General features: G+C 47.6%; 4 protein-coding genes and 1 pseudogene across 4 annotated transcripts; 3 read left to right on the top strand and 2 right to left on the bottom strand.

The window, feature by feature from the left end:
* Positions 1 to 8,498: 8,498 nt before the first annotated feature.
* LOC136543110 (uncharacterized) lies at positions 8,499 to 9,086 on the bottom strand. The gene is made up of 2 exons (XM_066535661.1): positions 8,947 to 9,086; positions 8,499 to 8,883 (listed from the first exon to the last, which is right to left on the bottom strand). The coding sequence occupies exons 1-2, from the start codon at positions 9,084 to 9,086 to the stop codon at positions 8,499 to 8,501; spliced, it is 525 nt and encodes a 174-aa protein (XP_066391758.1).
* A 30,438-nt stretch (positions 9,087 to 39,524) lies between these two features.
* LOC136544920 (phytosulfokine receptor 2) lies at positions 39,525 to 43,200 on the top strand. Its single transcript, XM_066536983.1, has one exon. The coding sequence runs from the start codon at positions 39,671 to 39,673 to the stop codon at positions 42,893 to 42,895; it is 3,225 nt and encodes a 1,074-aa protein (XP_066393080.1). The 5' UTR covers positions 39,525 to 39,670; the 3' UTR covers positions 42,896 to 43,200.
* Positions 43,201 to 58,246: 15,046 nt separating this feature from the next.
* On the top strand, positions 58,247 to 61,135 carry LOC136541333 (uncharacterized). The gene is made up of 3 exons (XM_066533168.1): positions 58,247 to 58,507; positions 58,905 to 60,473; positions 60,571 to 61,135. Exons 1-3 carry the CDS (start codon positions 58,478 to 58,480, stop codon positions 60,634 to 60,636), a joined length of 1,665 nt encoding a protein of 554 aa, XP_066389265.1. The 5' UTR covers positions 58,247 to 58,477; the 3' UTR covers positions 60,637 to 61,135.
* Positions 61,136 to 61,555: 420 nt separating this feature from the next.
* LOC136541334 (uncharacterized) lies at positions 61,556 to 68,059 on the top strand. Its single transcript, XM_066533169.1, has 14 exons — positions 61,556 to 61,708; positions 61,795 to 62,066; positions 62,164 to 62,294; positions 62,655 to 62,880; positions 63,016 to 63,181; positions 63,650 to 63,750; positions 64,127 to 64,285; positions 64,733 to 64,785; positions 64,861 to 64,918; positions 65,634 to 65,754; positions 66,204 to 67,268; positions 67,381 to 67,473; positions 67,557 to 67,811; positions 67,928 to 68,059. Exons 1-11 carry the CDS (start codon positions 61,696 to 61,698, stop codon positions 66,407 to 66,409), a joined length of 1,506 nt encoding a protein of 501 aa, XP_066389266.1. The 5' UTR covers positions 61,556 to 61,695; the 3' UTR covers positions 66,410 to 67,268; positions 67,381 to 67,473; positions 67,557 to 67,811; positions 67,928 to 68,059.
* On the bottom strand, positions 67,471 to 69,354 carry LOC136541336 (protein DETOXIFICATION 18-like; annotated as a pseudogene).
* Between the last annotated feature and the right edge of the window lie 1,945 nt (positions 69,355 to 71,299).

Raw genomic sequence — 71,299 nt, 5'->3', positions numbered from 1 at the left:
ATCAAGAAAAGCAAGCAACACCCAAAAGAGAGCTAGTCATGATATTTCAAGTGGTATTCTCAAATTGATGCTCTCATGCAAGTAAAGATCAAAAGATAAAGCAAGTCAACCACAACAAGAAAGTGAACTTGATCATAAGTAGTATTCATTTCATATGGGTGAAGAATGAAATTCAACATGTTATCTATTGGTCTTCACCAAGCTTATAATTGGACTTCACATTGCTATTGGAGTAATGAATTAGAATCTATGTGACTATCCTCTACTCCAACATAGCAAAGGTATTATTGTAATGTGCATGATCATTTCATCCCTTACTAGTATGCGGTTAGTGCATATAGTACATGCTTCATAGGATCATGCATAACAAATGAAATGCTTAAATTCATAGCCTACCACTATTATTTGAATGATTACTTGATCTAGTGGTTAGTACATGAATTTGTTCATGAGCTAGTGAACCCAAGTACTTGACTCAATTTGGATTGCTAACAAGTGACAAGTACAACATTGGCAAGACAACCCTTGCAAGAGGAGTGAAGAAGCTTGTCATTGGTTCAAACCAGACTTGGAAGCTTAGGCAAATTAATTTAGTTCAAGTCAACCATAAAAGCTTATGACAATGATAAGAGTACAAGCACAAGACAACAATGCAAATGGATATCTAGTTTGTATGTTTCAAATGGTATCTAGACTCAAGTATTTCATCAAGAATTCATAAGTGATGTCTAGATCAACTCACAAGTGATATCCTATAAGTAGTACTCATAAAGATAGCAAATGTTCAAGAAAATAATCAAAATTGATAAATCCAACAAGTGGTTCCAAAATAGAAATTTATTTCAAATTGGTATCAAATTGGTATCTACAAGTGGGGTCATTCCAACAATCAAGAAATTTTTATAAAAATACAAGACTCAAGCCTCAACCATCTACCCCAAAATGTATACCCTTGCATCAATGAGAAACACATCTTTTATGGAAATTGATGACAAAGGGGGAGAGATTGTACAAAGATATGAAAGTCTTTATAAGGGGGAGAGATAAATTGTGTAAAGGGAGAGATAAGATATGAAAGCTTAAGAGGTTGGACATGAACATGGACAAAGAGGGAGCAACATTGAAGAAAAGAGATGGATCAAAATTCTTGGACAAAAGAAGCATACAAGTAGGGGGAGCAAGCTCATGAACTTTGATTGATTGCATTTGATATGTGCATATTCATGTGCTTGCTTGCATTGCATAAGCTTTCAAATTCAATATGCATGCTTGTGTGGTGTATGCTAGTTGTAAAACTTGAATGATGATTTGATAACTAGCATGCATAGGATGATAGCTAGACACTTGGTATGCTTTTCAAGTAATGCTAGTACATTGCTTTTAATGTTGATCTCACAAGGTATCTAGTGCTTTTATTTCCAAGTAATATCTAGCTAACCATGGTGCTAAGGATGAACTTAAAGGTGCAACTCCAATTGGTACACGCTTCAAAGGTTTATTCTATAACCTTAGCATCATTTTGTAGTAATTACTCTCCCACAATTTTTAATCTATGCATATGTGCGAACTTCAAATCAAACACTCTAGCACATATGTAGGGGGAGCTAATACTACCATTTCAGGTTTGTGGTACTTGTCCAAAATCTTTTTCACATGGTAAAATTGCTTGGGCAAGCAACATAAATCCAAAAGAGCTTAATTTCTATATCTTTGTAGAGTTGTCATCAATTACCAAAAAGGGGGAGATTGAAAGGTCCTTGTGTGGTTTTGGTAATTGAGTGACAACCTAGGTGGACTAATTGTGTTTATGTGAGATACACAGGTGATTAGTCCATAGGTACATGTGTGTGAGCAACATATGCCATGAAGGTGAAAATGGCTTGGAGATGTTGCAAAGCTCACACATGTGGTGATGAAGGAGCTTATTGCACATGAGACATGACATTGAGTCATGTGATCAAGGTGGAGAAGATCAAGACAAGACTTGGCTTGATGGACCAGTTGCAAGCGTGAAGGGCAAGTCGAAGGCTTTGGAGTGATGGACCACGTGGCGGTGAAGCTTGAGCAAGACTTGGCGCCGATGGACGATGGCAACGGTGAAGAGCAAGTGAAGTCAAGATCGATGAACCAATATGATCACATGATGATATGAAGTGGATCATATCATTGTTGATCATGTTGGTGCATGTGTTGCATCGACATTGGAGGAGATGGAATGGAATGCGCAAGGCAAAGGTATAACCTAGGGCATTTCATTTCACCGGTCATATGTGTGTAGAGAAGTTGATGACCGGGTTTAGGATAGATGGCCGTACTATCAAGAGGGGCAAACTTGTTTGCATATCGGTCATCTAGTGCCACTCGAGTGATCTAACTTTGCATCATCACTAGGATTGAGTGGCGTGACAAGTTGAGTGGCTAATCCTTTAGAAAATGATTGTGAAAAGCTAACACACATACACATGGTGGTGTACACTTGGTGGTGTTGGCACATTTATAAAGGAGATGAAGTTGGAGTTGATGTGGATCAACTCGGTGAAAAAACGGAGATGAGAAAGGTCCCACAAAGTGGACCGGACTCTGGTCACGCAGTGACCGGACGCTGAGGCTCAGCGTCGGGTTAGTTGTGGCAGTCAGCGTGCAGCGTCGGTCTGTCGACCGGACGCTGGCTCTGAAAGTGACCGGACACTGGAGGCATTGTCTGGTCCTATTATCGGACGAAGCAGTATTGCTAGAGAGTGACCGGACGCTGGGGCTACGTCCGATCACGTCCGACCAGATGCGTCCGGTCGGGGTCGGTACCTTACTGTAAACGACCGGACGCTAAGGGTCCAGTGTCCGGTCAATTGAAGCTGCTGCGTTCGGTCAGAAGATGACCATTGAGATCAGAAGAATGCCGTTGAACGCAGGTGACATGTGGCTGTCATCGAGCGATCGGACGCTGAGGTCCAGCGTCCGGTCAACATGACTGGAGCATCCGGTCAACCCAACAGTTGCCCAGTGAAGGGGTAATGGCTAGTTTAGGCCTTGGGGCTATAAATAGAAGTGGCCTTCGGCCATGGCTGGTGCTGAGCACCTTGGGGGACTTTGTGTCCATGCTTGAGAGTGCTTGGGAGCCCTCCATCTCACACATACTTGATAGTGATCATCCGATTGTGTGAGAGAGCGATTCTAGTGCGATTGCATCATGAGGTTACATCGAGTGGCACTAGGTGATCGAGTTGCAAGCCGGTGGTGCTTGTTACTCTTGGAGGTTGCCACCTCCTAGACGGCTTGGTGGTGGTCTCCGTCGAAGCCCGCAAGAAGCTTGTGTGGCACTCTAGAGAAGAGCTTGTGAGGGGTATTGTGCTTGCCCCGCAGGAGTCGCGAAGAGTAACTTTAGTAAAGCGTGTCATTGAGCTACCCTCACCTTCGGGGTAGGTTCTTGCGGCGCCCAACGTGCGGGCTTAGCGGGTGATGCTAATTAGCCGCCGAACCACCAAGTGAGCAGTCGACACAATGGGGACTAGCGTGTTGGCAAACACGTGAACCTCAGGAGAAAAATCATTGTGTCAACCTTGTTCTTCCCGTTGGTTTGCATCCCCATTACACAAGCTTGCAATTACTTTTATACATATTAAGCTTGTGTAGTTGCTCTTGTAATTAGTTAGCTTGTGTAGCTTACTAGTTACCTTCTTGCTTGTGTAGCATAGAAGTAGCTCTCTTGTGTGGCTAATTTGGTTTGCGTAACCTTGTTAGTCACATTGCTTAGTTTGTGTAGCTAAGTAATTGCGCTCTCTAATTTGACATTGATTGCCTTTTTATTGAGCATTGCTAGTGAGCTTAATTGGCTTTGTGCTTTTGCTTACTAGCATGCGTAGGAGCTCCCTTGTCGCTTAAAGTACTAGTGGCATAGGCTTGTGTGACCTTGCTTCTAGAATTGGTTAGGAGAGCTCTATCTAACCCGACATCTTTGTTGCTAATTAGTATCTTTGTAAGGTGCTAGTGAATATAGATAGAGGGGTGTAGTCTTGGCTAGACCGATAGTTATAATTCCGCACTTGTTTCGGTTAGCCAATGAGATTAAGTTTTAGAAAAGACTATTCACCCCCCTCTAGTCGTCATCTCGACCCTTTCAGCAGCTCATAGGAGCAGGGCGCACCCAGCCGAGGGGCGGTGTCACGGAGGCGAGCAGGTGCCTACTTGCCCTGGCTAATTGATGCTGCTGCTGCTTGCTAATATATTCTATACATGGCTAGCTAATTTATTCTATACATAGTATGTACATTTGTAGCTACTGCCTGCCAGTACTTTCATGGTTACATCTTGTTATCTGCAATCTATTTTGCTAATTTATCATATTTTGTATTGTTGTTCTTGTTGATTTATTGTAATTTTTTTCAGGTTTTGGATTATCCATCGATGTTCGGGGTGGATTCAGGTTTTAAGTTTGGGTTTTAGTTTTGGGTGCCCATATACTCCACTCGATCCGAACCCACCCATTGATATCCTTAGATGTAGCCCAGTTATATTTCAGCCCAATTTGGGCTTACTAGAACTTTCGGCCTCTTTGTGAAGCCCAACTGATTTTTTTGGGCCCAATAGATTATTTTTCTGGGACTTTTTTGGCCTTTTAAAAGGACATCAGCCTAGCTAAACTTGGGTTGTTATTAGATTTAATCCCAACTCAAAATTGCTAATAGCAAAAAAATATTTCCATCGAGGGTAAATGAATTGCATCATAGGGAGGAAATTATGTGGCGTCAGCATTCGAGAATTCAATGGCTAGCGGAAGGGGATCAAAATACAAAGTTTTTTCATCTCCGAGCGAGCCAGAGGAGGAAGAATATGATAAAAAATCTCAAAAATTCGAACGGTGAGCTTACATCCAATGAAAAGGAGATGGGCGAGATGACTACTAAATTTTTTAGAAATCTCTATACTTCGGAAGATACATGTAACATGGAAGCTGTTCTGGATTTGGTGCCCGTTAAAGTTTCAGCGGAGATGACTGAAGGTTTGCTGGTGCCGTTTATAGAAAAGAAGGTAAATGAAGTATGCTTCTAGATGTTTCCAACTAAGGCTCCAGGCCTGGATGATTTTCCTGCTCATTTTTTCTAGCAATATGGGGACCTTTGTGGCAAGGAAATCACATCGGTGGTCTTGAGGGTGCTTAGTGGTGACGATGATCCGGCTACAATTAATGACATGTTAATTGTGCTAATTCCAAAGGTTGCTAGTTCGGAGGAGCTAGGTCAATTTAGACCAATAAGTCTTTTCGGTGTTTTCGGACCACCGATGAGTAAATTTGTATTTGCTCATCTGGCTCAGATGGTGTGCTCAGAGGACACAAGGGTTTATACTGGTTTGGGCAGAACATCCCTATGTCCAGTTTGCTACTGCTCCTGTTACCGACACTTGGTTTGCAGTAGGGGTTACAAATAGGCGAGAGAGGGAAAGGATCCCAAGTCTTTGGTGAAAGGAGTGAACGGGTGCTGAGAGCTCGATCGCTACTCAGCCGTGTGCTCGTATCATGCTCTTGTGTGTTTATCTCATGATCTGGCTTCGTGTGGACCTCCCTCTCCCCCATGGGACGCCCAGCTTCCCCTTTTATAGATGAAGGGAAAGCGCGGGTTACAGCGGAGGAAAAGAAGAAGAATGAAAGAGAGAAGAAGGCTTCTAGGATCGCTGGGTCCTTCTTCCTCTTCATGCGGGTCTCGCCGACCCTATAGACATCAATAGGGATGACTCCACGTCGTGGCCCTGTTCATCAGTGACGCCATGCGCAGGCGTCGTTGCCGGTCATGGCGTTCCATTCCATCCCAACGAACGTCGTGGTGAACTGACGCGCCTATCAGCGTTCGTACGAGGGTTAGTCAGAATAGCACTGGCACGCTCAACGCTGTTCTTGATGTAAATCCTTAGGTATGGCCCATCATGGCCTTGGGTTACATCAAGGTGTGCTAGTCTCTTTCCTGATGTCAGAGTTTTGACCTAGGCCCATAGGCTTGGACCTGGAGTGGTTGGCGGTGGTTTGGGTCCCCGTCGGATGAGACAGAAACCGCGCCCTTAGGGTTGGGCGAGACGGAGCCCGCACCCAAGGGGTTGGCCGAGGCGAAGTCCATGACTTTGGGTGAGACCCCCGTGGCCTTTGGGTTGGGCATGATGGAGCCCGCACCCAAGGGGTCGAGCGAGGTGGAGTCCACGGCTTTGGGTGAGACCCTCATGGCCTTGGGGTCAGGCGAGACGGAGCCCACACCCAACGGGTCGAGTGAAGCAGAGTCCGCAGCTTTGGGTGAGACCCCCACGGCCTTGGGGTCGGGCGAGACAGAGCCCACACCCATGGGGTCGGCATGAGGCGGAGTCCGCGGCTTTGGGTGAGACCCCCGTGGCCTTAGGGTAGGGCGAGACAGAGCCCGCACCCAAGGGGTTGGACGAGGTGAAAACCGCATCCTTAGGGTCTGGTGAGACGGAGCTCGCGGCCTTGGGTGTGACCCTCGTGGCCTTGGGGTCGGACGAGACCTTTTAATACATCTTGCTTCATCCGAGGAAGTCAGCATGGACGCTAACCTCCTTGCTTTGGGTATCCCTAATATCGATACCCAACAGTAGCCCTCGAGCCTGTGGAGGAGTAGAATACTCCTTTCGAGGCTTTTTCGGATGAGAGGACTTTGAGGGCCTTGGCCTTCTTTTTGTAGCCCGCATCGTGTCCTGGTAGGGCGGCGGTTCTCTTTTGTCATGATTGGTCTTCTTAGGGGCATGTAACCGTAGGATTCGAGAGGTCGGAAAGATTTTTCTTGATTCTGGTCCGATCGAGCCCTTGCGCATAGCAAGGGTCCGATCGAGGGTCAGCAAGTCTTCATGATCGTCGTCCCTCAAGTGTTCTCTTCAATAAAATAGAGGGACTGAGCCATGCCATGTTTTTCCTTGATGGATGAAACATGGTGCTCGGAGTTGTTAACGGGCTACTCCGAGTGGGGCCCTAGATTCCCGTTCGTGAGGGTCCGGCATGGGTCAGCCGATGACCGACTCTAGACTCTTGACGGTCAATCCATATAGTTATTAGGTCCGTTCGACCAGTCCCGAGGGCTCGTTGCCTTTCTTCGAGGAAAAGCCATGGACTAGGAACCATTCTGCAACAAAATTAGCCAGCACTTGGGACTTGATGGTCGTTCGAGGGGCATATGAAATGCCTTGGCCCATTAGCTCGAGTGCCCACTTCGTGGTTCTTCCTATGGCATCCCAGTTTTGGACGACTTTGCCAAGAGGAAAGGACGTCATGACCATCACTGGATGCGACTTGAAGTAGTGACGCAACTTCCTCTTGGTGATAAGGACGGTGTACAGGAGTTTCTGGATTTGGGGGTAGTGAGTCTTAGAATCGAACAAGACCTCGCTAATGAAGTACACGGGATGCTGCACTTTGAGGGCGTGTCCCTCTTCTTCTCACTCTACCACCAAGGTGGCGCTAAACACTTGCGTGGTGGCCGCAATATAGAGCAAAAGCAATTCCCCATCGGTTGGAGGCACGAGGATCGGGGCCTATGTCAGGAGCTGCTTGACCTTGTCAAGTGCCTCCTGGGCCTCGAGTGTCCATTCAAAACGACTGGCCTTCTTTAAAAGCCGATAGAGGGGGAGACCTCGTTCACCGAGGCGTGAGATAAAATGGCTGAGCACGGTGAGGCACCCTATAACTCATTGTACCCCCTTTACATTTTGAATTGGACCCATCCTCATGATGGTCGAGATCTTTTCTGAGTTGGCTTCAATGCCACGCTCGGAGACGATAAAACCCAGCAGCATACCCCTTGGGACCCCGAAAACGCACTTCTCGGGGTTGAGCTTAATGCCGTTTGCTCGGAGTTTCATGAAGGTTTGCTCTAGGTCGGCCACAACCTGGTTAGCCCGTTTGGACTTGACCATGATGTCATCTACATAGGACTCAACTGTCCGCCCGATGAGATCCCCAAAACACTTGAGCATGCAGCATTGGTACGTAGCCCCCACGTTCTTCAGACCAAACAGCATTGTGATGTAATAGAATGATCCAAACAGGGTGATGAAAGACGTCGTGAGCTGGTCAGACTCCTTCATCATGATTTGATGGTACCTGGAGTATGCATCAAGGAAGCAAAGGGTTTCGCACCCTGAAGTCAAGTCGACTACTTGATCTATACGTGGCAAAGGAAACGGATCCTTTGGACACACTTTGTTGAGACCCATATAGTCAACACACATTCTCCATTTCCCACTCTTTTTCATACAAGAATGGGATTAGCTAACCACTCGGGGTGGTATACTTCCTTGGTGAACCCAGCCGCCAAAAGCTTCGTAATCTCTTCGCCGATCGCCCTGCGTTTCTCCTCGTCGAAGCGACGCAGGCACTACTTCACCGGCTTAGAGCCTGGCCTGATCTTCAAGGCGTGCTCGGTGACTTCTCTTGGAATGCTTGGCATGTTCAAGGGTCTCCACGCAAAGATGTCTCTATTGGCACGAAGGAAGTCGATGAGCGTGCTTTCCTATTTAGAGGAAAGCGTGGTGCCAATGCGCACCACTTTGCCCTCAGAGCTGCTAGGGTCTATGTGGACCTCTTTGGTGCCTTCTATAGGATCGAAAGACTTGGACGACCGCTTGGGGTCGGGTGCTTCTTTGACGGCCTCTTCCCTGATGGCCGAAAGCTCCTTAGAGGCGACAATTGCCACAACGTGTTCGCAGCACTTGACCTCGCACTCGTAGGCGCATTGGAAAGAGATGCTAATGGTGATGACCCCACATGGACCCAGCATCTTCGACTTCAGATAGGTGCAGTTGGGGATGGACATGAACTTCACATAGCATGGATGTCCTAGGATGGCATGGTAGGTTCCGTGGAACCCGACCACTTCGAAGGTAAGGGTCTCTATCCTATAATTGGTCGGATCCCCAAAGGTGATGGGAATATCAATCTGCCCAAGTGGCATAGCCTACTTTCCTGGCACGATGCCATGGAAAGGCGCCCCTATCAGCTGGATGCGCGTTCGATCGATGCCCATGGCGTCGAGCGTTTTAGCGTACATGATGTTGAGGCTGCTACCTCCATCCATCAGCACCTTGGTGAGCCGCTTCATGCCGACGATCGGGTCAACCACGAGCGGATATCTTCCCGGCTATGGGACGCTTTCCGGGTGGTCGGTCTGATAAAAGGTTATGGCGGACTCCAACCATCGGAGAAAAGAAGGCGCGGCTGGTTCGGCCATATAGACCTCGTGGCGCGCAAGCTTCTAGCAGTACCTAGAGTCATAGGCCGCTGACCCTCTGAAGATCGTGAGGCAGCCATCTAGCACTGGAAATTGACCATCCTTCCCCTCGGCGTCGTCTGCGGCCGGCTTGGGCTCCTTCCTATGCTCCCCCTTGTTGGAGCTTCCAGACAAGAACTGCTTCATGAGATTGCAGTCTTTGTATAGGTGCTTGACAGGGAAAGCATGGTTCGGGCATGACCCTTCGAGTAGTTTCTCAAAGTGGTCTAGGGTACCCTCGGTGGGCTTCCGACCCCCCTTGCAGTCGGCGGTGGCCACGAGCGAGCCCTCGCGCCGCTGCTTGTTCTTCTTCTTGTTGGGATGGTTGGAGGCGCCTTTGTGGCAGAACCGCCTAATCTAATGCCTCCTAGGAGTGCTCGTCTTCCATTAGACACTAAGCACCCAAGGGAGAACACCAAATTACTCGGTTCCGTCGGGCACACCCTAGGGGAGAATCCAAAAATCCACATTTTTCCATCAGGATCTCAAATGAGAGAACAAAGCTTACATCATTCTTAATACAACATCAGAGTATAATATTTATTGTTATAACAGCAGAATGTAATCATATTATCAGAATTATGAACAATTTAAGTTATAGTAGAATATAAACATGTTATCAGAATTACAGCGGAAATAAATATCTATTCATGGCAAGATGAAGTATTGATATATAAAAACTATGATAACAGATTATAAACTTTTATTTATAAAAACATTATGTAAGAGTTATAAATAAAAACTATGATAACAGCGTAAAGAAAATCCTCTCTAAGCCCACCAGGAGGAATCCACACACAAAGGTCAGCTCTAGCCTCCACCTGTCACATGCAACAGGGGGAATAAAACCCTGAGTACTCAATTGTACTTAGCAAGATTTACTCGATAGGAGCAAAGAAAAGGCTCCAAGAATATGCAAGGCTATCTGGCTTGTGGGTTTATTGCATCTGCAGGAAGCATTACTAAATGTGCGTCCTTATATTTGATTTTTATTAGCAGTGCATTAGTTCATTAACTAACCATTCTATGTAAGCACCTGTGCTACTTTCAAGCAGGTGGTAAGCAATCAGATTTCCTTTTTCCATTCCATCTTTTATCTTTCAGTTCTTACTACGGTGCTAGAGTTAAGACAAGTCATACCGAAACACCGGCAATTCGTGAATTAATCCCCAGCTGGGTACCCCAAAAACACACGCCCCGCTTGTACCCAAGGCACAAGCAGGACCAACCTATTACCCTCCTGTCCTGGGTGTCCAGGTCCCCATACAAACTGGGTCTCCAAGCCCCCGCCCCTGAGTCCCGAACTCAGTGTGGTGCAATGACCTCCTAACCCAAAAACCACCCAGGCAGTCGGTCCAAAAAAGAGCCAGATCCATGACAAGAGAGCAACAAGTCTTCTAAACGCCCATACCCAAGTATGTACTTAGGATAATAAGTCTGTGATTTGCCTAGCATCTTATGCAACGGCCGGTCCTTAACCGACACAAATAGGAAAAGCAGTGTAACCAAGCTATGCCCCACGTCCGCGGCGATACAACCTCTTACACCCACCAATACCCAAACCATATCCCTGCCTGGTCACCATTTTCCTTTCCTTCATTTATATTTTCCAAGTGATAATAATACAGTAATATAGTTCCTATATCTCGCGAGTGACAGCAATCACTCGACTTCTATCTCAACAATTATTTTAGTTATATAAACCCAAGTTGTTTCTTTATTTCATTCTATTGATTTAATCATTATTCGAAATAGAGCATCATTATCTACCTAGCAAACTAATTATTATTGAGCTATAAAAATTATAGTCAGCAGATAATAATATTAGTAATTTACTGTAAAAATTTTAGAGTTAATACTATCACCAATTTATCACAGAAATTCCTACAAGTTCACCTTTTAACACTATTAAGCATGTTAAAATAATTAAAGAAATCCTAAGAACATACCGAATCTATGTGAACAAAATACCCTATTAGGTAGATCACGATTTTAGAAACTTAACAAAACTAGTTTCACAATTTTTGGACAACTATACAAATTTATATTGAATGTACAAGTTTATTTCCGAAACTAAATTAACAATTGCTTAGAAAAACTTAAAGGGCCAGCTGATATGCTGCTGCTCCCTGCCCCTCACCGATCGGAGGTTGTACGTGTGGACGATCGGTGGGCGTGGTTTGAAGGGTGATCGGCGGCGAGGAGCCAGCGATCGCGAGAGAAGGAAGAAGAGGTGGCGGCGCTACAGTACATTCGCTACAGTCGCGGTACTGTTCACGGAAGAGAGAAGGCGGCTAGGGTTTCTCCCGGCTCCCTGAGGAAGCCAAAAACAATAATTGTTTCTGCTTGCCATCTCAATAATGTTTACAAGTATTTATATGTCTCTTAACTAAAATAGGAAATATTCTAATAATATGGCAATCAAGATAAGTATGGGCTTTTAGGGTCCTAGCCACTAGCGGGCTTGCGGCGTGAATAGCCCACGCCGGTCATAACATCTCTCCTCGCCTCGGCAAATAGCTCGTCCTCGAGCTGCACATCTGGGTAGAGAGTCTTGAAGTCGTCCAGGTGCTCCCAGGTGGCATCGTCCTCCGGAAGTCCTTGCCACTTGACAAGGATGCACCACACGCCGCGATGGAGCTGGGCGCGCAGAACCTACGCAGGGGCTGGCAGCAGCCGCCCGTCCTGAACCGGTGGCAGCACGGCCGGTGTTGATGGTGGCGAGCTGGCGTAATTGTAAGGCTTTAACAGCCCCACATGGAAAACGTCATGCAGGCGCGCGTCCGTGGGGAGTCGGAGACGATAAGCCACCTGCCCGATGCGCTCGACGATCTGGAACGGCCCGGCGTAGCGTGGGCGCAACTTGCCCTTGGACGGCAAGGCGAGCGCATGGGTGGTTCGGTGGAGAAGTCGGAGTAGCACCCATGCGCCCACGTCGAACTCCACCTCGCGATGGTGCGCATCGTAGTGGCGCTTGGCGTACTGCTGGGCCTGAAGAAGACGCTCGCGAACCTCCGCCAGGAACGTGTCGCGGTCCCGTAGCATGGCGTCCACCGCCTCTGTCTGGGCCGCCCCGGCGTGGTGTGGCAGGAGGGGTGGCGAGGGTCGGCCGTACACAACCTCGAACGGCGATGCTCGGAGCGCCGTGTGGTACGAGGTGTTGTAGCAGTACTCCACCCAGGAGAGCCAGTCGACCCACGAGCGAGGCCGATCACCCGTCGCACAGCGCAAATACATCGCGATGATCTTGTTGACGACCTCGGACTGGCCGTCCGTCTAGGGGTGAAAGGCCGTACTGAGCCGCTGCTTGACACCTGCACATTTAAAGAGATCGCGCCAAAGGTTGCTGGTGAAGACCGGGTCGCGATCGCTGACGATGGAGCTGGGGAAACCGTGCAGGCGCACGATCCCATCGAAGAAGGCACGGGCGATGGAGGCGGCGGTGTAGGGGTGGCTGAGCGCGATGAAGTGGGCGTACTTCGAGAAGCGGTCCACCACCGTCAGGACCATAGACTTGCCGTGCACCTTCGGCAGCCCCTCGATGAAGTCCATGGAGATATCCGCCCAGACCTGCGACGGAACGTCCAAGGGCTGAAGGAGGCCGGCCGGCTGTGTGGTCGGCGTCTTGTTCTGCTGGCACACGTCGCAGGAGCGGACGAAGTCGTGCACCAGCTGGCGGTCGCTGGGGATGTAGAAATCCGCGCGGAGGCGCACAAGGGTTTTCTGGACCCCCTCGTGTCCAGCCGAGTGGGCCAGGTGCACCACCTGGTGGCGCAAGTCGTCGGTTGCAGGCACATAGATGCGTTTGCCATGGAGGAGGAAACCGTCGGCGGCTGCTGCGGTTTGGGCGCCGGCGGTAGCTGCGGCTGCGGGTGAGTCAGCGCCCCGCCTGGCTGCGGTCCCAAGAGGAATGCGTGGACGCCGGCCATCATCCTGCCGAGGTCGACGACGTCCACGGTGAGCTGCTCGTTGGTCATCACCCCCACGGCGGAGGAGGAAGCCCTGGCGGCCAGCGGCAGCGATCCCGCGTCCGGAGACGTTGCGGTCAGCGCCAGCGATCCCGCGGGCAGAGATGATGGCGGCATCGGTGCGGACACGTTGGGGTCCGGCGGCGGTGCTGTTGAAGCAGGCAGCAGCAGCGACATCGGATCGAAGGTGGCTGATACCAGGTTGATATGCTGCTGCTCCCTGCCCCTCACCGATCGGAGGTTGTACGTGTGGACGATCGGTGGGCGTGGTTTGAAGGGTGATCGGTGGCGAGGAGCCAACGATCGTGAGAGAAGGAAGAAGAGGTGGCGGCGCTACAGTACAGTCGCTACAGTCGCGGTACTGTTCACGGAAGAGAGAAGGCGGCTAGGGTTTCTCCCGGCTCCCTGAGGAAGCCGGAAACAATAATTGTTTCTGCTTGCCATCTCAATAATGTTTACAAGTATTTATATGTCTCTTAACTAAAATAGGAAATATTCTAATAAATATTCTAATAATATGGCAATCAAGATAAGTATGGGCTTTTAGGGTCCTAGCCACTAGCGGGCTTGCGGCGTGAATAGCCCACGCCGGTCATAACACCAGCGGCCACCTATTTGGCCCAGCGGTAAAACTGCGCATACACGGCCCAGGCGTGGCGGCATAGGCCAGCCCAAGCGTTCGAGCATGAACGGCCTAGCAACGTGGGAGCATGCCAACCCAGGCGCGGTGGCCAAAGGCCGGCCCAGCGTGGGCGAGCCCCAGGCACGCTCGACCGACGGCCCAGGTGGCAAGGCAGCCCAACACGGCGTGGCGGTGGCCCAGCAACGCGGCGTGACCCACAGGGGCGCGTGCGGCCTACCGACCAGGGGCCCAGTGCGAGCAGGCCGGCCCACGATGGAAAACCTAGCGGCAGCGGCCCATTTTGCAAAAATGCCCCTACATTATCTCGACACTAACCCGCAGTCCAACATATACTATTCGTATGAGTCACGTATTTCATAGTAAGGACCCTGTATAAAACTTCTGCTTGATTCATACCCTTCACTTCATCTTCTATATACAGAGGAGTAGAGGAGCACCGGCCGACGGGCATGGCCGGCCAAATCCCGGCCACCATCGCACCCGCCGATGGGGGACGACGGCGTGGGGCAGCGATGGACCGCGGTGAGGCCGGGCGCTATGGCACAAGCGCTGAGGAGCAGCGGGTCTAGCACGGGACCAGGGGCGCAGGCATGCTGGCGCGTGGATGGCAGCGATGGTGGTGGTTGGCGTAGTGTGACGACGGCGAAAGGGAGGCGCGGCGCGGCATGACCACGGGCGCCTCGGGGTGGCTGCGAGGCACGGCAGGAGCCGTGGTGGCGGGGCCCCGTGGCAATAGCAGCAGGGCAGGCCAGGCGGTGGAGGGTAAGGTGCAGCTCGCGAGGGGCAGCGGTCGTGGGGTTTCACGCGCTCGTGCATGGTGGTCGAGCAGCGGGGAAGGGAGGGACAACACTGTGGGACCATGGGTGCGTGATAGACGACAGTGGCCTAGAGCAAACCAGGAGGGGCGACGCTCGAGAGAGGGAAAAGGGAACATATAATGGCGGGCGCTGCGGGGAGGAAGAAGGAGAGGCGGCTAACTGCTTGGCCACAGCGGCGGTGTGGGCGTGCAGGGGAAAGGAGCGCGGATGCTAGGGCGTCGAGTGCGGTAGTAGTAGGCGAGGGAGACGACGCCTGCTACCACTGGATGGCCTGGCTAGCACTGAGGCGTACGCGACAAGGATGTGCGATGTTTGTGTGCCTACCTAGCTCTGATGGTAAAGAAAAAGGGAAATAGAGAAGCAGAGTCAGACAGAGACAGCAGAGGCAGGCAAGACAAGACAAGCAATGTAGGCAGCAGAGGCAAGACAGACAATGACGTTGATGGTGAACGCATGCTGGGAAGAGAGGAAATGAGATTGATCCTGGCGTACCAAACTGAGAGAGAGGGAATGCAAGCAAAGCAGAACACGGCAACAGCAGCCCCGCCAACTCATCCATCAACGCGTGTGTCGCATCGGTGAGACAGGGGGAGTGAGTCGTCAGCGGCACTATCATTATTATTTCAGCTCTCAAATATTCATTTACCAAGCCGACTATTTATATTTTCAAACACGGCTAAAGCACTAAAGTTTGTTACTCGATATCTTAACTACAACCAAAATCATGCTCTGAATTTTACTTAAGTACTATATACCAGTCATATCGTATTTTTGTTGATAAAAATTGTTTTTCTGTTCAATCCAACAGAACAAGCCATTCGCCATTTACTTGCTAGAATCGTTACTGGACATTCCTAAATATTTCTAGGCACTGCGTAATTTAACTTAAGCGTTTATTTGAGTCCACGAAACTAAGTCACATAGGATTTGCTTATCACCTCAAGTATGTTTTAAATTAAAAACCCGAGAAACTCGTTTTGAAAATTTGACTTAGGCCTAAATCGTGGTACTAAATGAGCTCGTAACACCAGGGGTGTTACAACCAACCCCCCTTAAAAAGAATCTCATGTCAAGATTCGAAGCAAGAACCAAAAGAGGAGAAACGCGATTACATTTCGTAGATCAGGGATTACACGACTTCGAATACTAAACCACCTAGGGATCTAGGTATACATGGTTAAGAGAAATCTAATACAACCGAGACTTAATCTAGAAGTTGAGATAGACGAGGGCAATGGAGAAATAACAAGATAATGAGTATCCAAAACATGGCGTATGACCAACAGATCCAAAAACAGTCGACTGACAAGTCAAACATTGTGAACCCTAAGGCCAACTATCCAAGGGAACTTGAACTTCTTCGACAAACTGGATCCTTTCTTCTTCTCAGATTACACCATCACCTCAGACTGACGAACCTAGCTTCACAATGTCGACTGGATTTCATGGCTCTGCTCTGAATGCGAGGGAATGGGGATGGAGAAAAAAACAAGGACCAAGGGCACCTTATAGTGGTGAATGGAGGTGGGCACAACACACTAGAAGTGGAGACGGCATGGATGGAATACATAGACGGGTCATGCCATGGGGATAAACACAGCCACGGTGCGCTCCCTGCACAAGCGAGTGGATGGGAAATAAAGGAGGGAAGATAAGAGGGTGCGCTTGATGGGGGAGGCATGCGGGCGGTCGTGTCCCCAAAAGAAGAAAGAAAGGAGTGGGAAGGGGGGTCCGGTACGAGGGACGAGGCGTAACAGTCGGGAGCCAACCGGATGCTAGGAAAAGGAGAAATGCACAGTGCACAAAGACGGTGTCGATACGGGACCCACAGGATACCCCGCAAGGGAGAGAGAAGATCTAGTTCAACTAGGATTCTTCCCATGTAAATCTTAGTAGCAGAACTATTAAGTAATCCTACTAGGAAATCTCATTGTAAACCGACTAGGACTCTGGCCTCCTGACTATATAAAGGAGGGCAGGGCTCCTATCAACAGAACACGACACTTGAGAATCAATCCAACGCAAAGGCCTAAGGCCGACTGGACGTAAGGTTATTACTCGATCTATGATCGAGGGCCTGAACCAGGATAAATCGGCTGTCTCTTGCGTTAACCATCGAGTTCAGCATACGCCGAAGCCCGAACATACTGCCCCGGGTACCCCCGTGGCAGGCTATCGGTGGTGAAACATCGACAGCTGGTGCACCAGGTAGGGGACTTCGGCGACTTTGCATCCGAGAGCTCGATAGACCTCGACAACATAATCTTCCCGACGGGATCAACTTTCATCTTCGGCTCGTGGATCTGCGAGGCAGACAACAACGGCAAGCTTCAAAGCCATCTCCTCGAAGATCTAGATCATCTTAAAGAAGTTCTTATTTCAACAACGGCAACAGATCAACTCACCAGAAGATTCGCGCAGCTCATAGTATCCGATTCAAATCAGATTTCACGACCACTCGTATCCGATTCGAATTCAAGCTCCAAGGCGAAGTTTTATCCGAGTGCTTTCAAGAAACCGAGTTCTTTTTTGGCAAGACTCCAGAGCACAACCCAAAACAACTTGGATTACCTTTAGAGTTCTCTCAAGAAGTCGAGTTCTTTTCCATTTGGGCTCGACAACATGGCAAAATCCTATCAGGGATAGTTCGAAAGATCTTTCAATCCTAGATTCGGGATACCACTGACAGGAGCTCAGGAGGGTCTCGTGCTAACGATAACGTCGCAGGACTGTATCATCCACTGGCCGGGTTCCGTTCCTAAGGGTAGCGGAACCCAACTAGTCGGCACAACAACAACCGCTATTCTACCTTACCAAGAGAGAGACTCGATCTACGACACCGAGGCTTCTACTAAAGTTATCAGCGACTCCGACAGCATGAAAACTAACGCCAATAACAGAACGACTCACGCACGAGAAGTGCTCATGGTTCGACGTCCGCGGTCACCATTAAATCCCCCAGAAGCACCCGATATCAGATCATCAGATGAATCAGAATCCAACATATCACCCTTTGCCCAGGGCTACGATGGAGAAACCGATAGTCAGAAACAAGCTAGAGAAAGAAAAAACAAGTTGAAGAAAGGGCGCCAACACCGTGCTAGGCAGCGCAGGGAAGCTTGGATCAGATACGAGTCAGAATTGGCTGAGTACGACAAAAGAAAATCGCAACGGGAAGTTGAAGGAAGACGCATGGCAAATACGCCTTACGATAAGATTTGAGAAGCATTAGAAGAACTCGGAGCAACTTCACATCCTGGTGAGAAGTATGAACAGCTCCAGGACTTGCTCCGATCGACGATCCTGAGAACGCATGAAGAGAAAACTCGATCAAGACTACCCGCCAGATCAACAACTCACCGGCAAGAAGATCAAAATCAAAGGAAATCCGCTTTCGAGAGACTTGGGCCGGGTGGAAGCCATGACGGAGGAAGTAGGAAGGAACATAATCAAGGCCACCAATTTGAACAACTAAGGAAGACTAGGAGCAGGGTACCTACCCAGACAACCTCGCAAGATTGTTCCCATCAGGACAACAGTTGGCCAGAAGAAGGTGCCGAATCTAAATTCAAAGAAACCAAGGCACACGACAGGTCCCGAAACAAAAAGCAAAATGGCTGAAAACATGCCTGAGCATCCCGGCCGAGAGCAAAATAGCTGAAAAAACGCTTGAGCTCGCCGATGAGGGTAGCTAAAAGCTAACACCCGAAACAAAAAGCAAAATGGCTGAAAACATGCCTGAGCATCCCGGCCGAGAGCAAAATAGCTGAAAAAAACGCTTGAGCTCGCCGATGAGGGTAGCTAAAAGCTAACACCCGAAACAAAAAGCAAAATGGCTGAAAACATGCCTGAGCATCCTGGCCAAGAGCAAAATAGCTAAAAAAACGCTTGAGCTCGCCGATGAGGGTAGCTAAAAGCTAACACCCGAAATAAAAAGCAAAATGGCTGAAAACATGCCTGAGCATCCCGGCCAAGAGCAAAATAGCTGAAAAGACGCTTGAGCTCGCCGATGAGGGTAGCTAAAAGCTAACACCCGAAACAAAAAGCAAAATGGCTGAAAACATGCCTGAGCATCCTGGCCGAGAGCAAAATAGCTGAAAAAAGCGCTTGAGCCCGCCGATGAGGGTAGCTAAAAGCTAACACCCGAAACAAAAAGCAAAATGGCTAAAAACATGCCAGAGCATCCCGGCCGGGAGCAAAATAGCTGAAAAAATGCTTGAGCCCGCCGATGAGGGTAGCTACAAGCTAACACCCGAAACAAAAAGCAAAATGGCTGAAAACATGCCTGAGCATTCCGGACGAGAGCAAAATAGCTGAAAAGATGCTTGAGCCCGCCGATGAAGGTAGCTAAAAGCTAACACCCGAAACCAGTTGACCGAAAGTTAACTTCAAAAGACCCTCCAGCATTTCGTTCCAAAAAGCAAGAGGCTGGGGGGCTACATCCAGATAGGAATACTTTCTCCTCAGAAAAGCACAAGCGCCAATCAAGAAAGCACTCAAGAAAGCACTCGGATGCCGAAGTTTGTCAAGGCAACATTCTATACCCACTCAAGAAAGCACTCGGATGCCGAAGTTTGTCAAGGCAACATTCTATACCGAGTCGTTTTACATAGCGCAAGAAGAAAGCACTCGGATGCTGAAGTTTGTCAAGGCAACATTCTATACCGAGTCATTTTACATAGCGCAGGCGACAGGTTGTCAACGCAAAGATCTACATCTAACAAATCATAGCACGGACAAAACACTCGACGGATCACAAAAGAGGAAGAAAAGAAAAGTACTCGATAAATCGAGGGGTCTCGTCAGGATAACACACAGAGTTGTTTTGCGGAGCGGAGACAGGAACAGGACAAAGTACTCAGCAAGTCAAGTAACTTCAACCACACCTAGGCAAAGAATACATCAACAAAAATAAAGAATCTTCATTTAAAGGGGAGTGTAATATCACAAGGGGATGCTCAATCAAGTCAGGCGTTGTCATCAGAAAGGGGGATGTCAATATTTAGACTATCTACAACCCTACTGGCTAGACCTTCGACCTCGGGCTCCATCCTCTCAACGGCGTCAAGGTATTCTTGGCTTTCAGCTTCCTCTGCTATCTTGGACAGAGGCGCCTCTGGAGCGAGGACCCGGACCTGGGCCAGCACATTCTTGGTACATACTTGGGCACACTTCTTCGCGAACTCTTGGAAACGAGTCAGAATCCGGGGAATGAACTGCGCCCAAGATTGCCCGTCATCCGCTGGAGTCCGGAGGACATCGGCTACTGAGCGAAAAGACTTCCACAAAACATTCTAATTTTCAGTAGCCATCGCCAGCTTCCCGGACAAGCCTTTAATAGTCTTTTGGGCCTGCACAAGATCTCTGTCAGCTCCACGCCTAATCAGCCTAGCAAGGGCGAGTTCTTCCTCAGCATGAGTAATTACCTCCTCAGCTTTATTGTGACTAGAACGGACAAGGGCCTTCATTTCATCGATACTCTCCGAGAGCTTCTGCTTCTCGACTCGGAGAGCTAAACAAGACACCCAAGAACAAGTCAGCGGAAAAAGAAGTCAAAATACAAAAAGAAACAGGCCAAACCCGTGGCACCTTTGCATTCATTCTTCGCAGACTCCACCGCAGCATCCCTCTGCTTCTCCGTCTCCACTACCCGGGCACGAAGGGTCTTCTCCTCCTTTTGGTACATTTGACGCTCTGTCTCCAACTCAGCCCGGAGGAGGTCAAGATCGGCTTTCAGAGCGTCCACCTCCGAAGACAACTTCCTCTCATTTTCAGATGAGAAAAAGAAGCCAGAATGATCACGAGAGAAAGACTGAGCAAAGAGAAACAAGGCGTAAGAACAAAAGAAAAACAAGCATGCAAAAGAGGAGTAGCAATAAAACCTACCTGGAGCTTTTCACCAAAAGAACTCGCAACAGTCGACAAGCTCCCCCAGGCTGCGGTCAGCTCTGATAACCGATGAGTGGCATCAAACTGTTGCACCACGTCACCGGAAAAAGAGGGGCCACCGGAAGCAAGAGAAGGGGAAGGAGAAGCCGGCTGGGGCGAAGAAGGAACGACCAAAGCAACCTCCAGGGAAGCCGGAGCCAAACCCTCAGAAGGACCCGGCATGACGGCCACGGTCACCTCCGGAGCGGCCAAGTCCGCAACTCCGCCAGGAAGCTCTGAAGCCCCCATGGTGACTTCACCAACAGAATGTTGTGAGTCCCGAGGCTCAGAACTCGTTGGCATGGCGGGAGGCAGAGAAGAAGTCGATGAAGAAATGAGAGAAGACGAAACACTGAAAAATGATAAAAGGAAGCACCATTAAGAACCAGAGGAAGGAAGATAAAAGCCGAAAAGAGAAAGCTAGAATCTACTCACCCAACCACTTTCTTCTTCGCAAAGCCAAGAGAAGGCCTCGCAGGGGGAACCACGACGGCGAAGACGTCCCCGCCACCCAACGACGGGCACGGGATAGCCGACAACGGAGCCACGGAAGAAGCCGGGGCTGGAGCCATGGAAGGACCCCGCACCGGAGGAGCAGTAGAGCTCGGGGCAGAGGCAACCAAAGAACTCGACACTGGAGCTTCAGGAAAAGTCGGCGCGGGAGTCTCGGAAGAACTCGCACCCGACCTCCGATTACTTCAAAAAGTTCAAAACTAAAAGTCAGGACGAAAAGGAGGAATTCAATACAACAAGAATATGAAAAACAACTCACCGCCGCATGATGAGGGGGACTTCATCATCCTTTTCTTCCTCAGCCAAGGAAATCAGAGCACCTGCTGAAAAGAGAACAAAAGTACTCGGATCAAGAGAGAGACATGAAAATAAAGGAACAAAGAGTATTAAATGTGCTCACCTAAGAGCATGCTAGCAACGACTGGAGTACCTGAGGGAGTACTTGGTTTGCGAGGCTTCTTGGAGGCAGGCAGGCCAGATGAAGACCCATCCATTCGCCCCCTCTTCGAGACACTGCGAGGGCCACGACGGACTAGACGAGGAACATATTCTTCATATACATCAACAAATCCGGAAGAAACCCCAGGAAGGGCTATAGAGGTTTGGGACTTACTAATTGCAGAGGTTCCAGCTAAACGATCCCCAGTCTCCGCCGCGGCAGGGAGAACATCAAGGGGGATCGGATCGACAAAGTTTCGCCCAAGCTCTTGTGAAAAAGAATAAAACAACCGAGACAAAGAAAAGCTAAGCAAGAATGGATGCAGCAAAAGTATATAAAGAACTCAAACAAAAAGATAGACAACTCACAACTGGAGGCGGGTTGATGGCCGAGAACTCAGAGACAGCAGGAGGAATGACGCTCACTCCTTTCAGCATCTTCTGGAGACGCTCGAGTACCTCCTCACCGGTCAGCTCAAGAGCTGGGACCATGCGTGAAGGATCCTCGGCTCCAGAATACTCAAAGCCGAGATGCTCCCGCTCCTTCAAAGGCTGAACCCGACGATGAAGGAAGCTTGAAACAATACCAAAGCCGGTCAAACCCTGCTGTTTCAGCATGCTAATCCTATCAAGGAGTGGCTGGATTGCTTGAATCTCGGCAGGTGACTCAAGCTTCTTGTCCCATCGGTCATTCACCACAGGACCAGATCCGGAGTGGACGATAAGGGAAGGGATCAAATTGGCAGCGTAGAACCACTTGGCACGCCAATCTTTGACAGAATCGACCAGGTCATAATCAAAAAACTTAATTTTGAGACCCTAGCGAAACTGAATCCCGCAACCGCCAAGGGCGCTGGTTTCTTCACGGCGGGGTTGAGGTTTCAGACGAAAGAAAAAGCGAAAAAGAGATAGAGAAGGAGGGATCCCAAGGAAGGCTTCACAAAGGTGAACAAAAACAGAAAGATGGAGAACGGCATTGGGGGTTAGATGGTTCAGACTAACCCCGAAATAACCAAAAAACTGATGAAGGAAGGCGGAAGCAGGAAGACAAAGTCCAGCGCGGACAAAGGAAACAAAAAGGACAATCTCACCAGGACCCGGAGCTAGAACCCGATGCTCGCCCGGAACTCTCCACTCAGCGATGACTTTGCTTTGGATCAGGCCGTCGCTAACGAGCTCGCGCAGCTGGTCTTCGCTTGTTGTTGGAGCCGGCCAAACCTTCTGAGCTGCCCTCATGGCCACAAACTCCTGGTTTTCAATCAAAGAGAGGGATGACTCCTCATCCACGAAGGTCGCCTGAGACTTGCTTGCGGTTTTCTTCTTTCCCATGAACTGGCGGAAGCAAAAAAGACACTAAGGAAGATGAAGCTAGGATGATGGTGCCTGGGTGATGGCAACAATGACGGCGGCGGATTTCTGAGAGCTAGGGTTTAAAGGCAAGAGCTGGACAGCAAAGGAAAGGAAGATAAAAGGTCTTTAAATAGATTTTTCAGTGATACAAACGGCCCACAAGGCCTGTTAAAACACAATGTGGGAACGCAATGGTCCATTTACCGACGCAGCTAAAACAACGGAGGGCACGAATCCACACAATGGTACAAACCAACGGGCAGATCTCAGACTTATCCGTCCAATGCCACGGCAGGGTTATCAGTTTGATACAAGAACAACCCGTCAAGCCAAGAAGAAAGAAAGAAGAAAGAAAGGGTTACCTCATGAGGAACAAAAGAACCCGGTTATGTAAGAAAGAACTTGGTAGCCTCGCGAACGACAGGGATCACAACAGAAAAGTCAAAGACAACTCAGAAGACAAGATTCGTTACATTACAAGCGACTTCAAAAATAGAAGATTACAAATCTTACAAGACCCAACGAACTCGGCACCACGAAAAGCAAAGTAGCAAAGAGGAACACGGGCACGACTAGGCTCTGGAACGACTACGTGTCCCAAATTGCTACTCAGAAGGATAGACCGCCATCAGCTACACTGTTTTCTTCAAAGGACGGACGCAGTGCATCCAAGGCGGAAATCGGCAGTACGGCAAGACAACATGGAGCAGAGAAGGCCGGCGGGCATCTGTCTACCCAAGACCGATGTGATGCTAGATATGGTGTTGATCTGCACCGGACAGTCTCAAGACAGGCGACGAGGATCAACCCAGAACTGCCGGATGAAGGAACGAAGCCCACATCACAAGACTTCCTCCAACTACCACCACGTACATCTTGGCACAATGCTGTCGCGGGATTAGCCTACCTCTAATCCCTATCACAAGACTTCCTCCAGCTACAACAAGACACATAGGAACTACAAAATATGCCTGGGGGCTGCTCTACTTCACAAACTACCATGTTCATGACCACCAAGGTTTCAACAGAATGTCCAATGGATGAAAACAAGCACTCCGGGATAGTATTTATAGACCAAAGGATTGGCGCACATGGACTAGGAGTACCAATGAAATAAGCCTAACAAAGGACATAGTGAAAAGACAGAACTCAATAATAGATGACTCAGGCGAGAGGAAGCAGTACTCAAAGACGGGCATATTCGGAAGAATATACCAGCATAGTACAACCCGTGAACAAAAGGCATTTACACTCAACCACCACCGTACAACTACATCTGACAACAGTAGACCATCAAAGAATACGCCAAGACCTCGCATCCGAGTTCTTCCTAAACAAAACAACACGGATATACGCTCGGAGGCTCGGCCAGCACCATAGCTTAATCAATACTAAGCTAGGGAACCCGGTTTTTATTTCAACTACTCCCGGAGGCTCGAAACCAAAGACAAATGACCAAGAATACAAGAAACTCAACACTACAATGACGACGATACATCAAGACTCTTCATCTGACTTCATTTCTAAAGAGAAGAACTCGGAGAAAGCGCGGAGCTGCGGGATAGACCCAAAAGCACGAGGCTCGGGGGCTACACTCAGTGAGTGCACTTTTACCCAAAAGGAACCCGGACATAAGCTCGGAGGCTGCATACCGCCAAACTACTCGGATGATGGTTTAATCCAAGACTAAAAGGCCGCTTCGGAAAGATGCCGCAAAACTACTCGGACGATGACATAATACAAGTCTTGGGGACTACTTCAGAACACAAATTTTCAAACAACATAAAGGATCAAGACCCTCCAACTTTTTGTTCCAAATAGCAAGAGGCTCGGGGGCTACACTCAGTGAGTGCCCTTTTTCTTCGAAAAAGCGCACGTCACCAAAAGACTTCCTCAACGCAGACCATTTCAAGACATTACGACAAAAAGAACCCGGAACGAGCCATATTCGAGTTCTTTTTGATAAAACTTTAACGAACAATCAGAACAACTTCAAGACAAGATCCTCCAGCTCCTTGTTCCAAATAGCAAGAGGCTCGGGGGCTACAACTAGATGGATGTATTTTTTTCCTCAGAAAAGCACTCACCACTCAAAGATCCTAAGAAGCGCTACAAGGTTTCACTCCAGAAAGCACTCGGATGACATCTTGTTCCTACTCAACAAGACTTGAAGGGGCAGAGCGAGACTTTCAGAGCTCAACCATGAAGTGCTCGGGGGCTTGTCGATACGGGACCCATAGGATACCCCGCAAGGGAGAGAGAAGATCTAGTTCAACTAGGATTCTTCCCATGTAAATCTTAGTAGCAGAACTATTAAGTAATCCTACTAGGAAATCTCATTGTAAACCGACTAGGACTCTGGCCTACTGACTATATAAAGGAGGGCAGGGCTCCTATCAACAGAACACGACACTTGAGAATCAATCCAACGCAAAGGCCTAAGGCCGACTGGACGTAAGGTTATTACTTGATCTACGATCGAGGGCTTGAACCAGGATAAATCGGCTATCTCTTGCATTAACCATCGAGTTCAGCATACGCCGAAGCCTGAACATACTGCCCCGGGTACCCCCGTGGCAGGCTATCGGTGGTGAAACATCGACAGACGGCAAGTGCGGCACGATGCCGCGGCCATGCGAGAATGGGGAGCTAAGGGCCCGATACAGACAGCATTCGTAGGGCACACAGCGAAATGAACCAGCATGCGTAGCGTGGTCAACTAAACACAGGGCTTAGGATATGACATCCACTTAGACTTTTATAATTACTCCTGACTATCCATGACTAACTTTCCTTACTACTCTTCTTTTTCTTTCCTTTAGTCGACCACATCCGTCTTTCATGTAGACTGAGACCATGTCATACGTTCTTCCTCCAAAACCACCTCCTCTTGTGTACTGGAGAGAACACTATTTCATCAACCCGTTGTGGATTTCCTGTTTGAACACCCAAATATTTCCAAGGAAATTATTTGTAGCAAAAGTGGTACGGCAGTGTAACTTGGTAAAGGTACTTGGTTAACAACCTTGATACCAGCGCATGCCGAGCAACGTCACATGTGGCAGTTGTTCCACAGAGAAGGCTCGGTTTCGTCGTGGCACCATAAGCTTTTAACCAGACAACTATTACCAACTTACACGCCATGAAGGTGGTGGGGTCATAGACCATAGAGTAAGGGGAGTATTGTAAGGGAGGATTCAAACAACAAGGGTTCCCTTCACAACAAGGGACAAGGAATTCAAATCCAAAGACGGATTTGATTTAAAAAGATTCAAGTCTTTTGTTGGGACATCCACAACTAGTAGATACAGTGTCCTATGTCATCCAATCATGGCTGGTCTACTAGTATCTGAATAGCAACTTCTCTTGTAACCCTCTTAACATCGCCCTTGAAAACTCTAAGCATGTCTAACGAGACTTAAGGGTAGATGAATGCAATAAACATAGCAAAAGAAATTAAATGCATATTCCAACGGGCTTATATGGGTACAACATACAGGCATTCAGTCTCCCATTCCTGGCACATCATTCACCTACATTGGATAATCTCAACAACTACGGACGACAAACAACGACAAGAGTACAATACCGAAGGATAGCGACGAAAGGCACTACTACTATGGTACAACATCCTAAGGCAACTAACCTACTCTGGGCCACGCATCTTCATTCCCGGGCTCAACGGATTTCTTCTACTACCCTGGCTACGGATCTGTATTTTCTTGGGACAATGGCTGAGTGAGAGGAATCAAGGGCTTGACTTCTGACACTTCCAAGGGTGGAGGTGCTGGCGGCACTACAACACCGGTTCTCCTTCTTTCTGGTGGGTGGATAGGGATCCCTTCCAAGATTGGGGCATCCTGCCTTTCAGTAGCCTGCGTCCTTCGCTTGGTCCCAATGACAAGATAGGCCTCCCGCAGCTGATGGACATGCCGATCTTCAGCCTCCTTCAGAGCTTCCAACATGGCAGTCTCCCGACTCTCAGCAGCTGCAGCACTGTCATGCTCTTCAACAAGTTGCACCTAGAGCATCCGGGTGAAGATCTCGGCTTCCTCAGCCCGCCGAAGGCAGATCCTCAGTTCCAAGGCTTGCCGGTCATACTGCTCATCCAAAGCAAGCAGGTACGTGGTCAAGTGCATCATGGTAGGACTATCTTCTTGCGTCTCCCGCCCTTGCAAGGCCTCCATGCGAGCCCTCCATGCACGTTGATTCCTATCCAAAGGGGGAAATAACCTCATGGGGGTACGGGCAATGGGCTCCTCATAGATCTGGCAGAGGTACTGTAAGGCTTTGTGGGTCACAACCTGGTAGGTGTCGATGAAGCTAAACCCAGTTGCGGTCACACTCCAGGCTTCAGTGAGGTCGAGGAACTCTTCACTCTTCCCGATGTAGACAGTAACCTCACACCGCTCGGTGCCATGCTCCTCATACTCACGGCCCTCATACTCGGGACGATCTTTGACTCTGAGCTTTTGTAGGATGGCATGCAGGATTCTGGGAAAACCCTCAATGTTCAGGCAGTAACTACTAACCTTGGCTCCTATCATTTCTAGCGGTGGTGGTGAGGAAGGACTGAGCGAAAAGCTTGCTAAAAGGAAAAGGTAGACTAGCTAAAGTGCATCGAGTGGTGGTATCAATGACTAAGCTAGGTTCTACTTATAAAGGTGGAGCGTTCTAACATGGTCCACCAGGGTTCCTGCGCGGGGTCACTACGAATGAATCGACCAAATTTTTCACACATTCGAGGGAGCGAGGTTCGAGGCCATTACTGACTGGTACGACCGCAGGATAGGTGTCCGACAAGAGCGCAGAAAAGGGGTACAGGGAGATGTGGGTCACGATAGGCATGAACCATGGGCGAACACGGAGCACGAAGCCACAGTGCAGACCTAACTCTGGAATAGGAACGAGTTAGTCATGCACAACACGACACGCGTGACACCTATGAATGGCGTATCTGCTAGCAATACGACGCTATAATGCATAAACAGGATATGCATGAATGCATGTCCTATACGTCCTTTCACTGTTGCCAACATATATGGCAACCGTTCTCAGATTTTTGGCACATCGTTCTCTCCCTGTAGCTAGTCAATACTATCGAACTATGCATTGGGGGTCAGTGTACCTACAGAAAACTTGATTAAGCCTATCTAAGTCAGTAGAGTGCCATCTATCCTGGATACATAACCATAGTAATAGGGCTACTTATATAACTTCGCATACAAACGCCCTAACTTTTTGAAAAGAATTTGTTGTCAAATTTTATTTTAGAAAAGGTTTTTGAAGCTTTATTTTTTCATTTATGCTCTGATACCACCTGTGCTAGAACCGCCTAATCTAATGCCTCCCAGGAGTGCTCGTCTTCTATTAGACACTAAGCACCCAAGAGAGAACACCAAATTACTCGGTTCCGTTGGGTACACCCGAGGGGAGAACCCAAAAATCCACATTTTTCCATCAGAATCACAAATGAGAGAACAAAGCTTACATCATTCTTAATACAATATCAGAGTATAATATTTATTGTTATAACAGCGGAATGTAATCATATTATCAGAATTATGAACAATTTAAGTTACAACAGAATATAAATATGTTATCAGAATTAAAGCGGAAATAAATATCTATTCATGGCAAGATGAAGTATTGATATATAAAAACTATGACAACAAATTATAAACTTTCATTTATAAAACATTTTGTAAGAGTTATAAATAAAAACTATGATTGCAGCGTAAAGGAAATCCTCTCTGAGCCCACCAGAAGGAATCCACACACAAAGGTCAGCTCTAGCCTCCACCGGTCACCTGCAACAGGGGGGATAAAACCCTGAGTACTCAATTGTACTCAGCAAGACTTATCCGACAGGAGAAAAGAAAAGACTCTAAGGATATGCAAAGTTATCTGGCTTGTGGGTTTATTGCATCTGCAGGAAGCATTACTAAACGTGCGTCCTTATATTTGATTTTTATTAGCAGTGCATTAGTTCATTAACTAACCATTCTATGTAAGCACCTGTGCTACTTTCAAGTAGGTGGTAAGCAATCAGATTTCTTTTTTCCATTCCATCTTTCATCTTTCAGTTCTTACTATGGTGCTAGAGTTAAGACAAGTCGTACCGGAATGCCGGCGATTTGTGAATCAATGCCCCTAGCTGGGTACCCCGAAAACACACGCCCCGCTTGTACCCAAGGCACAAGCAAGACCAACCCATTACCCTCCTATCCTAGGTGTCTAGATCCCTGTCCAAACTAGAACTCCAAGCCCCCGCCCCTAAGTCCTGGACTCAGTGCGGTGCAAGGACCTCCTAACCCAAAAATCACCCTGACAGTCGGTCCGGAAAGAGCCAGATCCACGATAAGAGAGCAACAAATCTTCTAAGCACCCATACCTAAGTATGTGCTCGGGATATTAAGTCTGTGACTTGTCTAGCGTCTTATGCAACGGCCGGTCCTTAACCGGCATAGACAGGGAAAGCAGTGTAACCAAGCTATGCCCTGCGTCCACGGCGACACAACCTCTTAAACCCACAAATACCCAAACCATACCCCTATCTGGTCACCATTTTTCTTTCCATCATTTATATTTTCCAAGTGATAATAATACAGTAATATAGTTCCTATATCTCGCAAGTGACTGTAATCACTCGACTTCTATCGGAGTCCTGTAGCATAGCAATCTACACGATCCTGTCATACTAGTAAGACTCATAGGATAAAGATATGTATGTATGTATGTATGTATGTATGTATGTATGTATGTATGTATGTATGTATGTATGTATGTATGTATGTATGTATGTATGTATGTATGTATGTATGTATGCATGCATGTATGCATGTATGTATGTATGTATGCAAGTGGGTTTCATTCAACTCCTTAAAACTTAATGCACAAATATAATTTAAACTGTAGAAAAGTAGGGGTTATGCACCGGGGCTTACCTGGGTAAGATTGATCCGAGGTTAGCTTTCCATCATGGCGACACGATCTCCAAAAGCACCATTTCTCTAGCAACTCCTGATGACTCCGTGATCCATCGACGTCCCTATTATGATATGCAATGCGATGAAATGCAAAGACGTAATTAATTGACTCCAACCGTGACTCGTAAAATACGATCCACGCCACTCAAGCTAACGAGCTAGTTCTAACGACGACCGTACTTAGGCTATATATCCATGTTGTAGAAAAAGATGTTATTTCTCAACCGTTATTTTAGTTATATAAACCCAAGTTGTTTCTTTATTTCATTCTATCGATTTAATCATTATTTGAAATAGAGCATCATTATCTACCTAGCAAACTAATTATTATTGAGCTACAAAAATTACAGTGAGCAGAGAATAATATTAGTAATTTACTGTAAAAAATTTAGAGTTAATACTATCACCGATTTATCACAGAAATTCCTACAAGTTCACTTTTTAACATTATTAAGCATGTTAAAATAATTAGAGAAATCCTAAGAACATACCGAACCTATGCGAACAAAATACCTTATCAGGTAGATCATGATTTTAGAAACTTAACAAAACTAGTTTCATAATTTTTAGATAACTATACAAACTTATATTGATTGTACAAGTTTATTTCCGAAATTAAATTAACAATTGCTTAGAAAACTTAAAGGGCCAGCGGCCACCTATTCGGCCCAGCGGTAAAACTGCGCATACGAGGCCCAGGTGTGGTGGCACAGGCCGACCCAAGTGCGTGGGCATGAACGGCCTAGCAACGTGGGAGCATGCCGGCCTAGGCGGGGCGAGCGGCCCAGGCGCGACGGCCAAAGGCCGACCTAGCGTGGGCGAGCCCCAGGCGCCAAGGTAGCCCAATGCGGTGCGGCGGTGGCCCAGCAGCGCGTGTGCGGACCACAGGGGCGTGCGCGGCCTACCGACCTGGCGGCCCAGTGCGAGCAGGCCGGCCCACGATGGAAAACCTAGCGGCGACGGCCCATTTTGCAAAAACACCCCTGCGTTATCTTGAAACTAACCCCCAATCCAACATATACTATTCGTATGAGTCACATATTTCATAGTAAGGACCATGTATAAAAGTTTTGCTTGGATTCATACCCTTCACTTCATCTTCTATATATAGAGGAGCAGAGGAGCACCGGCCGACGGGCACGACCGGCCAAATCCCAGCCACCATCGCACCCGTCGGTGGGGGACGACAGTGCGGGCCAACGACGAACTGCGGTGCTACCGGGCGTTGTGGCACGGGCGTCGAGGAGCAGCGGGTCTAGCGCGGGACCGGGGACGCGGGCGCGCTCGCGCGTGGTGGTCGGCGACGGCGGCGGTTGGCGCAGCGTGACGATGGCGAACGGGAGGCACGGCGCGGCGTGACCACGGGCGCTTGGGGTGGCTACAAGGCATGGTAGGAGCCATGGTGGTAGGGCCCCATGGCAGCAGTAGCAGCAGGGCGGGCTGGACGGTGGCAGGTAAGGCGCAGCACGCGAGGGGCAGCGGCCGTGGGGTTTCACGCGATCGCGCATGGTGGCCGAGCAGCGGGGAAGGGAGGGACAACACTGCGGGACCACGGGCGCACGATAGACGACAGCGGCCCAGAGCGGACCGGGAAGGGCAGCGTTTGAGAGAGGGAAAAGGGAAGAGACAACGGCGGGCGCTACGGGGAGGAAGAAGGAGAGGCGGTTGACTGCTTGGCCACAGCGACGGTGCGGGCATGCAGGGGCAAGGAGCACAGATGCTAGGGCGCTGAGTGCGATAGTAGTAGGCGAGGGAGATGGTGCCTGCTGCCGCTGGATGGCCCAGCTAGCACTGAGGCGTACGCGACAAGGATGTGCGATGTTTGCATGCGTGCCTAGTTCTGATGGTAAAGAAAAAGGGAAATAGAGAAGCAGAGTCAGACAGAGACAACAGAGGTAGGCAAGACAAGACAAGCAAGGCAGGCAGCAGAGGCAAGACAGACAGCGACGTTGATGGTGAACGCACGCTGGGAGGAGAGGAAATGAGGTTGGTCCAGGCGTGCCAAACAGAGAGAGAGGGAATGCAAGTAAAGCAGAACACGACAACAGCAACCCCACCAACTCATCCATCAACACGTGCGTCGCACCGGCAAGGCAGGGGAGGCGATTGGTCAGCGGCACTATCGTTATTATTTCAGCTCTCAAATATTCATTTACCAAGCCGACTATTTATATTTTCAAACACGGCTAAAGCACTAAAGTTTGTTACTCGATATCTTAACTGCAACCAAAATCATGCTCTGAATTTTACTTAAGTACTATATACCAGTCATATCATATTTTTGTTTATAAAAATTGTTTTCCTGTTCAATCCAATAGAACAAGCCATTCGCCATTTACTTGTTAGAATCGTTACCAGACATTCCTAAATATTTCTACGCACTGCTGTAATTTAACTTGAGCGTTTATTTGAGTCCACGAAACTAAGTCACACAGGATTCGCTTATCGCCTCAAGTACGTTTTAATTTAAAAACCTGAGAAACTCGTTTTGAAAATTTGACTTAGGCCTAAATTGCGGTGCTAAACGAGCTCGTAATACCAGGGGTGTTACAGCCTTCGCCTGCAGTCCTCGTCCCCCTTTGCCTTGCCTTTAAGGCGGTCGAAAATCGCCCCGACCACGTCTTCGCCCGAGGCATGGCTGGTGGCATTGTCAAGAAGCTCCTTGGTGGTTCGTGGGGCCTTACGTCCCAGCTTGTGAACCTAGGACTCGTAGGTGGTCCTAGACAGGAAAGATCCTATGATGTTGGCGTCGGCGACGTTGGGCAGCTCGTTGCACTGCTAGGAGAAGCGCTGGATGTACCCATGAAGAGTTTTCTTAGACTTCTGTTGGTAGTTTTTGAGATCCCATGGGTTCCCAGGACGCGCGTATGTGCCTAGAAAGTTTCCCGCGAAGATCTCTTTGAGGTCCGCCTAACTTTGGATTCAGTTGGGCGGAAGGTGTTCCAACCACATTCGTGCCGAATTGGCTAGGAACATTGGAAGGTTGCGGATAATGAAATCATCATTATCCGCTCCACCAGCTTGACAAGCAAGCCGATAATCCTTGAGCCACAGTCCAGGGTTCGTTTTCCTAGAGTTTTTTGGGATGCTGGTCGGCGGTCGGAACCGCGGTGGGAAGACAGCGATGAGGATGTGTCGGCCAAAGGCCTGAGGTCCCAGCAAGTCGAGGCTTGGGCTTCGGTTCTCACCACTGTCGTAGTGTCCGCCATGCCATGGGTGGTATCCATGGCTAGCCTCCGCCCTCGCATCGCTGTGGGTACGCCTGTGGGCATCGAGGGTGTCGCGTGTGTCACGGTGGAGGCTGAGATGCTCATGCACCGGGACTGCGACGCGTGGCCTGCCGCCTTACTGTGCCTAGATAGACTGACACATCCCTGTTGGGTTGCTCTGAGGGCGCGCACTGGCTAACATTGAGCTCGCGTCATCAAGACAGCGAGCTCTCGGCCTGTTGCACCGCCACACGCTCGAATAGTGTGCGAATCTCGCGATAGGCCCGACGATCCTCGGGTGTCATGGGCCCCAAAAGCCCCCAGAGCAAGTCTACCGCAGCAGCAATGTTCTGGCTTGCCCGGGTGAAGTGTGGGAGAGCTTCGTCGTCTTCAATGATCCTCTAGTTCACATCATGGGCCACGCCGTGCGCACGCCCACCGTCACCGTGGCGATCGATCTCTCGCTCGAGCTCTGCACATTTCTACTCGAGTTAGAGTCGTGCTTCCTAGAGCTCTTGGTGCCGGGCCTTCAACTGCTCTACCCACAGGCGAGGTGGGGCCCTGTATCCCCCTTGACCTCGTCATCGAAGCCGTTCGTTGGGTAGCCTCTCCCTCGTGGATGCTTTCGACGTATCCCTCGGGGGTATCTGCCATGAAACATTCACGAGAGGGGTGATGGCTTCCCCTGCTGGAGTCAGAGTTCGAGGGTGACTCTGATTCTCCTACGAGGAGGTCGTGGAAAGATTTCACGATATATTTGGTCATCCCCACGAACTCGTTGTTCATGAGGGATGGGGGCATGCATTGTGCCAAAAGGTGGCCAACGGTCTCTGTGACATTGCGCGGGCTAAACGGGAGCACTGTCGGGGCGCTCCGGATGAGGTATTCTAGGGAGAGTGGCTCTCCTCCGACGAGCTATGTTATGACGTTGGCGAATGAGAAGGTGAGGTGGCCCAGGTCCTCTCGGGACGGTCGGGTCCCAGGAAGGCGTCGAGCTGGCGGTCTAGCCTCCCATAAATGAACCCGAGGAGCTGGTCGTTCCCGAGGGCACGGGCCTCCGGTGCGTGCAGCCATAGCTCCTCAAGCGCCTCGGCGATCGCGTCGAGGTCGGTGGAGTGGAGAGATTGGACGGCGATGGGATCCTACACCAACTCTCCCTCCATTGTGACAATGAAGTCTAGGTTCCCAAATCGCACATGCATGTCCGAGATCTAGCTGATGCCATGATTAGCCATCCGAGGCCTGATGTGGACGTCGAGACACGCAAAAAGCCCCTACCTGGCGCGCCCACTGTCGGTGTTTTCGTACCACCGACGAGTAAATTTGTATTTGCGTGTCTGGCTTGGATGGTGTGCTCAGAGGACACAAGGGTTTATACTGGTTCGGGCGGAACGTCCCTATGTTCAGTTTGTTGTTGCTCGTGTTACCGACACTTAGTTTGCAGTAGGGGTTACAAACAGGCGAGAGAGAGAGAGAGGATCCCAAGTCTCTGGTGAAAGAAGTGAACGGATGCTGAGAGCTCGATCCCTGCTGAGCCGTGTGCTCGTGTCATACTCTTGTGTGTTTATCTCATGATCTGGCTTCGTGCGGACCTCCCTCTCCCTCATGGGGCGTCCTGCTTCCTCTTTTATAGGGGAAGGGAAAGCACGTGTTACAACGGATGAAAAGGAGAAGAACGAGAGAGAAGAAGGCTTCTAGGATCGTCGGGTCATTCTTCTTCTTCATGCGGGTCTCGCCGACCCTGTAGACGTCAACAGGGACGGCTCCACATCGTGGCCCTATTCGTCATTAACGCCATGCGCAGGCGTTGTCTGCCGGTCATGGCGTTCCATTCCGTCCCGGTGGACGTTGTGGTGAACTGACGCGCCTGTCAGCGTTCGTACGAGGGTTAGACAGAACAACACCGGCACGCCGACGTTGTTCTTGATGTGAATCCTCAGGTATGGTCCGTCATGGCCACGGGTTACATCGAGGCGTGCTAGTCTCTTCCTTGATGTTAGAGTTTTGACCCAGGCCCATACGCTTGGACCTGGAGTGGTTGGCGACGGTATGGGTCCCCGTCGGACGAGACGAAAACCGCGCCCTTGGGGCCAGGCGAGACGGAGCCCGCACCCAAGGGGTCGGGTGAGGCGGAGTCCGCGTCTTTGGGTGAGACCCCGTGGCCTTGGGGTCGGGTGAGGCGGAGCCCGCACCCAAGAGGCCGGGCGAGGCGGAGTCCGCGGCTTTGGGTGAAACCCCCGCGGCCTTGGGGTCGGACGAGGACGGAGCCCGCACCCAAGGGGTCGAACGAGGCGGAAACCGCGTCCTTGGGGTCGGGCGAGGCGGAGCCCGCAGCCTTGGATGAGACCCCCGCGGCCTGGGGGTCGGATGAGACCTTTTAATACGTCTTGCTTCATCCGAGGAAGTCAGCGTGGGCACTAACCTCCTTGCTTTGGGTATCCCTAATATCGATACCCGACGGTCTTTGCGATGTCATCTTCAAGATTGTATCAAAGGTGGTGGACAATAGACTCAAAGGGGTGTTGCTAGAGATTACATCTGAAAAACAGTCAGCGTTTGTGCCGGACAGGCTAATCAATGATAATACTATTACTTCTTAAAGTTCCTTGGTGGCATGGGACGATACGATCGTGCTAAAATTCCTTGGTGGAATGGGTTTCCATGATATAGAGCTGTTCAATCTTGCTTTATTGACGAAACAGCCCTTGCGGATCCTTCAGGAACCGGCATCTCTAAGTGCCAAAATTTTAAAGATGGTATATTTTTCCACTCGGTGACTTCTTGGGGCAAATCTTGGCTCCGCTGATTCCTAAAAAAAATCATCATTAATTTCAGCCAAATTAATAACCAATCATCGTTAAGTGCCGAAAGAGGCTTACACATGCGACTACGGGAGAAGCCATCGTTCCGGTTACAGAACAACAAAAGAAGTGGTTAGGAAGGCGTTAGGGAGAGGCGACGAGACTGAACAACCATTGATGGGTACCACTACTCTGTTTTTCATGTGTATGTATATTTCTACAATACAGTCTCTACTTACTATTTGCCGGGCTCCCCAAGCCACGAACGCTCTAGTTAAATTGGAGTAGAGCAGAGAACTGAATTGAAGCATCGGCAACAGCACTAACAATTACCTTGAAAAGCGACGGCACCAGTGAGCCCGTCGGTGAGTCGCCGCCGCCTCCCATCCACAGCAGCTCGCTCCTTGTCGACCTCCTCCATATCTGCTACCCTTGCCGCCATCTACGCCGGCGCTGGGGAGGACGTTCGGCAGCTGGCTTGCGGCCTGTGTGGGCTGGGTTACCCGACGAGATCTCTCTCCTCTCACAGTTGCTACATGGGCCTTCTGTTTTATTTATGTTTTATTGGGCCTTCGAGAACAACATTTTTTTTTAGAACCGAGGGCATTCCCCATTTCCATTAAAGAACAAGGACAAATTGCCCCCGCTCCGCGCCACCGGTGACTGTGGGATCGATTGTGAGTCCACTGACCCCTGGGCACCAGCACTGCCTGAGCCTGACGCAGAGGGCACTGCACGCGCTCGACGTGGACTTCGGCCCTTCTCTAGTTCCACCCTAACTTTTAAAAAATTGCTACAGTACCTGTCACATTGAATATTTGCTGCTCGTGCATGGAACATTAAATGTAGACAAAAAGAAAAACTAATTGCATAGTTTGATGGAAAATTGCGAGACGAACGTTTTGAGCCTAATTAGTCCATGTTTGAATACTATTTGCCAAATAAAAACGAACGTGCTACAATAGTCCTAAAATCTAAATTCACCCAACTAAACAAGGGCTCACTTGTGTGGACGTGTGGGGCCTCCCCTTCCCTCCCAATCACTTTTTTCTCGTCACACTTTCTGCCTACTCTACCACAACTACTACCACCGTACTATCGTCTTTTAGTTACTCCCAAAAGTTTATTAAATATAGACTAAAAAATAACTAATTACACATATTACGACTACTTTGCGAGACGAATTTTTTAAGTCTAATTATACTATGATTTGATAATAAAGTACTGCAGTAACACATGTGCTAATAATAAATTAATTAGGCTTAATAAATTCGTCTCGCGGTTTACTGATAGATTTTATAATTTATTTTTTTATTAGTATCCAAACACCCTCTGATGTGACATATTAAAACTTTACACCCTGAAACTAAACAAGACCTTATTATTATCATTGAGCCTTGTTAAAAGCTACTAAATCTTTTTCTCCGTGCCAAAGATGTTAAAAGTAACCTAACTTTTTATGTCAAGAAGAAAAAGGGTGTGTGTAGGGTCTGTTTGCATGATTGCATCTCTTAGAAAAGCACGAGAGATGTTTTGATAAATTGGATTCTACCTAGCGAGTAGCGACGGTACAACTTGAGTTTAGATGAAAGAACGAGAGATGTTTGGATCATGTACGTGTTTCTAGACATTCTACAGTGTTTGGTTGTATTGTATATGCTGCTATGTCCAAAAAGCAGGGGCGTGATGGGCAGTGGATTTTCAGAATCTGGTAGTTACTCCTTGGTCATGGTCCTCTAGCATCTGGTTCCCGGACCGTTTGGATCACGAGACTAAAGTTTAATTCGTCATTGGATAATAGGCTAAACGTGGATCAATTAAACTTGTTTAATGAGTTCTGTTCATCAACTAGCCTCTATTATTTTTGGTTAGACTATGAATACTTCATGTTTAGGCCTTCTATTTAGCATCCGAAACATGGAGTAAAGTTTAGTTTAGTCTATCCAAACACCCCATCAGGAGACCCAAAGAGTTCCTTGGTCCTTGGCTCCTTGCTGTACCTCAGGACAAATCAAATTCAAGCTGGATGGATGCATACGGTGGCAACCTTGGTCCAACAGTCAAATTACCACTCTAGTTCAAGTGGCAGTTACACCCTCAGCTCCCTCCGTCCGTGTCTATTGTAATTTTATTTCATAATAACAATAATAGCATATCAAGCCAAACCCTTGTAACCTTGCCTTGAATTTATATACACAATAACGAAATATGAATATTTATGCCGTACCTCCTTCGTTTTAAATTGTAATCCATTTTTTTTGATACACAGCAGTGTTTGGGAGCACTGAAACAGTTGTTCCCGCTGCGGGTGGCTGTGGATACAGTCATTTGCCGAGGGGGGAAAAGTCATGGTTGCTTTTAGTGCGATAAACATGTATACGGATTTTACCTTCATCTAGACATAACCCATGTCTAGTTGGTGCACTACAAAACCTATGCACAAAAAAAAAATGTCAAAATGACTTAAGATCTGGAATGTAGTGAATAATAAATATGTATCACTACATTTGTTATCAGAATATATTTGCATTATATATATAATATTTTTTTATACTACTCCCTCCATTTATAATTTATAAGACGCTTTTTGGTTTTTAGGTACATATGTTTTTTTATGTATGTGGATATATACTATGTTTAAATACATATGAAAAAATAATATATCTAAAAAAATAAACCAAAATATTTTATGATTCGGAATGAAGGAGTACTTTCTTTATAAAGTTTGTGTCAAACTTAGAAACTTAGACTGGATTGTATAATTTTGTACGCAAAGGTAGTATTTGATTGTCTCTAAATAAATACATTTGTTGCTATATATCTAGATAGGATAAATCTTAGTACTTGTCTACAAATCTATAGTAGTACTGGTACTTCAGAGATACAGTTATTTATTTTTGAGATCGAGGTATCTGCGCTTGGGAAAGAGGAGGCGTGAATTGATTATATATATATATATATATATATATATATATATTAATTGGTTAATGTAGCAGAGAGATTGTATGGCTCTGACAGCCAACAACCGGTAACCTCCGCCGCAAACTTGTGGCTGCTGCCAGTGGTATGGCGCTATGGCCTAGAGCTAGGCCTGGGTGCGCGGCATCGAGGAACGTGGAACGGAACGGGAATCACACTCCAACCGCCCGCAGCCCACTGCCACTGCGGCGACGGCCGACGACGGCGAGGCCACTGCATTCATCACTCACAGCCGCACAACTCTCCACCCAACCACACCACAAAAGACTGCTGACTGCATCTGACCATTCTGACCTGACTGACGCACTCTCTCTCTCTCTCTTTCTCTCTCCTCCCGACGCAGGCGGCACGCAGTCACGCACAGCTGCACACGCAGCGCAATACGAGGAGGAGGTGAGGTGGCCGCGTGGACGCCGGACGGGGAGGGGGAGGGCTGCAGTCGGGGACAGCCCAAGCGAGAGTGGACTTTGGAGTCTGGACAGAGACTCACGCTCTCTCCACACTTCCACAGCAGGGAGACCGCCATCCACGCCACCTCGCACGCGCATCCTCTCCCTCCTCCCGGCTCCTTCCCTTTCCCTGCCCTGCTTCGCTTTCAACCAACCTACTCACGCCCACTCCACTCCCCTCGTCGCACTCTCCCACTCTCCATCATCACCACCACAAGCCCCTGCACTGCACTGCGCTCTACCTCCCTCCTGCTTCCTCCCTCCACGGCACACGAGAGCAACGTGCCAAGGAGCAGAATTCCACAAACGCCGCCGCCCGCATCGCATCGGGATGCCACCGCCGCCGCCGCCGCCGCACCCGCATTGTCCCTTGCCCCCCTCTCTCCTCCCGCTCCTCCTCCGCCGCCGCAGCCGCGTGACCCACACCCTTTCCACAGTCGCGCCTCCGTGCGTGGCAGCCCCCGAATCCCAATCCATGGCAGCCAAGCGCGCCCCTCTCCTCCTCTTCTTCCTCCTCCTCGTCCTGCCGCCGGCGCTCGTCCCGCGGGCGCGCGCCGCCGCGGACACTAACCCGGCGCCGTGCCACCCGGACGACCTACGCGCGCTGCGCGCCTTCGCCGGGAACTTCACGTCCGCGGCGGACGCCCTCCTCTGGCCCTCCTCCCCCTCCTCCTCCCCCGGGTGCTGCGCGTGGGACGGCGTCGCCTGCGACGCCGGCGGCCGCGTGTCCGCTCTGCGCCTCCCGGCGCGTGGCCTCGCGGGCCCGCTCCCGTCCCCGGCGCTCGCGGCGCTCCCGTTCCTCCGTGACCTCGACCTCAGCCGGAACGCGCTCACGGGCGCCGTCGCCGCGGTCCTCGCCGCCTTGCCGGGGACCCTCCGCGCCGCCAACCTCTCCTCCAACCTGCTCCACGGCGCGCTCCCCACGCCGGGCCTCCTCCTCCCGGCCCACCTCGACGCCCTCGACGCCAGCAACAACTCCATCTCCGGCGCCCTCGCGCCCGACCTCTGCGCCGGCGCGCCCGCGCTCCGCGTTCTCGACCTCTCCGCCAACCGCCTCACCGGCGCGCTCCCATCCTCCACCACCCCTCCGCCCTGCGCCGCCACGCTGCGGGAGCTCAGCCTCGCCAACAACGCCTTCAACGGCGACATCCCCGCCGCGCTCTTCGACCTCACTGCCCTTCGCAAGCTCTCCCTCGCCGGCAACCGCCTCACCGGCCACCTCACGCCTCGCCTCGCCGGCCTCAAAGACCTCACCTTTCTCGATTTGTCCGGGAACCGCTTCTCCGGCGACCTCCCCGACGCGTTCGGCGGCCTCACGTCGCTCCAGAACTTGGCCGCGCACTCCAACGCCTTCACGGGCCCGCTGCCGCCGTCGCTGTCGCGGCTCTCGTCTCTCCGTGTTCTTGATCTCCGGAACAACTCCCTCTCCGGTCCGGTCGCTACCGTCAACTTCTCCGGGATGCCGTCGCTTGCTTCCGTCGACCTTGCCACGAACCAGCTCAACGGCACGCTCCCTGTCAGCCTCGCCGGCTGCAGAGAGCTCAAGTCGCTCAGCCTCGCCAGGAACAGTCTGACGGGCCAGTTGCCGCAGGATTATAGCCGGCTCGTCTCGCTGTCGATGCTCTCGCTGTCCAACAACAGCCTGCACAACATCTCGGGGGCGCTCAGCGTGCTCAGTGCCTGCAGGAACCTCACCACGCTGATCCTCACCAAGAATTTCGTCGGCGAGGAGCTGCCGGACGATGGCGTTGTTGGGTTCGGTGGCTTGGAGGTGCTGGCCCTTGGTGATTGTGCTCTGAGGGGAAAGGTTCCGAAATGGCTGACTCAATGCAAGAAGCTGGAGGTGCTTGATCTGTCGTGGAACCAATTGGTTGGTACCATCCCGTCATGGATTGGCGAGTTTGAGTACCTGAGCTACTTGGATCTCTCCAACAATACCTTGGTTGGTGAGATACCAAAGAGCTTGACACAGCTCAAGAGCCTCGTCGCTGTCACGCAGTCACCGGGTATGGCGTTTACTAGCATGCCATTGTATGTGAAGCATAACAGAAGCATTAGTGGCCGGCAGTACAACCAGCTCTCAAACTTCCCACCGTCACTGATCCTGAACAACAACCGCCTGAATGGGACCATCTGGCCTGAGTTTGGAAACCTGAGGGAGCTGCATGTCCTGGATCTGAGCACCAATTTCATATCTGGGAGCATTCCTGATTCGCTGTCGAGGATGGAGAATCTGGAGGTTCTTGACCTTTCATCCAATAATCTCAGCGGTGTGATTCCGTCATCCCTCACAGAGCTCACCTTCTTGTCCAAGTTCAGCGTGGCTCACAATCACTTGATGGGGCAGATCCCAAATGGAGGGCAGTTCCTGACGTTCTCCAACTCGAGCTTTGAGGGTAATCCTGCTTTGTGCAAAGCAAGTTCCTGCAACCCAATTCTGTCTAGGGGAACTCCTAGGGACACGGATGTAAAACCTGCTGCATCAAGTATCAGGAACAGGAAAAACAAAATACTTGGGGTGGCCATCTGCATTGGTCTGGCCCTTGCAGTATTTTTAGCTGTTATTTTGGTGAACATGTCAAAGAGGGAGGTCACCGCTATTGATTATGAAGATACCGAGGGCTCCTGTCATGAATTGTATGATTCTTACTCAAAGCCAGTGCTGTTCTTTCAGAATTCCGCAGTGAAGGAGCTAACTGTCAGCGACCTAGTCAGATCGACAAATAACTTTGATCAAGCCAACATAATAGGCTGTGGTGGATTCGGTCTGGTGTACAAGGCTTATCTCCCCGATGGAACAAAGGCGGCAGTGAAGAGGCTCTCTGGTGACTGCGGGCAGATGGAGAGGGAGTTCCGTGCTGAGGTGGAAGCACTATCACAGGCTCAACACAAAAACCTTGTAACCCTCAAGGGGTACTGCCGCTATGGAAATGATAGGCTGTTGATCTACTCTTACATGGAGAATGGTAGCCTGGACTACTGGCTGCATGAGAGGTCAGATGGCGGTTATATGCTGAAATGGGAGTCGAGGCTCAGAATCGCCCAGGGGTCAGCCAGGGGGCTGGCATACTTGCACAAGGTCTGCGAACCCAACATCATCCATCGAGACGTGAAGTCCAGCAACATTCTTTTGAATGAAAATTTCGAAGCGTGCCTGGCTGATTTCGGGCTAGCAAGGCTGATACAGCCGTACGACACTCATGTGACTACTGATCTGGTTGGTACCTTGGGGTACATCCCACCAGAGTACAGTCAAGCGGTGATCGCCACTCCAAAAGGGGATGTCTTCAGCTTTGGTGTAGTCTTGCTTGAACTGCTCACGGGTAGGCGCCCTGTGGATGTGTCCAAGTTCAAGGGATCCAGGGACCTGATCTCCTGGGTTCTTCAGATGAAGTCTGAGAAGAAGGAAGAGCAGATTTTTGACAGCCTGATATGGAGCAAGACGCATGAGAAGCAGCTGTTGTCTGTCCTCGAGACGGCGTGCAAGTGCATCAGCACTGATCCTCGGCAGCGGCCGTCGATTGAACAAGTTGTGAGCTGTCTTGACAGTGTGTGAGCAGCACCATGATACCGTGCTGATTGCCAGTTTCTTCCTTTTTCTTAATCAATCAAAGGCTAGGAGGTATTGACATGAGAGAGGAACAGAGTAGAAAAGCAGTCTGAGTAAATTCAGACAATGCAGGTGCAGGCTAGGCATGGTGTCGTGCTATTATATAGCTAACCAGAAAATAGCTTGGGTCCTGTTTTCGTTCTCAGTAACTCAGTGTTGTGTAAAAGTTATAAATAAATTCCCATATCAACCGTTGTTTTTATGAGCTGCTGTGCTTTAAATGGTTTGTCCTGTGAATACAATACTGAATTTCATAATCCCAGGGCAGTGATGTTTTCGCCTTGAAATTTTTCAGTTGTGTGATGGCGCACTTCATATCTTATATATAGAAAAACTGAATCTGAGCTCTGGTTGATACTTTCAGATACTGGGGGAGGACGTGCAACTGTTGAGTATACTTGACAAATAATCCGCCGGCTTATCAGCTAGAATTTACAGTATTTTTCTCTCACATCAAATCAGCAAGGCCGGCTTATCAGCCGGCTTTAATACCAACCGAACAGGCCTTCTTCCCAATGCAGAATGTCATCCCTGCTTAAGACACATGAGTCATGCTGCTGCTTCCTTTTTCTGGCTGCTATTTAAAGAGTCAGTCAGTCAGCACTCAACAAGTCTTGCCCTTGTTGCAGAAGTACAGTGTTCATTTACTTTGTGGTGTTTGTCTTTTGAAAACTGGATGGTAGCGTATGTCGTCTATATTGACTAAATGTTACAGTACAGCTGCTGGAATGTTGTTTGCCGCTGCTAGATTTCTCTACTCCAAAAACTGAAGCAATCTGAGTAAGTTTGGATAATGCAGATGCAGAGATGAACGATCGAACAGAGTAGAAAAGCAATCTGAGTAAATAAATTCAGATGATGCAGATTAAACTAAACTAAATTAAAACAAAATACACGACTAGCCTCCCACTGCTGTCTGCTGGTGATGGCTTTTGACTAGTTTTATTTTAATTTTCAGACTGAGTAAGCTCCGGCAACATTATTATCATTCTACTGTCAAGCTGCATCAAGCTGACTGTTTATTACTCCAGTATAAACGTGTCCTTGGAGAGGCAATATACTCTTATTTTTATTCTAGACTGCTGCTATCAGTATCAAGCTTTTATTCTAGACTACTGCTATCAGTATCAAGCTGCTGCATGCCTGCATCTGCATCTGCATCTGCAAGGAACCTAGCAGCGTACTCATACAATAGCCGGCTATAGAGATATGCTAGACCGTCAATAATTGACTCACCAGGGCTGCTGTTCTCTCGCCGTCGTTCACCGCCGCCGCCGTAGGTCCGAAGGAGGCAGAGCCAGAAGGCAACGGTGGAAGCAACGAGTAGCCCGAGAAGGTAAAAACAGGCGACGAGCAGCAGCCAGGCCTGGTCAAGCATCAGGTAAAGCGCCAAAGCTTCGCAGGAGGTCAAGATGACGGGGAGGCCCATCCCCTTGAAACCGACCTTGTAGAGAGCTTCCCACGCGACGTAGGGCGTCTGCGGCGCGAAGAGGTCCAGGTGGCCGCCCGCCGCCAGCACCATCGCCAGGTAGACGTGTGGTAGGACTAGAACCACCAGGAAGACGAAGCCGCCGCCGCCCCGAGAGCCCGTTCGTTCCGTTCGTTTGATCGTATTTGGCTTATAAGCCATGGTTTATCAACCAACGAATAGTATTTTTCTCTCACGTCAAACCAGTTAACCATACTTTTAGTGATGGCTTATAAAGCAAACCGGCCCAGACTAACGGGGCGCTCGTCGTCGTCGTCACGTAGTAGGCCGTAGGTCAAAAGTGCCGCATTGGCGATGAACATGGACGGCAGGAAGATAAGATTCATCCACGCGAAAAAACGGTCCACCCCGTGTTCCCCGATTGTCTTCATCGATGCAGTTGTAGAAGGCTCCAAATGAGACGAGATCGTCATTACCAACTGAATAGCACGGGGTAGGGGCATCGTGGTCTTCACTACTGCTTCGCCATGACCAGCTGTGGTGTTGGCGGTTGTGCTGTTGTCGGCCAGTGCCGCCATGACTGAATCTATATATGTATTTATATCTATCTATACCTAATAATAAAAAGATAAAAATTTTGATTATTTTTTTTCGTCGATCCATTTTTTTTAGCCCACCTCACCTTAACTACCGGACAATAGAGAGTTTTTTTTTCTGTCTGGACTTATATATATAACCCATGCTCATATGTGTTAGAATAGCTATTGTCTAACACGATAGAGAGTCCGATTCAAAAACATATTGGGTCATGTATGTGATCCAGACTCATAAACTGCCAAAAATATTTCACTCCTACGCTGTTCCTTTTTTTAGATTTTTTCCCTTCACGTCTGGAATTTGGAATCCATCACCATCACGGAGTCCATGACTATTTCTTTTTTTCCAATGCGATTGTTACTTTTTTCCTTTTAGCACACCGTGTCCAGACTTTTTTTTTCTGTAGATTTGGTTTTTTCTCTTATGCTTCTACATGGAGTCTGGTTTCATCACGTGCCCTCTTTCCCTTTTTTTTCTATTTTTCCGTGTCCTATATATTTTTTCTCATAAATATATGAAACAAATAATAACTGCAATCGACTCTTTCCATTGCTGATGTGTTGATGTAGTTACTATTAAAAATAAAACATTTTTATTAAAATTAGATCAATCGATGCTCTAACTAATCAAACAATTGGATAATATTGAAAATTTAAGTTATGTGTTATGATATATATCTATGATGAATAAATGTTTTTGTCTTTATAGAAAAAAAATATATTATATTTTAATTCGGTATATAATTGGCGAGGTGGTTATGGACTCTATTCCGACGCTGACACTGCTTGGCGATTAAGCAGTTGGATTTGTTTTTTGGGCCTGTACATGATTGCTTTGGCTTTGTCGTTTTAAATAATTGGCACTCTATTCCGACGCGGACACTGCTTGGTGATTAGGTAGTGGGAGCGAAGCGATTGATTAGCACATGACGATGACCTTAGTTATTTTTTAGGTGTAGAGAAGAGAGGTGTAGAGATATACAAGGCTTCTTGAGATAACGTGAATAGCTATTCTAATCCAAATAGAGCTCTCAAATCCTGTTTTAAAAAAAATATATAAGATTTCCTAATAGAAATTCTATTCGAATCAGCCTAAGCGTCGTCCTTGGATCAACATAAAAGGAAAAGGAAAACAGAAATAAGAAAATTCCGGAAGAAAAAAACACGGGAGGGAAAAGGAAATAAGAAGAAAACTGAAAAGAAAAAGGGAACTGAACATAGCAAGGAAAAACTAAAAGTAAAAGTGAAAAAATAAAAACATAGAAAAATATACACGAAACGAAAAAAACAAAAAGAAATCGGAACACATAAGAGAAAAATTAATAAAAAAAGTCGGAACGGAGGAAGCCAACACATGCCGACATGAGGGGAACGGAACGGAAACCAACTCGACGTGGGAACATAACATGATCCGTGAAAGAAACACTAGTGAACAGCCAAAAAAAGATGAAGAAAGAAAAACGAGGTGGGAAAAAGGGGAGAAACACAAGAAAAGAAAAAAATTAAAATGAAAAAGGAGTAAATCAAGAAACTCTTCGTGGTTTAATTCTGAGGTAAGATAAGATTAGAGTAAGATTTGTCTAATATACCCGTAAACTAAAATATGAGTAGTTTGTTATCCAATCCGGTCTAAATTAATATGTCTTTGTATTGTACACATGTACCAGTGCAACCCTGACGAGTGCCACCATGTGTAAAATAGAGAGAGTCTCTTGTCGTAATGATCTCAGTACTCTCTGTATCAGCAACTAATTCCTTGTCGACTTGAATTAAATGTTAGAATTACATGCTTTTATGGGTCCTCATTCAAGGAAGCACAAAATTTGATATTACTATAGTATGAAAAATTAAAGCTAGAATATATTTATGAGTAAATATTTCTGTATTTTGTACGGAAAAAACTTTCAAAATTGTACTATTGTATACAAAGACGTGCTTTAATTGACATAGGTTTAATAAAAACATTGTCATATTATTGGCATAATTAACTTATACTATGGATCAAAATAAATTGTAGCTTTCAAAGTAATCTATACCTAATAATAAAGTGGCAAAAATTTCGGCTATTTTTTGGTCTATCATTTTTTTCGTCCGTCTCTCTCTAACTATCCGACAATAAAGAGTTTCTTTCGTCTAGATTTATATATATAACATGTGCTCATACGAGTTAGAATAGCTTGGGTCTAGATCAATATGGAGTCCGATTCTAAGATTATGAGTTCTGTATAAACGAACTAGATTAGGATTCTTCTTATCCTAATAATATAGGTTCGTTCAGTTTTTTTTTTTTGTCCTCCATAGGCTTCATACGTTTGTTCGTTTTATTTTCCCCCATCGTCTGCATCTCCACCGATGACCGTGTTCGTTTCTCTCTTTTTTCATTTTTTTGTTCTTTTTATCCTGTTTTTTTCTATCCATATGCAAGGTTATTATTTTTCTTTTTTTTTCTTTCTCCGTCGTACTCCCTTCGTCCAAAAAAAAAACACAATTCTAGTTTTGAACCTGGACACGCATCGTATCCAGGTTCAAAACTAGAATTGCGTTTTTTTTACTAGATGGATGGAGTACATGTTTATGCGGAGGTTTGTTTTCTTTGTCTTTTTTGTTTTCTTTTTTTCCATCCGTTTGCACTGTAGTTTTCCTTTTTGTTTTTTTATATGTGTTCATTTCCCATAAATATCAAAACTAACAAGAATATAAAAGTAACAACTACGAGAGTCAGCACATGGTGTTAGGTAGACCGATAGTAGAGAAATCAACAAACATTCCCGAGATCTAGCTACTTCTTGTCAGAGGATCTCTGTCAACCACTGTGTCGTCGCTAGCATCAGTAGCACAATCTGCACACCACTCTTCTCGATCGCTAAGAGCACCGTAAAGGTTGCGCTTCAGTTCAACTGCGGCCGTCGGGCCATGCCCGCGCCATCGTACAAGCCGTGTCCACATGGGCACTCTGCTGCCGACCTTGTCGCTGTGTAGTGCCTGCACAGGTTTGCATGGTGGCCGCCGCGCCACCGACACAGGTTGCCTGCCCATGGCTTGTGAAACCGCACGCGCGTGCTGCCGTGGTCACCATGCCCTTGGTTTAAGCCGCCTTGTGGTGTCCGCTATGCCTATGTCATTCTATCACTCTCATCGACGACCGGATAGTAAATTATAGTCCCGTTGCAATGTATGGGTATTTTTTTTTACTAGTCCTACTGAAGCTCCGATGATCCGATCCTGGCTGGCTGAAGGTAGGTATCTATATATAGATTGGCCGGCCGATCAGATCTCAAGGAAGTGAAGTTTGAGTCTTGATGCTGTCGGTTTCTAGTTTCCATCCATACATGTCGTTGTCATTCAGGGAGGTGATACATCGAGGTTTCCATCCATGGCAGCACGGCGCACGCCTCGCCCGGCGGTAGGTTGGCTTCCCATGTTTCGCAATAAGAAAGGACAGTGTCCATCGACGTAGCAACTTTTTTTTAAAACTCCGCTTCATCGATTAAACAACGTTATTACAATCAAATTGCAAGCAATGTTGCAAGAAGCTGGGAGGATTAGACCAAACAAAGGAGCCTAAAGTAGAGGAAGCATGTTGGCCACATAAGTGTGCTACAAAATTCGCCTCTCTTCTGGTGTGAAGGAGCTGAAACGAAGTAAAGTTGGAGACCCTTTCCTCCACTTCATCAAGAATCGCCCTGATCTTTGGATGGTGTTTTTTCTTGTTCTTCCACAAAGATACCAGCTCCAGATAGTATGATGTGCTCCATGATATCCTCTGGATTTTTCCGAACACCGTCTCGAAAAGCTTCAGCTTCTGCCATTAGCACACTGACCCCATCGGCCATCGAGTCTTTCCATCAAGCTGAAGTTGCTAGCTTATGGCGCCGCCACTGTTGCGCATCACCACCCCGCTTGCTCCGGTGTTGGACTCATGGTGCTATGCCCCATCAACATTAATTTTCACCGTCCCCTCCCCAGGCAGTTGCCAATGCTTCACCTGTCTCGATGTTGTTGGACAAAGTGCATGCAACTTCACTCCTATGAGTGTTATGAACCTGTTCCAAAACTCAGTCGCAATGGGTGGGGGTGTGGGGGGGGGGGGGGGGGGGGGGGGGGGGGAGTGCAGTCCCAATGAAAAAAAACTAGTAGTTTCTATAACATAGGATACCGCACAAAAAAAGTACTGCTTTTCAACCCATGGTTTCTATGAGTAATAATTATTTTCTCTTTCTCTCTCCCAACTCTATCTTCTTCCTCCAATGGGAGTGCGGCACGAGCCCCCTAGAAACTGGTGGTTTCTCTCTAATGGCGATTTCATAGTTTCTTGGTGCATTGGGTCAAGAGAAGACCTGATTTCTTCATGAGGAAACTATTTCTAGGATTTTGCTCTCTTTCTTCATTAATCACGTTGTCATGTAAGCGTTTTGCCTACGTGGCAAGTCATTTAATGAGGATAAAAACCATCATCAATACACCATTGGGACTGCCCTAAGTAGTTTCATCCGACATTAATTCCGTAGAAACCGCAAGTTTCCATCGGTTCTATGTGTTTTGCGGTGCAGGTTAGGGCACGTACAACGGGACCCTTTGAGCCGTCTGCGTCCAGAAAATTTTGCAAAAACACCCCTCGCGAGCAGCAGACGACACGGGGTCGTCGTCTCGTGAGGCGCCGGCTTCGGCCCGTGCTCTGAGGAATGAACTACGCACGAACGGATCTCGTGTGGGTGAGAGCGACGCAGCAGACCACGGAAGTGTTGTTGGCTTCTTGTCCTCTTCAAAGAATACACAAATTTACTAAAACTTATAAAATATATATAAAATCAAATTTGAATCCAAAAATTATGATTCAAATTTTGTTAGGTTCCTTCCGACCAGAACTACAACCAGAAGTGATTAGTATAGTGCCCGTGCTAACGCTACGGCTTCATTTAAGAAATGCACATGAAAAGTACAGAAAGACAATTACGAGAGATTTCAATTCATCGCATCATTTCTAGTATATTATAGAGCTAGAGAGGGATCCAAGGCCGGTGGTGTGGAGCGTTGAGAGTCGGGGCATGGCGCCATTCTTTTTTTTCGCGTTCACAGGCTTCCAGCCCTAGTCGCGACGTGCGCGGGGCGCGTTCGAAGCCGCGGATTGGTGAGAAGCCAAGCATCACATGTCAAAAATCGGCCGTCAAATTTGGTTTAAGTGTTTTATTAGCCTTTGATTTTATTAGAGACGAAAGTCTGTGTATATTTTTCTGGGTGCATAATAGTTGGAGGCTCTTAGCGGGGATGTTTTTCTAGGGAGATCTAGTATAATTTTGATTAATCCATTATAGTAGAGATAAAACACATGTCACACCTTGAAGGTTCTCTGTATATCTTATTTTGTGGAACTGTTTGTATTTTTTAAAAAACTATTTTTTCAATACAAATAAAAAATTACGGTAACCTACTCGTATTAGTATTACAACACTATGAGAAAAATATATTCATGATTGATTATGTTGTTGTAATTAATAGTCTAAAATATTGTAATTATATTCAACTTAATTATGCTTGATCTGTTTCGTATTAAGTAGCAATATACTGGTATACAAGGATCATATTCATGTTTAATCGTGGTAACATACAAGCATTAAACAACTTGTAGACGGTTAAATAGACGACCCATTATATGAGCTGTCTATTTAAGTGTCTTGTGATCGCTTTTGACGAGTTCTCATTTTTTTAGACTAATTAAGTAAGCCCGGCAACATTATATATTATCGCGCATTCTACTGTCAGGCTTCATCAAAGCTGACTGTTTATTACAGTATAAAGGTGTGCTTGAAGAGGCAACATACTCTTATTTTTAAGGAAAATGCTACGGTACATCATTCGCTTGCTAGGAGGTAATACCTCAAATAAATTAAATCTGAGCCTTTGATTTTTTTGGATTACACACCCACAAGTCACTAAATCTCATACACATGCGAATGAGGTACATGTCACGTTGGCACGTACACATGCAAATCACATCCATACAAATTCACATGTAAAATTACATGTTAACCAAAATATATCAAGTTCAAAGTTGCAAAATAATAAAGATTTACTATATCCGTGAGATCACGTATGCATCAATCAAATCTAGAAAAAAGGTTTTTTATATATCTAAAACTTTCCGAATTTATCCTACTTTATTACAAAATAAAAAATCAAATAAATATATATGCCACATATTACCTCTTGTAAGGTAAGAGGTGATCATAACCGTCTGATATAACCAAATAAACGGTACACAGTGATTTAGGGTACCGGAGCAAAGCCCTATTTTTAATTCTAGACTACTGCTGCATCAGCATCGAGCTGCTGCATGACGCCTGCATCTGCAACTGCATGGAACCTAACAACAAACTCATACAATAGTCGGCTAAAGGGATATGCTAAACCGTCAATAACCGCCTCACCGCAGCCGCTGTTCTCACGCCGTCCTTCGCCGCCGCCGTCGCCGCCGTAGGTCCGAAGGAGGCAGAGCCAGAAGGCAACGGTGGAAGCAACGAGTAGTCCGAGAAGGTAAGTCCAGGCGACGAGCAGCGGCCACGCCTGGTTATTAAGCAACCAAACTACGAGGGTGATCAAAATGACGACGAGGCTCATCTCCTCGTGGCCGACCTTGTGGAGAATTTCCCACACGGCGTAGGGCGTCTGCGGCGCGGAGAGGCCGAGGTGCCCCCCCGCCGCATGCACCACCGCCAGGTAGACGCATAGTAGGATGGGAACCGCCAGGAAACCGAAGCCGCCGGGGCCCGAGATGAGCTCGCCGCCGTCGTCGTCGTCACTTAGTATGGTGTAGGTGGTAAATGCCGCAAGGAAGATGAGCACGGACGGCAGGAAGACAAGCTTCATCCACAGGAAAACACGGCCCACCCCGTGTTCCCCGAATTCCTCCCCGATCGTCTTCATCGATGCAGTTGTAGTTGTAGAATACTTCCAACGAGACGACATCGCCATTACCAACTGAATAGCACGGGGTAGGGGCATCGTGGTCTTCACTACTGCTTCATCCTGACCAACAGTGGTGGTGGTTGTGCTACCGTCGGCCGGCGCCGCCATGATTAATTTCCTAGATCCGATGATCCGATCCTGGCTGGGGAAGGTAGGTATCTATATATATGGGCCGGCCGATCAGATCAGGGAAGTGAAGTTTGAGTTTTGAAGTCGGTTTCTAGATCCATATATTCAGGGAGGCCGGTGATACATCGAGGAGTCCTGCGTTTCCATCCATGCGCACGCCTCGCCCGGCAGATGTAACAACCTTTTTTTTAAGTATATATAATTTGTCCAACAACGTTTGACCTAGATCCAACTGAATAGGCAGAATTTACTAACAATATTATCGTATTTTTTTAGACTATCATTAATATATATATACATAATAACCCACTAGTCTACTTAATTGGGCCATACTTTCACACTCACGCTCGTGTTAGCTATGTGGCCCATTTTATCGCTATCCAGGGCCCAGGTCCAAACATTGGCCCTGTTTCGTTGTTGAGTAGGGATGGGCATAAAAGCTGATACTATAGTAATTAAGTTTACAAACACGGTTTTAATTCAGGTATTAGGTCCTGGTACTCGATTTACCCATTTTACCTGAAATTTGTAGAGGAAGACTATATGCTATTTTAGTATTTGTCATTGATTGATTACTATTATCTAGATTTAATTGTGATGTAATTGGGGTCTACTAATGTATGGCGTGATGCATATTTTTTTTTACTAAAATGCTAATAAGAGTTGTTGTTTATATCGCTTAAACTAATAGCTATAGTTCTATCTCTTTTGAAATTTGGTTGTATTCTTAATTTCGGATAGTTCGGGTACACCAAAAAACGAACTCAAAATTTCAAGTAGCTGAAACATCGGGTACTATTTCCTCAAAACAAATATCGCATATCAAATTTGGAAACCCGAATTTCTTAAAACCCGAAATACCTGGCCCGAACTAATTGGGTAACCTAAATGCCCAACCCTGTTGCTGAGCTTGTATGTCATCTACCTCGAGTCAAACAACCCGTTCGGCTGGGGCTGAAACGATCGTATACGATCGTGGATTATTACTGCTGGCTAGTTTGGTGTGAGAGAAAAATACTGTTCTGGCTGAAAATTTACGATCGTTTACGACCAAGCGAACAGGCTCGGTCATCAAGACAGTTCATGTCTCCACACGTGTCGGTGATGCAAGACATCGCTATATTGTTGGATCATTCCCTGGTTTAGGCTCTGTTTGCTTGAGCTTATCAGCCAGAATCAACCAGCTAGAAAACTGTAACACCCCGGTGTTACATTGTAATGTTTTGCTAAAACATCGCATGAGCATCATGTATATGTGCATATGTGTGTAAATTGGAGTATAAAGCAATATACGACATTTGAAACGTTTATCCGAAACAAGAAATAAATACTGAGTTTCATGACGCTTTATACTATTTAGTATTCTAAACGAATTGTTATCAAATAAAAATGATGTAGAGCGTGTATGTGAACTATATTAAAAATTTGTAGTACGTACTCAGTAGGCGACAATGGAACAAGTAAGTCGGAATTGGAATTCGACGCAATACCGTTCGAAGTTTAAGTCATTTCGCGTAAGTTATAAATGGGTCGACGAAGCCACTTTTGGTAATTTGTAGAAAACCCGTGCACATCATCTGCTTCGGACAAGCCATCACTGACCATGGTCACCACTGTGCCTTGGTTGCCTGCCACCGCACGCAAGCACACTGCGCACGGGTCATGTCAGCTCTATCTCGCCGTCGCGTCGCGCGGTGCCTTGGTCGCGCTATACGCCGCCGTCGCCGCGCCGGTACTATTCTCATTTACTCGCTCTGGCTGCACGCACGCGGAACGATCGCCTCGCTGTCTCCGTCGTTTTGTGCACGGGTACGTTGCGTTGACAACCACGGCTGTGCCAGGCCATGCCACACCAGAGCCCATGTCTTCGTTGAAGCCATGGCCAACGGTACCTCTTGCTTTCAATTCGACGTGATCGTAGAGCGTTAATGAAATTCGTCGCATCCTTGGCTCCGCGAGACAGCCAACAGCTTGATTGACACCACGTTGCCCATTGTAGCACCTCACTGTGCTTCAATTTTGGAAGCACAGCTCCGCCTGCTCCATAAGAACGAGGTGAACTGCGCCGTCGTCCATCCACTGAACCAGAGCATACCAGTTCAATTCACCGCACTGCTAGCTTCTCCTCCAGCTGCTCATCGCACTGCCCATTTCTTTCAAAGCTCCACCGCCGTTTTGCGTCTTCTTCGTGGCCGGCGGAAGATCGCCCGAACAGAGCTAGCTTACAGCAGCCGGCGGTGCGTTACTGTTCATATTAGCTTGCTGACATCATCATGACGTCACCCCTACATCACACGTGTTTGTGGCCGCTTTTCATGTAGGAAAATAAAGCTGTAATACGTTGAAATACGCCACTGTGGGCCGCTGGCTGGGCCGCGCTGCTGCTGCCACTGCCGCTGCTCGCGCTGGTACCGCGCCCCCGCTGTGGGCCGGCCTGCCGCGCGCGCTCGGCCCGCTGCTACTGCGCTGCTCGCTGCCGCGCTGAGCCGCTGACGCTTGCTGGCCGCATCGCTCGCCCGCGCTCGCGCGCCGCGTGCTCGCGTCCGCCGCTGCTGGGCCGCTTGCTGCTCTTGCGCCTGCGCTGGGCCGCGTGCGCTGCTGGGCCATTGCCGCTGCCGCGCCCGCGCGCTTGCTCGCTCGCCCGCTGTGCCGCTGGGCCGCGCCCGCTGCTGGGCCGCCCTGCCGCGCTGGGCCGCGCCCGCTGCTGCGCCGCTGCTGGGCCGAGTCGAGTCGTGGGCCGCGAAACATGTTTCAGTTTCTTTATTTCCTGAGAATAGAAATGCTTAGTTATTTTAGTTATGAATCCAACTTCGATAAATCGTAGTAAATGGTGTAGATGTCCAAAAATAGTGAAACCAAGTTTGTTAGGTTCACAAAAATACCATCTACTTATTAGTACAGTTAGATTGCAGTTAGCTATCATGATGATAGGTTCATAAATTTTAATTAGCAAGCTTAGCATTATATAGATTGATAATTGTAGGAATTATTGTGGCAAATCGGTAATAGTTTTATCTTTAAAAATTTTTCAGTAGGTTCACTAGGATATCGTGTACTTGCTGTAAATTTTATAGCCTTAGAACGAGTTGTTAGATAGAGTAGCTATTGCCTATGCTTTATCGTATATAGCGTAAACTAGCGTTAGGGGTAAGGATAGCTGTAGTTGCTATAACAATAATGATACTTCGAAATGGTTATCGGTGACAATAGGTAGCCTAGTACCGTGGTCGATATCCATAGCTTAGTAGCTAAATCAATGTACTCTTATTTTAAGAGCTGCTGTTGTTATATTCCTAAGCATTGCATCATCATTTCATGCATGTAGATCACGAGCTGGTAGACTTCGTACCCGTCGTCGAGCCGGAGTACGACGAGGTGATCGAGGAGTACGAGGAGGAGATCTTCGCACAGGAGGAAGCCCAGGAGCCTGTTGGTGCTGACTTTGCTGACCCGGCACCTGCTCAAGGCAAGCCCCGGTGCATAACCCCTATTTTTAAATGATCACTGAATATATTTATATGTTATGCATTTACGTTACAGGCATTTTATGGAAACTACATGCATAGATATATCCACCATGAGTCCTACTAGTGCAGGTCGAGTAGCTGCTATGCTCAGGATGTCGGTAGCGTGAGTAACCTGCCGTTACTCGCAAATAGGTGATTACACTATAATATCATGATGAAATAATGGAAAGGAAAAATGGTGACCGGACAGGGATGTGGATTTGGTACTGGTGGGTGTGAGGGGTTGTGTCCTACGGCCAACAGGGCATAGCCCGGTTACACTTTTTCCCTATCTGTGTCGATTAAGGACCGGTCGTTGCATATGACTCTAGGCAAGTCACAGACTATTGTCCCGAGCACATACTTAGGTATGGGCGCAGGGAAGACTTGCTGCTCTCTTGTCGTGGATCCGTCTCTTTCCGGACCGACTGATGGGAAGAGGAGGTGGTGGAGGTCCTTGCGCCGCACTAAGTCCGTGATTCAGAGCCGGAGGCTTGGAGTCCAAGTTTGGACGGGGACCTGAACACCCGGGACAGGAGAGTGGTGGGTTAGTCCTGCTTGTGCCTAGGGTACAAGCGGGGCGTGTGTCTTCGGGGCACCCAGCTGGGTACATTGATTCGCGAATCGCCGGGTTATCCGGTACGGCTTGTCTGCGGTTTAGCACCGTAGTAAGAACTAAAAGTGGAAAAGGAGAAGGAACAGTAACGATTGCTCAACTCTTGCTTGAAAGTAGCACAGGTGCTTATATAGATTGACTAGATAAAAACTTAATACGGCTGATGATAATAATGTATCAATAAGGACCCACTATTAGTTCTGCTTTTGGCTAAAGAGAACCAGCAACCATAAAGCCTAGCATATTCCTTGGAGTCGGGAAAGTATTCCCACTGATCAGATAAGTCTTGCGAGTACATTGTGTACTCAGGGTTTATTTACCCCTGTTGCAGGTGACGCTTGAGGAGTGTCTTGTGTGGAGGATCCATCTGGTGGGCTCAGACGGACTCCTCGTTATCTTATCGCTAGATGTTATCTTTTAATATTCCGCTGTTTATCATTCCGCACTCTGTATTTGGTATTGTAATAATGTACTTTTAAGAAACTCTAATGTATGAGATGGACTTGTGTGTAACTCGTTTTCATTATTGGATCCTTGGGATAAATGTGGATCCTTCGGGTTCTCCCTCGGGGTGTGCCCGACGGATACCGCTCGTTGTAGTTGCTTTCGGGGTGCTTAGTGTCTGGTGGTAGACGAGCGCCTCCGTAAGTATGCTATTTCGGATGGTTCTGCCACAAAAACAGTGTTTTTCTCTCACAACAAATCAGCCATACAAATTAGCCAGAGCCAAAATAAGTCCTACCGAACATGCCCTTAGTTCATAGTCTACCGATCTCGAGGATGAATTTGCATCCCTGCGGCCTGTTTTTTTTTTGAGAGTTGAGGCACGTACATAGAAATTTCCCACTTGCCACTTTCATTGTTTTAGATATCATTAAAGGATTAGGAGATACTAGATCGGCCTTAGCGGTCGGAGATATGAAACATGAGTGTACACGACCATGTTCCTCGTCTCAAAAACGTCGTTCCGGGAATAATTAGTTCCGTCCCAACAGTGCAAAAGCCTTCCTTCTAAAAGTATAGCATCACTCTTGTTTCACGTTTTCTCATTCCTTGGTACGAGAACGTGGCTGCGAGACATGAGAGATAAACTCATAAATAGAATAGGAAAGCAATCTGAGTTAATTTGAACATCTTTGCCTTGTTGTAGAATGTAGATGTAGGTGGTGCTACCGAAACATGGAACGAGAAGCATTTGGACTACTATCCCGCACCCCCAAAACAACAACAACAACAACAAAAGAACCAAAATATGAAAAACAGTTTATACTATAATGACCAAATATATTAGTTTGTATATGAACATAACATAGTATACTATGCCATGTCGAATAGTCAACGGTGATTCATTAGGTCGCTTTAGATCTGGAGATGATGGGACGTCCGATGCATTATATTTGATGCTAGATCATATAATTGGATGATGTTTGCTCGGTAAATAACTCATTTCAAGCCAAATTTGATGTAAAAAAACATCATCTATTATTATCGGAGGGAGTTGCATAAGCAGGGGCATTACCATACCGTTTTTGGTCAGAATTGGATCTTCACTTGGCGTTAACTGCCAGAGTTATTTCCAAGATGAAATTGAGCTAGCACATCGTCTCATGTTAGGTTTTTTTTTTGAAATGATGTTAGGCCATTTTTAGTAGTGATAGATATGGCCCAACGATCGAGACTGATCACTTTGCCATGTCTAGTCATGCGTCACACTCTTGGCATGGGAGAAGGAGACATTTTTATATTCATACATAGCCATATCACACGCAGGGAATATACAAAGTTGAGGATTTCGTCTCATCAAAAGACAAAAAAGTTAGAAATTCGTTTTGGAAAGAAAAAGATTGGCAATTTGCCCACAAACATAGAAGTATACCGAAACATAGGAGCATATAAGTATAGCAAAGGAGTAGGACATAACATAGAACCTCTTGTTTGTCTGTCCAAATCCAAAAGAGAGTTTTTTTTTTAGTGGAAAATCCAAAAGAGAGGTGTCCTCACCTGTCGGGACTCGGGAATCCTGGGTTCCTTTCCCTTTATCCACCAAAAGGAGAAGAGCCCGTGTGGCCTGGCCCCCAGCCCCAGCCAAGAAGAGAAGCCCGGCCCGGCCAGCAGGGACACGGAGGTGCGGCCGCCGCCCGAACTCCTCTCCTTCCGTCGGCCGTCGACCGATCCATCCCACTCCTCCAGGTTCACTTCGCCTCTCCCTCACCCTCTCTCTCCTTGCTTCTGTCCCGCTCCCCTCCAGGCTCCAGGTGTCCTGCCGCCGGCCGGACCGGCGCCCGCCCCATGAAGGCCAAGGCATCCGCCGCCGCCGAGGTAAACCATCGCGGCCCGCATATCCATCTCTCTCCGTTTACACTCCGGTCGGTTTCTTAAAACCTAACTAGGGTATACCTACCTCCGGTTCTTGAGAACAAATTTTCCTTTTTTTATTGATATGAGTCGACCTGCTGCTTTACTGTACCCGTACTCTATATTCACAATTCTTCCACATCGATTAGGATCATGTGTTTTTTTCACCTCGTTTAAGATGCCCATTCTTTCATATGTTCATGCATGACAATTAGAATAGAGGAGCCCTGAATTCAGAAGCCACGCCAAAACGAAATTATGTCAAATTGAGGCGCCGATTCTTCAACCGTGTATATTGATGTATCTTGTCCCAAAGCCCTGCTGACTGAATTTCCCCCTTTTTTGTTTGCTATGCTACTAGGATGATGCCGAACCCAAGAAGATCCGGTCTTCACGCAGTAAGCGCCGGCGACGCCACCACAGCCACCCCTCCTCTAGTTCTGAATCGCCGCCCCGCAAGCGCACCAAGAAGCACAGCAAGAGGGTTCCTGACAAGAAGAGCAAGAGGAGCAAGGCCAGCGGCAGCAGCAGCCACAGACGTCGGCACCGTAGTCTTAGCCCTAGCCGTAGCCTCAGCAGCAGCAGCAGCCCCTCCTCAGTAGCCAGACGCAGCTGCTCCTCATGTAGCAGCAGCGGTGCCTCAGAGAGGTCGGTGAGCCCGCCGCCGCCGCCGCCTAGGAGCCGATCCAGAGATGTTAGGAAGAAAAAGGTGAGGGGGAGGGGCAGGGACAGAGAGAGGGATCGCAAGAGGAGAAAGCTGCGGAGATCGGCAAGTTCCTCTAGCACCTCAGCAAGTAGTGGCAGTAGCAGGAGCAGGAGTAGGAGCAAGAGCAAGAGCAAGAGCAAGAGCAGGAAGCGGAGGACTGTTGGTGGCACTAAGGATGGTGATACAAGGGATAAGATGGAAAAGGACTACACCGATCACCGTTCTTCTTGGTCTGACATGAACGTGGATGAGGATGTTGATAAGGAAGAAGACAAACTTGCCATTGCCAAGGAGGCGGACAATGATATTGACAGGCACAAGAAGAATTCAGAATTGGAGAGCTCACCTTCCAAGAATGCCAATGAAATGGAAGAGATAGTATCTGCCAGTGGTGGAAATTCAGATGCTCAGGATCTGGAGCTGATTCTTAGGCAGAAAGCTCTTGAGAACTTCAGGAAGTTCAGGGCAGCAGCGACCACGGGAGGCAAAACAGATAATGGAGCTGCAGGGAAGGAAGCATTAGCAGATGATAGCCTAAAGAATGCCGGCACAAAGGTTGCTGAAGCCACCCATTTTCAGAGTCAGGGAAGCAGTCTTGGAACCAGACTTTCTGCTGGATCACCTAGATCACAGAATTTTGGGAATGGTGCAAGTCATTCTTGGAAGCAGGAAAACAGTGCTGGCTTGAGTTATGGGGCTGGATCACCTGGAATACTTGAGCCTGCTGAGACTGGTGGCTCAACTCAACTGAAGGGAAGAACGGTAGAATCAACTCGTTTGGCCTCTCAGTTTTTGTCACCACTGGATGCTAGGAATGGTCGTAGTGTAATGCAAAGGCTGGTGCCCCCTCCAGGTAGTTCTGCTAGTGTAAATCAAAGGTTAGGAAGCAGTGCAGGGCTGAATCATGTCAATGGAGCTCCAAGGATTAGATCAGTTGTGAGCATACCCAATAGGGAAAGGCTTGATGGTAGCACACATACTACACCCCCTAGGCTCAGTGAGGATTCTTCCCCTGTTGAAAGCAGCGACAAAGTTGGACTCCCTTTGAATGACACTAACAAGGCTGAAGGAACTAGTGTAGAGAATAGAAAAACAAGTGAAGATCCAGCGTCTAACGGTTCCGTATTGTCACCTGCCGAGGACAAGAGCCAGCCTAGGATTGAGGATAAAGATAGTTTTCAGAAGAAGACTTTCTCTAGAATGCATGATGGAGAGACAGTGGAGGTAAGGAGCAGACCTTCACTGTGGCTTCAGGTGCCTTGAATTGTCATGCTGAAACTATATTCATCCAATCTAATTCCTTTTTTCTCTGTTTTTATAGGTCAGCTACAAGGTCTACATACCCAAAAAGACCCCGGCCCTTGCAAGGAGGAAACTGCAGCGCTGAAAACGCCAAACGCCAAGAATATATAATTCATTATTAGTTTTACTGTCTGCACTATAGGTTTTGGCTGGATATACCTATTTTTGTGAACCACGAGTCCACAGTATACACGTCTTCTGGAATCTGGGTATCTTTGGCCACATCAAAATCGCCCTAAATTACAGTTTTGATGGCTGACAGAAGCATTTACACTTGTTAAAACATGGCATATCTGTTGTTCAACTGAATGAACAGTTTCTACAGCAAAGCTATTAATTTTCCTGGGATAGGGTCATTGTAATCAGTAAAATTGCCGTCCAATACTGAAACTCTGTCATCTGCATCTATTGCTGTTGGCATATATATTCTTTAGACATGCAGCGGCTACCTTGTAAGCAGATGTTCGACAGACACCGCAGAATGCAGATGTGCCTGAAATGAATCCTGTTTCAAGAGATGTGCGAGTGCTCGATTGTACTCTTTAGTCTCTGAGATTATTAAGTTTGTTCATAATATTGCTACTTTATTGTTGTTTTGATTTGTTTGACTTTGAGTCTTGTGGGTTGTGCGCGCGTCGAGGAGCATCAGATCAGCTTGCTTGCTGCGTCATGAACTGTTGAGCGTTGGATGCTTCCGGCTGCCCTTTTGTTTCCTGTGCCTGATTGGTACTTCAAATGCTGATGAACAAAGGTGTGGTGGAACGGAAATTAAAACATAGGTGTTTTTTTCTTCTTCCCGTTTTCGCTTTGTGTTGTCAATGAATTGGAAATATGTTCTTGTTCCCCCTCAAGAATCAAGATGTTTGGTGCAGTTGTAGCTTGAAGATGAGTTGGGATCATAGCAGCAGGAAGTAGCCACAGTAGCAAATTGATTTAAATACAGCAAAATAATGTGCTTTTCATAAAAAAATATTTAACATCGTCCACGCATACATGGGCCCGTTCCGGCCCGGCCTGCTAAGATAAAAGTGGCCCACGCCCCTGGGCCCTCTCCTCCTCCTTCCTCGCCTTGCTTGTCGAACCGCTCCACCGCCGCCGCCGCAGCCGCCCCTCGGTTCGCCGTTCCAACCGCCGCGCCGGCGACATGCCGCCCAAAGGTCCGTCCTCTTCTCCTTCTCCTCCTATTGTCCTACCCTTCCCCGCGCTTCACTGACGTCGAGAGACGACGACCGCTTGCCTGCAGAGCTGCCGGGGTTCTACTACGACCCAGAGAAGAATCGCTACTTCCCCATCAGGGGCCGCATCCCGGGCGCTGCTGTCCGCCGCCCTCCCCCTCCCGCTCCCGCGGTGCCACCGCCGCCCGCGGACACAACGGGATGCAGCAGGAAGAGGGCGAGGCGGCCGGAGCTGCTCAGCGCCAGGGAGATGTATGGCGGCGGGGTCATCTTCTCCAATAACGCCGCCAGGTCCACGTTCAAGCAGCAGTACCACTACGCGCAGGCGTCTCAGCCCACGGTGATTGTCCGAGCTATTTAGTCCTTGCTTTCTTGTGCATTACTGTATTATTATAATCTGATGAGGTATAATCTTTCATCATCGCGCGGCTTGGCAGGTCTGGAAGTACCAAGCCACCACCTCTGTGGCTGATAAGGCGCTTGAACAATTGGACGCCATGGTTCAGACACCGCAAGGGTTGAAAGAGTCCAGGATGCTAGTCACCGGCAGCATGAATGGTTCGATTCGGTAAGAGCCTTTGTTTGCATCTGTTTCTATTTATATTATCTAAATAAACCTAGTATTTGAATCCATCCGTTTATTTTTGTTCAAGCTATGTAGATTTAACATTACCATATGTTGCCTGAGACTGAAATTGTAGTATGCAAGCCTTGTTGAGCCTATCTTGGTATCACCATGTCACAGCCGCTGTATTGTCTGCTCACACAAATTAATCTTTCGTCTTACACTGTTGGCCGCTCTAAGTGAACATGCGCTGTTTATTTATCCTTCAAGTCTCACAATCAGTTGATCTGTTTCATCTTTCATTGTTCTTCACTTTTACTGATGTCAAATGCGATGGTACATTTTCCTGTAATCCTCTCACAGGTTATACGGATTAGGGATTCCTCTGAATAACTCTGAGAATGAGGCAGAGTTTTTGCCCCAACCTGCTTGGACTCCCGCGGGAAAGCATAAGGCAGGCGCACTCCCCAGCATTTGGTCATCTGAAGTAGGCTACACAACTTTCTCATCCAGTATATCATGTATAAAGAAGCTTGGACGTCATGTCCCTGATGCATCCAACATCAATTCATCAGTTCAGCGAGCATTGTATCCTAAACTCGTTACTTATAGTATTATCTATATATTTGGTGTTGCCATAGATGCACATGTTTTGCATTCTGTTTTCTTTATTCTTAACTGGAAATATGCTGTGAGCTTGGGCTCCTTGACGTTGTGAAACATGGTGGCTACTCTTGGATCTGGAGAATCTGGTGGCTCTATATATACTATGGATCTTTCTGAAGCTATTGACTCGGCAATGGGATCATGGACTACCTATAGAGTTCATTCACTTGATCGTACAATGTGGACAGCTGATTGTAGTTCTGATGGCACACATGCAGCTTTCGGTGAGTTCATTGAGTCAGAGCTTAAATGTAGGAGACAACCAAAATTTCCCTTGCACATAGATACACTATTTTTGTAACTTGTTTCTGTTTTAACTTTGTGTTACATAACTCTATCAAGTTGGATGCATTCACTGACAATTTTGCTACCGAATCAGCATTCCTGAATTTTTTTGAGGATTTAAACTTGACAGTTGAGTATTGAATCCATATAGCAAGACCTTCTTGTTTTGGTACTTGTATGCCTATATACTTTTCTTCCACCGTAACTCAGTTAATTTTGGTTCTTGTGATGCCTTTTTTCAATTTAAAGGTTAGTCATTTCTATAATTGGAGCAATTAATTTAATTGTCATAACAAGATGTTCTCATTCTTACAGTTTTTGCAATTCGCAGCCTGCTTATGTTACTGGCACAATACAGTATCCTTTTCGCTTGGGATTCACTTTTCACTTGTTCATCTTATTTCTAGGTTCAGACATTGGTGCCGGTCTACTCGATTTGGAAACAAGGAGATTATCGTGGCTATGCCGATCTAAAAGTGACGTTCTTTCCCTGAAATTTGTGCACTCGGTAATAATCTAAATCTACATAAACTTCTACCCACTTTGTAGTTTTAACTGGTTCAGATATCATTTTATGGTTTGTTGTCAAATCAGAGTTATTGAAAATTTTGCTTGCCTCAACCTTTTGCTCCCACTTCCCAATTAGCTTAAATTTGGTGGTGTCTAATGCATGACTACATGATTCTCAAAGTTTTGAAAGGAAAGCAATATGCTACCGATGTGGCCATTCCTATTGCAGCATATGTGATAATCTGCAGAACTAAGTAATATGGATTTTATTCTTTCTTGTTGACCCTGTATCCATGTTATGATTAATTCGGAATTTACTATGACATGCTATTCCTGTCTCTGCTATGCTCACTGAATTTTCTCACTCTATTAAGGGAAAAGTTGTGCTATGTGGTCTACGGAATGGGAGTATAGCCCCTGTTGATGTACGGCAAAAGCAGCATAATCAGCCTACTGGAGTAGCTTCATCTAGCAATGCTAGGAGGACAGTTCCCATGCTGCCAACAAGGCATGCTGGGAAGAAGAGAAACCAGGTGTGTAATACTAGTATAAACAACATCCATTATTACCATACATGTTTGCCACATGGAATCAGTTGATTCGTTTGTTGAAGTGGTTATCTAGGGCACAGGACAGGATCGGTCCAAGATCTATATGCTGTACTTCTCTGTTTTATGGCTTATTGTGTCAGAGGTCAGACTCACAGTGCAGGTGGAGCAAGTTTTTTTAGAGCACTGTGTTCACATGACATCCTAAATGGTTAAAAGGATTGGAAAAATTTAGATTTTTCAATTTCAATTCAGTAACATGTGTTTACTGTAGTCACTGTGAATCACCATCTATTAAACTGGTTGAGTTAGGTTCCTCCTAGTTGACATAGAGCTACAATAAAATGTATGATGGGAAATATATTTATTTATTTTGAATGCATAATTTGCCACTGTGATGCTATTGTTGTCTCTTGGAAACTTGCCATGCAGGCTGGCATGGATAAATTTTCAAGAGTTATTTCTATGTCGTCAGCAGTTTGTAGGTAACACTAATGTTCTTTCCTTGGTGCTGGACAATGTTTATGTTCCCTAGTACTGAAACTGACATTGTTGCACAGCTTGGTTACACTCTCATCAGATGAGAACTACTTCTTAGGAAGCTCCATGGATGGATCTGTAAGTTATACTCAGATCATTTTTTTAGTGTTATGAGCAAGATTTGTTTTTTCTCTCGAACATGCAGAGGAGAGCTGTGTATCATTATATTAAGAAGAGAAAAAAGGGGTGAGAGCCCTTACAAATACGCATGAACTCAACACAAACTCACACACATACAACAATAGCACCTTTACCCAAGGTAAAAATGACATGACCTAAAAAACTCAACTCAACAACGGCAAGGAGGATTGAAACGCCTAGCCCCGGTTAAACTTCAAAGATAGAAATCCTCACTAGCGAGCAAAAGAGCTCTAGCTAGATTAGGTGACAAACTCTCAAACACACGCTTTGCTCAGAATCTGCTAGGATTGCTTTATTTCAGAACTTAGAATTGTTTGATGACACCACACATCGATGCGGTAACAATATTTTAATTAGAGTTGTGTTTAGTCTTTTCCCACTTATCTGTTGTAATCATGTAATGTGCCATATTTGAAATTTGACACTTGAATATCATGCATGAAATTAATTTCATGGATTTTTGGTTCATCTTTATTACAATGACAGGCGCATGTATTGAAACAAAACATCATTGATTGAATAATAAATTGGACATGGATATTCAAATATTTTGAGGGCAAATAACGTCCATCGCTGTGAACTAGTTATTAGTTATCTTTATGATTAAGAGTTTGAAGTTGACACAAGACCTTAAAATTATTTTGTTGTACAGATCAAACTCTTCGATCTTCGTCTCATTCAGAAGGGAGGTATACAGTCGTATGAGGGGCATGTGAACTCACACACACATTTACCAATTGTTGTTGATCCATCTGAGACCTTACTTATGTCAGGTTTGTTCATTTTTAGCTGTGTATGTGGCTATGTGCAAATAAGTGTTTATGTTTTTTATTTTGCCATTTAGTGCTAGGGGATGCTCTTTGAAGCTTATGCAATAGTTTGTGTTATTTAAGCTCTACTATATTTCACTTGAAGTGGTTATTGATCAGTAGAAACTTACACAGTGGTTTGTTTGCATTCTCACTTGATGACCTAAATCTATCAACTGCTGTAGTGGAAGGGTTATGGCTTACTGCATGGCTGCATCTGGATTTCTGAAATGCTGCATGATAATATTACCAAGGGATATAGATTTATGTTGAATTACAGATTGTCTAGGTTGAATTGTGATTTACAAAATTATTTGAGTACTAGTTGGTTCGTATGTGAATTTAGCAAATTACAATGCCTCTTTCAATGGCATGAAATCCTCATTTCACACAACATGCCCATTCATTGCCAGGTGGGGAGGACTGCACTGTTCGCATATGGAGCATCAAAACAGGGGAGCTACTATTTGCACAGAGCATGGCAGACACTCTCTTCACGGCATTTTGTTGGCCCGAAAGCAGCCATGACTTGTGCAGTTCTTTGCTGTTTGATCTAAACCACAGCTGGGGAGCTTGGTTGGGATCACGTGCTGGGCTGTTCTATATGCATGGGACTTGAGTGATTCTGCACTAGTACTACTGCACTACTAACTTGGAGCCTTGGAGGCTGGAGGGGAAAATGGTGGCTGTATTCTCAAAGAACATGAGGCCGCTGAGCATACTGGTTTTGCTAGAGCTCTGGACTGAATGAAGAACTCCGTCTTTGGAAGTCAGACATTTCCTAGGATGTCCAGTCTTAATAGGAATTAGACATGTTTTTCTTAGTGATAGATGGATAACCTGTTTAGCTAGGAACAGAGTTTTCCTTTCCTTAGAAATGAGAGATGGTTGTGCGCCATATGCTTTGTTGAGGACTTGAGATGGTGGTCCAGTATACCATGCATGGGATAGTGACAATGTGGTTTGCAAGTCCACGCTCTGTTAGTGGTAGGGAATATAGCATTGCAGTGCCCTGAAAGTGTACATGATGCACATTGTTCCCTGAACTAGCCTTGCTTTTTTGTTGTTACCTGGCCTATATCCGAGCTCTAGATCGTGTGTAAGGAATAGTTAGTAGCTCTGAAGTTAGTGCCCCTACTAGCTTCCTAGTAGGTGTAAAGTTTTGTTGGGCCCATCTGGAAGATGGTAACCTCTGCAGTACCTGCTCCTGAAACTCTGCTTGCTGTTAGTTCCTGGAATTGATGTGCGGTCGTTCATTTTGAAACTAGTGCTTGCTTAGAAAAAGATTGAACCACCATTCTGCTGAGCGTCGTAAATTGTCATTTTGATGCCAAATGGTACACTGAAGTCTGTGCTTCCTTGTCCATTTGGCACTGCAATGCCCTCTGAAATTTTGCACAGTCCATAGCACTTCCATCGACTCTGTTCTACAAGTGAGCATCAGTGTTTCAGGGATTGATGGACGCATTTTCCTCAGAGTAAGCTGCTTCTGTATATTGTATTACTACTAGTACTATCTGTAGTGTTACACTATGATGGCTCATGAGCAAACATCAGACAGCTCTGTCAAGCCTGAAACTCTGCTTGCAGTCAGAGCCTGAAACTTTGCACGGTCGACGAATTTGCTCAACTCTGCTTTACAAGTGGACATCAGTGTTGATGGATGCATTCATCTTCCTGAGGGTAAGCTGCCTCTGTATATTACTATTATTAGTACAATCTGTAGTGTTACGGTTACAATATGATGTCTCATGAGCAAACACCAGACAGTTCTCTCAATCCTGTTGCTCAGGGTTCAACAAAGTCAACCACAGCACAAGGCAAAAGAATACATGGGAACTAGCATGCGTGCCTCTGTGTGGATTCTCAGCAGGCAAAATCGTTGACCTTGTTGAACATGGTGAGGTCTATCTCCTCCCAGTTGGTTCGCAGGGTGATGAAGAAGAGGACGCAGTTCTGGCAGAGGAGGCCGCATATCTGGCCCATCCACAGCCCCTGCAACAGGCATTGGTACATCACTGGTGAGTAAACAAAAACATTACCCCAGAATCAAAAGTCTGACCTCGGTTTGGTTCAGTTCGATTCGACATTCGAGTGTTTGTAGCAAGCATTGTGAGATGCAATAAAATTCATTCAGAAGAACAGAAGGCAGCTGCACTGCAGATACAAGACATACCTTGGTCTGGAACCCAAGCGTGAACCCGAAGAGGATGGCGAGGGGCAAGCCGATGACGTAGAAGGCCACCAGGTTGGTCCAGGCAGCCAGGTGCTGCCACCCGCAGCCTCTGGCGACGCCCGACAGGACAGCACCCCCTGCGTGGAGTCCAGCACCACGGCGGCGCCGGCGAACCCCATGCTGAGCACGTTGACGAGCGCGTGCGCGACGCCGACGTGCGCGGCCAGCGGGAGCAGCGAGAAGGCGACGAGCGGCGCCACCACGGACTGCGCCTGCAGGAAGCGGAGCGCGCACTGGATGAAGCCGTAGGCGAACAGCGCGGGCGCCGAGTGGCGGAGGAAGTCGGCCGCCAGGCGCGACGTCGCCGGGTCCTGGCCGAGGAAGACGAGCAGCGGCTCCGAGTAGAGCCAGAGGAGGGAGACGACGGCGGAGGCCAGCGCCGAGGTGAGCAGGGAAGCCTGCGGGTGCACGCCCATCGTCCGGTACGCCCTCGCCCCGTACCCTTGCCCGTACAGCGTCTCCAGTGACCCGCTCAGCCCGGTCTGTGTGAAATTTCGGTGGATTGTTATATTTGCATGTAAAAAAGTTGTAATTTTGAAGCCGAATTGATTGAATTTGGTATAGGTATGTGGCGTACGTACCATGAGCGCGATGCCAGTGACGGTGCCCCAGGAGTTGCCGAGCGTGGCGGCGGCGAGCTGCAGGTCGCCGAGGCGGCCGGCGAACATGACGGAGACGAGCGGGATGGCGTAGTAGGCCATGCTGGTGGCCACCATGGGCGCCGCGAAGGCCAGCTGCCCCGTCACCTCCGCCCAGTCCCACCCCGGCAGCGCATGCCTCGCCGATGACGCCGCCTCTCCTGCAGCTTTCCCCCCATCATCATCTCCATCTCCATGGATGGTGCGGGTGAGGTCGAGGCGGAGATCGTCACCATTGTTGCCCGGCACCGCCACCAGCAACGGAGCAGCTGCTTCCTCCTCGCCCATTGCTACTGCTACTGCTACTGCTACTAGTAGATGGACAGATAGATGGAAGAAATGCTAAGCTTGCTTTGCTTGTCTGTTTAGACGATATGGCAGGCACAATTCCAATTCTATCGATGGCTTTTTAGCTCAGCACTCTATAAGATCCTAGCGTATGGTACCGTGTCTTGTGCGCGCGCGCGCGCGTTCCGTTCGTTTGTCTCTGCTCTGCACGCCAACCAACTGCAGTGCACTATAGGCTCCGTTCGCTTGTCTGAAAAAAAGAAGCCAAAACACTGCAGCGGCTGGTTTTGTGAGAGAAAAATACTGTAGCGGATGAAAGATGCACTGTAGCATTGTGAGGAGAATAAGCCGGACAAGCCGGCTGGTCTGAAATTTTCAGACCAGCCGAACGCCGCCTATATAGGAATTCCCTACCCCTCGAGGCTATATTCTAATATATCAAAGCAGTTTGGTTTGGCCGATGGAACACGTGTCCACGTCGCCTTCATTTCTATCATCCGTTGGATCTTCCATCCTGTGGCCCAGAAAGCTCGGCAGCTTTCGCTAGAAGCAGCTTCCGCCGCTCCTTCTTGCCTTCCACCGGCTTCCTCTCTGTTTCTCTCGCTGCTATCCGACTTCTCTTCCGGAGCCGGCCCAGCAAATATATACGCGGCCTTCCGATTCTCCATCGTGATCCTTCCCGTAGAAAAAAAACGCCGTGCCTCCGCCTTGTCTCGTCCTCGTCCTCGCCTGCTCCTCCCGTAGCGCGCCGCCGCCGCTCACGTCCCTCCTGCGCCTGCGCCTCCCCTTCCTCTCCCCCCCCCCCCCCCCGACGCACCGGCTGGGCCCGAACGCGGCCGCCTCCATGCCCCGCGCGCGGCTGGCCCCTAGGTGCCTGTGCTCAAGCAAACCCTAGGTACCTGTGCTCGAGGGTCTGGCTGTGCGTGGCGTCTTTCTCTCTGGCGGCGAGGCGGCACGGTGACGCACCGGTGCGATGACGTTGATGCCCCCCCTCCCCTGGCGTGCCCCCCGACGCAGCATTGCGGGGCGAGCGCAGCAGTGCAGCGTGCGCAGATGGGCCCAGAAGGTGTGCGCAACGGGATGCTCCTGCGTCGGCACACCTCCCCGCCTTCCCAGGCGCCGGTAGCGCGGTGTGGCCCGGTGCCTCATCGCCTCCTCCTCTCCTCCCCTTATATTCCCCCATCCTCCAGTTCTATTCGTTCTCTCTCCATTTTTTTTCCTTTTTTCCCATAGCTACATCTGCCTTTCTGATTTAGGCGCACTGCTCATGCTGGAGTAACGTGGGCTAGCTCTCCCCAATGATTTGTTGGGGACCCCCTCGATTTTGGGTTTCCCCGTTTTATGTCCATTCTGATTTAGTTAATTAGTTCATGTTTTATATCTAGAGTATATTTATTGAAAATGTTCTAAATCGTGAGCTTGTTAGGTGGTTTATGTTATTGTGGCGGTGTTCTACTTTCAGTAAGTAGTCAATGGAATGGGGGAATTTTTGCAGACATTTACATCAACTAAAGTATATAATATATGAGAATAAGAGGATTTGTGCTCTTGTTATTGCTTGAATAATAGGTTACATGATTAGTTTTTACATGACTCGCTGGTTTGCCGATGTAGGTCACAAAAAACAGCTTATGTGGATTACAATCAGCTTGAATTTGTTTCCTACTTAGACTGCTACCATGGCAGCTTGCAATCCTGGACTAAAATTTTATTAATTTCAGTGCTCACTATTTCCGAAATTGCCTTGCTGGTTTGCCAATGTAGGTGCTTTGTGTTTGAGAACAAATAATTTGTACACGTGGATGGCGAGCAACGCAACAAAAAAATGACGACGAGGATTACAAACAGCTTGAATTAAGAGTTACCCTTCCTTTCATTCTAGAGAGATTAGGTAAGTGTTAATGTCACCTATTTGCTTTTGTTTGGATTTTGTGACCTAGGAGCTAAAACAAAGAATTTTCTGCCAAGGGTGATTCCTCTGAATTTGAAATATCAGGTGATTACTATGCCATCTTGAGCTTGGCATAGGATTGCTAAATTTTTATAAACAATGGTTCAGTGGTCTAACTAAAATTTATCCAACAGAGGATACAGAGAATATTGCACACTCTCTTTTATTTGTCCAAGTCTGAGACTTTATCTGTAATGCTCACTCTAGATTTCTACTCAGTTTATAGGTTTGTTGACGAACATTTATTAATCATGCCACTTTGTTTCATGCTTCTATAGCAAAATAAAATAAAATAAAATAGTTCATGTCCTTATTCATGTGACTGTTGCTGAGCCCAGTGACTGTGATGTATAAATATAACATCAATTTCATTGATTCGAACACAGTAAACATACC

Source organism: Miscanthus floridulus, chromosome 3, assembly GCF_019320115.1.
Source record: "Miscanthus floridulus cultivar M001 chromosome 3, ASM1932011v1, whole genome shotgun sequence".
Taxonomy (NCBI): Eukaryota; Viridiplantae; Streptophyta; class Magnoliopsida; order Poales; family Poaceae; genus Miscanthus; species Miscanthus floridulus.
Note: the sequence above shows the minus strand (reverse complement) of the source record. Positions and strands in the feature narration are given on the sequence as shown.

Coding starts and splice junctions, on each gene's coding strand:
- LOC136543110 (XM_066535661.1), bottom strand. CDS start 9,086: ATGAAGCGGCTCACCAAGGTGCTGATGGATGGAGGTAGCAGCCTCAAC. Junction 8,884..8,946: donor CATGGCATCGTGCCAGGAAA/GTAGGCTATGCC, acceptor GACCAATTATAG/GATAGAGACCCTTACCTTCG.
- LOC136544920 (XM_066536983.1), top strand. CDS start 39,671: ATGCCACCGCCGCCGCCGCCGCCGCACCCGCATTGTCCCTTGCCCCCC.
- LOC136541333 (XM_066533168.1), top strand. CDS start 58,478: ATGAAGGCCAAGGCATCCGCCGCCGCCGAG. Junction 58,508..58,904: donor AGGCATCCGCCGCCGCCGAG/GTAAACCATCGC, acceptor CTATGCTACTAG/GATGATGCCGAACCCAAGAA. Junction 60,474..60,570: donor ATGATGGAGAGACAGTGGAG/GTAAGGAGCAGA, acceptor CTGTTTTTATAG/GTCAGCTACAAGGTCTACAT.
- LOC136541334 (XM_066533169.1), top strand. Junction 62,295..62,654: donor AGCATGAATGGTTCGATTCG/GTAAGAGCCTTT, acceptor ATCCTCTCACAG/GTTATACGGATTAGGGATTC. Junction 65,755..66,203: donor TGAGACCTTACTTATGTCAG/GTTTGTTCATTT, acceptor ATTCATTGCCAG/GTGGGGAGGACTGCACTGTT.